At 44.7% G+C, this 72089-nt stretch overlaps 1 long non-coding RNA gene across 1 annotated transcript; it reads left to right on the top strand.

Moving 5' to 3' along the window:
- The first annotated feature begins 28362 nt into the window (after positions 1 to 28362).
- On the top strand, positions 28363 to 51387 carry LOC121000981. The gene is made up of 3 exons (XR_005778948.1): positions 28363 to 28476; positions 44796 to 44801; positions 51377 to 51387. It is a non-coding gene; the product is annotated as an uncharacterized LOC121000981 (long non-coding RNA).
- The last annotated feature ends 20702 nt before the right edge of the window (positions 51388 to 72089 follow it).

Below are 72089 nucleotides of genomic sequence, written 5' to 3'. Positions count from 1 at the left end.
ATCATCAGGATAGGTCATCAATATTAAAAGCCTGGAAAACCCCTTTAAAATGTGTTTTATTTATAATAGCATGTGTCACATAATGGCGTCTCTTAAACAACCTAAAATGTATTTACACTGGAAGAACAATAGACAATAAAGTTGTCCAACAACTAAAATAGTTGCATCATTCATGAGAGGCACCAGGACCCCAGGGGAGAGCGACTTGCAGGTGTCTTGCCCTGGAGTCCTAGGTTCAAATCCATATAGAGACAACATCTGCATGGAGTTTGTATATTCTCCCAGTGTTTGAAAGGATTTCTGAGTACTCCGGTTTCCTCCCACACACCAAAAATATAAAAATAAGCAATTTGGCTTTTTACGAAATTTCACCCAAAAGAGGGGGGGAAATGACAGTGCGTCTTATAAAACGATGGTTGACTTTTTTTTACAGGGCTGACACTGATATATCGCCGGCCGCTATGCTGCACAGCGTGGCCGGCGATATATCAGTTACAGTGCGGGGAGGGAGGAGGGGCTGGAGGCAACTCACAGCGGGGCCCGGTGCAGTCACTGTATTACACCGGGCCCCGCGCACAGAAGTCTCTTTGCATGTAAAATATTTCATTATTCCTGAATCCATCGCTCTCCTATTGATAAACTAGCCTAATCGCCTGCATCAGTACTCACTATGAATGTAGCGTGCGGTCCCTCCGGCGCATGACTTCATCCTGCTCCTCAATCTGCTGAAGAGCTATCATCGATATGTCACAGAAATTGTAAGCTGTTCAATTAAGATTAAAATTTAACTTTTAATAGGTAATGTTAATAGAGGTATAATTTTCCAAATTTCTGATATAATTTCACTTGATATTATCAATCTGATATATTTTTTGATATTATCAATTGCCAGATTAAAGGTAGAAACAAAACCCACCGTGGACTTCAATGCAGTATCATCAGCCACTGCCAGCATATAGCCACCATCCTTCGGCTACGTGATTTTTACCATCATGGTCCCCTGAGGAACCAAGGACTGACTTGGGGAAACGCGTCGGGACAACTTAAAACTTCCATCATTTAGGACTGATACCTTTGTCCTATCCAACAGAGGAGAACATTTGAACCCACCGTGAGTTAACATTTAGGGTCACGTGAGGGTAAGTAAAGGGTTTAGCCACCGAGAGGTGGGGTCGCCCCTTTCGGGGCGGGTGCTCTGCCTGTAGGCAGGGGTAGACACCTTAGGGTATCAATAGGGATACTTTTTCCTCCTGACCTCACGGATCTCACTTAGAAAACATCTAACTGTAAGTGCTACACCTCTTACCTTCCTTATCATATGACCTTCTGCATTGAAGTCCACGGTGGGTTTTGTTTCTAGCTTTAATCTGGCAATTGATAATATCAAAAAATATATCAGATTGATAATATCAAGTGAAATTATATCAGAAATTTTGAAAATTATACCTCTATTAACATTACCTATTAAAAGTTAAATTTTAATCTTAATTGAACAGCTTTCATCCTGCTCCTGCTTCATATAATGAAGTGGGAGGAGCGTGACTGACTGAGTGACGTCAGTCACACGCCGGAGGGACCGCACGCTACATTCATAGTGATTACTGATGCAGGTGATTAGGCTAGTTTATCAATAGGAGAGCGATGGATTCAGGAATAATGAAAGATTTTACATACAAAGAGACTTCTGTGCGTGGGGCCCGATGTAATACAGTGACTGCACCGGGCCCCGCTGTGAGTTGCCTCCAGCCCCTCCTCCCTCCCCGCACTGTAACTGATATATCGCCGGCCACGCTGTGCAGCATAGCGGCCGGCGATATATATCAGTGTCAGCTAGTTTATCAAAAGGAGAGCGATTGATTCAGGATTAAAGAAATATTTTACATACAAAGAATAAAGTACTGTAATGCTGTGTAACATAGGGCCATGAGGGGGACCAGCATAAGATGCTATATGTGTGTCATCCACACATATAGCATCTTATCCTGGCCCCCCTCATGGCCCTATGTGTCACAGCACACATCCCCATAACAGTGCATCATCCATAGATCCCCCCCATAACAGTGCATCATCCACAGATTTCCCCCCGCATAACAGTTTCATCCACAGATCCCCCATAACAGTGCGTCATCTATAGATCCCCCCATAACAGTGTGTCATCCACAGATCCCCCCCATAACAGTGTGTCATCCACAGATCCCCCATAACAGTGCGTCATCCACAGAGCCCCATAACAGAGTCATCCCCAGACCATTAGTTCAAAATCCACCAAAAGCACACCTTTTGGTTCAAAATATATTTTTTCTTATTTTCCTCCTCAAAAACCTAGGTGCGTATTATAATCAGGTGCGTCTTATAAAGCGAAAAATACGGTAACCCTAGTGTACGTTGTGTGGGGGGGCGGGTTGAGGACATATATGGCAGCCACTGACTTCCCTGGCAGACGCCCCGGTCACACAACTATCCCAGTGAAAAAGCGCATTACAAATATTTGTCATTGTCACTGAACAACAGCAAAGATGATCAGATTATAGTAAGGTCACCACTAAAATGCAAACTTTATTGGTTCTAATTAAAATATAAAAATCTCAATCCCTCATAACATAAGTGATAACCAGGTAGTTGGGCAGGTATAACTGATCTAAGGGAAGAAAACTCTCTCTAATGTCTGTCCCTATTATGTTGACCCACCTACTAAACGGATTGTAACACTGATAAGAGTGATCCAGTGTCAGGAACCTGCTGGTGCAGTGTCCCACTCACGTGACCGTGGGCACCGCAAACTCATTTTAATTATGTATTAATGTCATGTGATATGCCCGTATTTTGTATTTTATCCCCTGTTATGTTCTCCATCTCACAATGTGATTTTACATGCAAATATCCTTTACACAGGCCTAGTCAGGGTGCACTACAATTGTTTCTCCACAAGATGGAGCAGTGTCAGTGTATATATAGCTTAGCTCAGACCTAAGTTAGGCAGTTCAATCCAGTTAAGTTGTTGGCTGGTTGAGGTCAATCCAAACCAGTGCAGATGAGCTCAGGTCAATCCAAGTGAGAGTTCAGTTGACTGCAGTTCTCTCATGAGCCTTCAAGAAAGCAACAGCCAGGTAGCTGACTATCTGGAGGGAGGCATATTCCTGGCCTCTCTACTCTGTCCCTGTCGGCTCCATAGCCCAGGGTTAAGTCCTGCAAGTATTCTTCCTAGAGGTGAGCAATCCTCTCCTATAGATCGCTCTTCCAGGGTGACCAATGTCTGAACTGCATGCAGCCGAGTATATAAGGAATTATCACATTTATGCAAGACAAAGGATTAGCAAGATAGTCATTACCTGAGGACTTATTAGGCACCTTTGTAGTAGGTGTAGGAGATAGCTTGAAGCATCTACATCTCCAGTTTAAATCCTGAGGACAGTCAGGTCAACTGTCAGAACAACATTGGAATAGAAGTTTCAGGATTCAGAAAAGCACCTTTTTATTCAAGGATTAGGATCAGGCCGGAGTTGTTACCAGTGTAAGACTTTCATTATTACCAGCCTAGTCTGAGCAGTAGTTTCTTATGTATTACAAGAGCCTGTACTTCATTGAGAATTTGAATTTCCCTTTCCCCATATGTATGGGAGATTGTGCTTAATGCCGGATTGTATCAAGAGACTGTTTAATGCCTATGGATGTATTGTTAATAGAAGTCATCTTCAGTAAAGTTCCACCTTAAATTTCATCCTGCTCGCCTCAGACTCAAGTTCCTCTATTAACACTACAGTAAATGGTTGTACCTCCATACAAAAGGTACTGGCGTCACGACTTCAAGGGACCTTGCCACTGACACATTAATACAGACCACCAAGGTCACCTCAAACCACCATCTGGCCAGTGTCCCTTACACCAGAGTGTGCCCCAGAGAATCCTTGTGCCGTTCTCCTCTTCACTTATGCGAGCCTGCCCAGGGACGACCTAACCGTGAGTAACCAGAACTGTATTTACCTCGGCCCACCTATTGCTCACCCCGTGACCTCACACATAATTCCCCTGCAAGGTCTGGCATACCGCACTGGTATACCCTAGGAATGCCCTGACATAAGAATACAAGTCATCGCCAAATCCCAAACAGGTGTCAGTACTCGTGGATCCGTGTCACAACACATCAGTTTTTTTATGACAAAGCTCAAAGTAACTGATGTCAATAGTCAGAAATATAGACTTAAACAGATTATGTCTCAGTATATGGTTGTGTAAATGCAGATCTAAACTTCATATAGTCCCAACATGTTTCCCTGTGGTATTCAATCACAGTTCATCAGGGGACAACAACAAAATAATACATGTGACTAGACACACAACTCAGATGTCCATTCTAAATATATATAAGAACTAATAACAAAACTCTGAATATGATGATCATATCTCTGGGGGCCTCCCACTCCTTGTGATCATTTTTGAGATGTTTCTACTCCTTGATTGGAGTCCACCTGTGATAAATTAAGTTGATTGGACATTATTTCAAAATGCACAACCCTGTCTATGTAAGGTTTCACAACTGACAACGCATATTAGAGCAAAAACAAAGCCACGAGGAGGAAAGTGGGTACAAAAAATGTCCACTGCACTGAAAGTTCCCAAGAGCACAGTGGCCTCCATAATTCTTAAAGGGGTTGCCTCACTTCAGCAAAATCAGCAAATACCATTTACTATGTAGAGGAAGTTAATACAAGGCACTTACTAATGTATTGCGATTGTCCATATTGCTTCATTGTGTCCTGGGCACAGGGAGATGAGCACTTCCATTGTGGAAGCGCTCATCTCCATAGTCATCTATATCGCCGTCCTCAGGACAGCGATACAGATGGCTGTGCTGCGGTGGGGCAGGGGAGGGAGAGGCGTGTCCCTACCCTTCCTCTGATAAGGTGCAGGCACTATGCCGGCAGCCTATCAGAGGCCGGCGCGGGCGGCGCGATCACACCATCGCGCCACCTGAGCCGTACAGCGCGGGACACAGGCCGGAAGAGGCCTGCATCGCTGACATGGAGGTAAGTATAAGTGTTTTATTTTATTTTATATGTACAATACTTTTACTGGCACATTGGGGGGGGCTCTTGTTACTGGCACATGATGGGGGGGCTCTTATTACTGGCACATGATGGGGGGGTGCTTTTATTACTGGCATATGATTGGGGGGGCTCTTGTTACTGGCACATGATGGGGGGGCTCCTGTTACTGGCACATGATAGGGGGGCTCTTATTACTGTCATATGATGGGGGTGCTCTTATTACTGGCACATGATGGGGGGGCTCCTGTTACTGGCACATGATGGGGTGACTCTTATTACTGTCATATGATGGGGGTGCTCTTATTACTGGCACATGATGGGGGGGTGCTTTTATTACTGGCACATGATGGGGGGATTCTTTTATTACTGGCACATGATTGGGGGGGCTCTTGTTACTGGCACATGATGGGGGGGCTCTTATTACTGGCACATGATGGGGGGCTCTTATTACTGGTACATGATGGGGGCTTGCTTTTATTACTGGCACATGATTGGGGGGCTTTTGTTGCTGGCATATGATGGACGGCTCTTGTTACTGGCACATGATGGGGGGCTCTTATTACTGGCACAAGATTGGGGGCTCTTATTACTGGCACATGATGGGGGGTGCTTTTATTACTAGCACATGATTGGGGGGGCTATTGTTACTGGCACATGATGGGGGGGGCTCTTATTACCGGCACATGATAGGGGGCTCTTGTTACTGGCACATGATTGGAGGGCATCTATGGTGGCACATTTTACTGGCACATTATTGGGGGCACTTTTTACTGGCACATTATTGGGGGCACTTATTACTGGCACATTATTGGGGACACACTACTGAGGCCACAAAGAAGGGGTATTTTATATGGGGGGCTCTGTACAGTAGCATTTTATACTGGGACACATTATGGTGGGTACTATGGGGAAGGGGGAGAGAAGTACTATGGGGTCATCTACGGGGGGCACTAAGAAGGGGTATTTTATACTTGCAAATTATGGGGGACACTGAGGGCATCTACTGGGGCACTATATATGGGGCATTTTATACTGGTACATTTTGGGGGGCACTAGGAGGAAGGGGGGAGAGGAGGACTATGGGGGCATTTACTGGCTGCACTATATAGGGGTATTTTATACTGGCACATTATGGGGGCATTATGGGAACATTAGCTCAACTCGGGGCATTACAAGGGGGTATTGTTTGCACTGTCACATTATAAGGAGAATTATTTCTACTGGGGGGGCATTATGGTGGGCTTTATTACTCCCCCATGGTATGACCCCCTAGTAGCAGCACGAGCCTCTCCCTGCTCTGCTATCCCTCTGCTCCAAATCCTTATTATGAAATATTTCTCATCAGGATAAAACACAACATCAGCTCCGCCGAGCCCCCGGCCAAAGTGTTGAAGTGGTGTCTGAGATCCCCAAGGGCCAAGCCAAGTAATTGTAAGTTTTCATGTGTAATATGTTTGTTATACACATATAGCCTACACTGTGCCACACAATATACAGTATACCTCTACACTGTGTAGTCTTGTGGCTCTGGATCCGCCACTGGATGAAACCAAGATTGAAGTTTTTGGCCTCAATTCTAATTGTCATGTCTGGAGGAGATTGGGCACTGCTCATCACCTGCCCAATAACATCCCTACAGTGAAGCATGGTGGTGGCAGCATCATGATGTGGGGTGTTTTTCAGTGACTAGGACAGGATGATTGGTCACAGTTAAGGGAAAGCTGAATGGAACAAACTACAGACATATTCTTAATGAAAGCCTAACTTTAGTGCTCTGTACACAGGGCCGTTTCTAGAGCCGGGTGAGGGGTGCCACCGCACGGGGCGCATCACATCAACAAGCAAAAGGGGGCGCTGGTCACTGGTGTTTACAGCTGATCAGCAGCAGGGCCAGGAAGCGCTCATTAGTAAAGGAGGCTGAAGGAACAGTGAGTACAGCGCTCCCAGCACTAGCTTTACTCACCACTGGCCCTCTTCTCTATGGCTGCAGTATTTTTGGGGATAGAGCAGCCTGTGCAGTGTGTGTGAGGGAGGAGGAAGGGCCTGTGGGAGCGTGTCAGGCAAGGAGGCGGGGCCAGTGTGAGAAGAGGACAAGGCACTGAGGGCTGTGTGGAGCTGCATGAGGGAGGAGGAGGAGCTTATCTGGGGAGGAGTCATAGCTCTGACCTGTGAGGAACTTTCTTTACAGTGAGTACAAACTATAATGTAAATGTGCTGGAGCCTGTGCATGAGGGATGTTCAGTGTATAAGACGGGGGGGGGGGGGGGGGGGGCTCAGTACATGAGGGGAGATGCTGGGGGGGGTGCTCAGTACATGAGAGGAGATGCAAGGGGGGGTGCTCAGTACATGAGGGGAGATGCTGGGTGCTCAGTACATGAGAGGATATGCAGGGGGGGTGCTCAGTACATGAGGGGAGATGCTGGGTGCTCAGTACATGAGGGGAGATGCTGAGGGGGTGCTCAGTACATGAGGGGAGATGCTGATGTGGTGCTCATTACATGAGAGGAGATGCTGGTGTGGTGCTCAGTACATAAGGGGAGATGCTGCCAGGACTTACCACTTGGTCCTACCCTGGGTACCGGGGATATATGAATCCAGGTGTAGGCCATTAGTATTAAGCGTCCGCATGAAGGCAGTCCGTATAAAGAGAGGAGAGAACATGAGAACATGAGCTGTAAAATAAGGCATACTGAGTAAGTTGCTACATTTTTGGTTAAGTGCAATTGTCACAAATAGTGCAGGAAGGTCACATTGCGGCACCTGGAAAAGAATACACACAATGGGCATGTTATACTTGAACGTTACATAACTTGGAAACTGGTAATTAGTGCAAAAGTATCACATTGAAATCACAAAGAGCTCAGGTATACGTTTGAGTGCAAGCTTTTAACGTTGCAGTAAACATTTTTAGAAAAATAGTGCAATTTTATTAATGCAAGGGTAGGCTCAAAAATAACTTGAGTCCTTTGACTTGAAGTGCTTGACGTTGAATCCTCTGGAAACAGGTAAAAGGTCAATTGTAATCCACAGGGATAAAAGTTAATTGTAATCCAAGGAGGTATATAATGTTATATAAAAGCACATATTTAAGAACCATAGTTCCACAAGGTTATCATGCAACCTGAGAAAGGGGGTAAAACAATGAACTTGGACATGAGGGGTTAAAAGCTGATGGGGGGAGTCCTTACTGTCCATGACCATCAGGGTGAGGACTAAATAGGGCAACCTGAAAATAAAAACTTTAAAACAATGTCAACGGTTCCTCGCCCGTCAGGAATAGTCCGACTCCCAAATAGTTCCTTATTTTAGTGGAGGATGCATTTAGAGAAGGACATCCATGTCCTCCTCGCTGCTGGAGCTACTGAAGTGCATCAGGGGGCGCTCTTGCCTCTGGTAGCTCATGGTTGCAGCAGTAGTAGTACGGCACTGCCCTCTAGTGGTGGCTTTTGGAGTTGGCTGTGCAGACAGCCTGGAGAATGCAGCTGTGACATGATGCAAGCCGGGATCCCTAGCCGGTGTAGAGGCGGTTAATACCTCCGACTGAAGGGGTTCTGGAAGGCAACTTGCAGGTGCCTGGGGCAGCTTTCAAGGAAGAACATATGGCTGCACTCTGGGATTAAAGGTGAGAACAGAGTTATTGATTTGGCCCACACGTAGTGTTGGTGGTGTGGCCAGGTCAGGGATTAGAGGTTCAGGTTCTGGCTGGGGCTGTTCTCTGAACCTCAACCTGCCGTCTGGGGTTTCTTGTAAAGATCTTACTTTCCCTGCAGAGCCTGAGTCCTCCTGCCAGGTCTCTGGGGTGACTGCAGGGGTTAACGGTTTGGCCAGCAGGGTCACACCGGCAGCAAAGGGGCCTTGGACGGAGCGCATAGGGGTGCACTCCACTTGATCCCCTGCGTACAGGTTGTGATGGGCCTGTGGTAGGTAATGGCGCTTGACAGAGCGGCGGCCCACAAATATTTCTGACCCAGAGTGGCTATCTTGTAGGAACCCTACTCCTCTCTCCACTGAGAACCAGAGCACAGTCCCAGTGCGCCTGGTCAATTTGGGGTCTCCTGACTGGGGGTTGTCTACTACCTGCTTCACCCACTCTTCTACGGCGGATTTGTACTCCCAGGCCGTCTGGGCATAGGCGGTAATTTCGCAAGGGACTTCGGGGTTAAGACATGCCGGTTTGGTAGTAGTGGCACTGGGCGGCGGAGTGGAAGCTCCGGCCGCCTCCGCCGCACCAGTAAGTGTCCTTGGCGGAGCAGGCCTAGGCCTGTTAGTAGTTTCGGGACCCTCAGGGAGCAGTGCAGGGGCAGGTACGGACCGGGCCTGGGCCTCAGGGAGCGCGTCTGCTCCTACCTGATGTCGTGGCCGGGCGGCCGGTTCCGGTGCCTCCTGGTGGTCATCTGGAGCTTCAGGTTCTGTCCGCGGTGCAGGCTGGTCCAAAGCCTGGGCGGCTGTGTCAGCGGCGTCCTCCACGGGAGCAGGCTCAGCGTCGGCGGCCATCTTGGGGGATGTCTCATCTTCAAGGCTGACAGCAGTAGTGGTGGAGGGATCCACTGCCTCCGAGGTCTGGACTGGTATCGCGTCTTCTTCCGCAGGAGTGGTAACAGCGGCCTTCTCAGCTGGGCTAGCGGCGGCTGTCTCTTTCTTGATTGCGGCAGGCGCTGGGTCTGAGGACACTCCAAACGTGCAGGGGCCCACTCTCTTGATAAGCTGCGAGACCCGGATCTCAGGTACGGTGGTCTCATATACAAGCTCTCCCTGGATCGCCATCTGATCCCATTTTGGAGGAGGGAGCGCCATCTTCCTTGGCTCCACTGTCGGGGTGCTTTCAGGAAGTGAGGGTGGAGCCCAGAGGGAGGAGACTTCGCTCCCTTGGCTCACAATGCAAAGTTCTTGGTAGGCAGGCTCTAGATTTCCCGCTTCTAGGGGGGCGTATTCGGCATCTTCACGCTCTTGAGAGGGCGTTCCTGAGTTTTCCCGCTTCTGGGCATGAAAAAGCAGCGCCATTTTGCGAATATGGCGAATTAACCCTTTGAGTGCTGGTGCGCACGTTTAGCGCTTTCTGGCACAGCAACAAGGCAATAAAGTCAATTTTCAGGATTTTTGCACAATCCTCAGATCTTGCAGTACTGTAAAACATGCAATTTGATCCAGTTAAGCACACAATTAGATCCGGTTCTGTTGGCACACAATTCAGTTCGTATCCTGTTGGCACACAGCTCGATCCTGTTGGCACACAGCTCGATCCTGTTCGTGACGCCAAAAATGCAATAGAGCCGGGGAATGGTACAGTTACGCAGACGCCAAATTATGCAGTGGGTCCGGATATGGGTATAGCAGTCTATAGTTTTTGTTCGTGACGCCAATTGCAGCGTGCGCAGGGTACAGTCTCAGGGCCCTTTAAGGTGTTGCAACTCACGTACCAGGTTAGGAATGCCAGAGTGGTGTAATGTCTCTGTGTAATAATGGAAATGATGTCAACGGTGTCTCCTACCTTGGTACAGCTGGACTCCTGGATCCTGGCTCACTTGCAATAAAATGAGTGTGTTGCTAGTAGGAGTAATTGAGGGTTTTGGTAACAATAATTGAGATCCAGACGGAATATAATTCAAACTGGTCTTTACTTGATGCAGCTTTCATCCATATGAGATACAGCAATAGTCTTTGGTCCCAGCAGGTATTGGCAATGTATGGCAGGAATCTGTCTTCTGCTTCTATCATGTGCCTGGAGCTCTCTGCAGGATAAGTCGTCTGCTTGTGGCTCTGTAATATGTGGCAGGAATTACTATCTTCTGCTCTGTCTATCTTCTGCTGTGTATGGGACTGACTAGCTGAGGAGGAATTTGGCTTCTCCTGGTCTCTGGACGTTACTCACAGTTGTGCTCACAGGGTATGGTTCTTCCTGGAGTTCTGGAGGTGGCTGCTTGCTTTCTACCAGCTGAGGCTGAAAGGCTCAGACTGGGAATGGTGATCTTTTGTCTCAGCCGAGACAAGATGCTGGCTTGGATCCCTATATCTGGGAGCTCCTACTTGCACAGCCTTCCCCTAGCCGGGGTGGCTGGCTGTCACGGCCATGGCTATGACCGTGACTCCTGAACCGCATGCGGTTGTCAGCGGTTTTCTTTGGTGTTCAATCACAGGTGAGGGCTGTGGTATTTGCCTCACCTGTGGTTGCCGCTGGCAACAGTGTGTATGTGGCAGCGTAGCAGGCTGAGCTGTGCCATTGCAGCTCGCTACGTTGTGCATGCGGTTTTGAGTTATGTGTGTATGTGTGCACTTCCTTTTTATGTTATTGTGTGCACGTCTTCTTTAAGTGGTGTTTTCCCTTCCCTGGTGTTGGAAGGGTTAATCTCCTTCCTAGTGTGTGTGTGTGCACTGGGTGTGTCCGACTGTGGGGTGTGGCTTCTTGGCCTATAAAGCCTCACTGCTTTTGCTGGCCTGCAGGTTGCTTCAGCCATGCTTAGCTGAGAGCAGCCTCATGTCTTTATTACCTGCCAGTAAGAGCCACCCCTGTGGTCATAACCATAATGTCCCATTAAGTTATTTCTAGTTATGTGTGATGTCCGTGTGATGTTTTATATGTGATTTTGTGCAGCTATGGATCTGGGTCCCTGTGTGGGGATGCGTTTGTGATCTGCACCCTGCTAACACAGGGATCCAGTCAGCAAGGCTGTGGCAGGTAGGTGGAACTCTTTGTTCACCTGCCATATCCATAGAGCTGTTTATTTCTCCCCTTTTCCTGCAGCTTGGCCGTTGAGACTCCTGCTCCTCCGTGTCTAGGAGGAGTGGGCTTGTCTTACTCAGCTCCTAGGTGAGGGTCATCTTGAGGGCTAGCAGGGACTTTTAGGTTCCGGAGCATGGGCCCTCCTACCATCAAGGTTGGCTCATGTAGCTAGGAGCCAGGGTCAGGTTAGGGATGCATTTAGGAGGTGACCTGCTCCCTAATCCTGTCTTCATGGCCAAGCAGCCGTAACATCACCGGGCTCCACACGGCTGAGGATTTCCCCCATCCTCAGCCGTGACAGTATGACCACAGTCGCTTCTTACGTGGCGCTCCCTCGAAAGAGGGTAAAGCATGCACCGCTTTCTACGGATGGGGTGCATGCGCGTTCTCCGGAGGGAGAGCGTTATGGGGCTCACCATTTACGGCGCGGTGAGTGGCATTCCCCGCCATTCCCAGCTCACCGTTGTCCGTGTTGGTGTCCCCTTTTTGTTTGTCTTTCCCCTCCCCCCCTCCCATTGTTTCTTATGCCTCACCAACTTTCCTTTGTTGGGAGGGGCTTTGAGGGGTGGGAGTATGCATCCCTCGAAAGAGGGTGAAGCATGTACCGCCCTCTGCGGAAGGGTTACATGCGCGCTCTTCGGAGGGAGAGCGTTCTGGGGGTTTCGCCTCTGACGGCGCGGTGAGTGGCGTTCTCCGGAGGGAGAGCGTTCCTGGGGGTTCTCCGTTAACGGCACGGTTGGTGGCTTATTCCCCACCACCTTACCTTCCGTGTCCGTGTTGGGGATCCCTCGTCCCTCTCCATGTTCCCATCTCTGGTCGTCTGCTGGCAGCACTCCGTAAGTGGTCCGGCTGCGTGCTGGTTAGGAGTGTCTGCTGGCAGCGACTGGAGTGGGGACGTGAGTGGAGAGTCCCCTCGTCCACTCTCAGTGGTTCCATTTCCGTGTCGCTGGTGCGGGCTGCAGGCCTCGTCGGACTGGCTGTGTTGTGTGCTGGGAGAGGATGCAGCTGACAGCGACTTTCTGGGAACCATGTCCTGAGAGTGGACGTCCCCTTCTCTCATCCCCTTGTGTGAGTCCCTCACGTGTCTTTTTTTTGGTGGGGGGGCTTTGAGGGGTGGGAGTGTCACGGCCATGGCTATGACCGTGACTCCTGAACCGCATGCGGTTGTCAGCGTTTCTTGGGTGTTCAATCACAGGTGAGGGCTGTGGGTATTTGCCTCACCTGTGGTTGCCGCTGGCAACAGTGTGTATGTGGCAGCGTAGGCAGGCTGAGCTGTGCCATTGCAGCTCGATACGTTGTGCATGCGGTTTTGAGTTAATGTGTGTATGTGTGCACTTCCTTTTTATGTTATTGTGTGCACGTCTTCTTTAAGTGGTGTTTTCCCTTCCTGGTGTTGGAAGGGTTAATCTCCTTCCTAGTGTGGTGTGTGCACTGGGTGTGTCCGACTGTGGGGTGTGGCTTCTTGGCCTATAAAGCCTCACTGCTTTTTGGCGGCCTGCAGGTTGCTTCAGCCATGCTTAGCTGTGAGCAGCCTCATGTCTTTATTACCTGCCAGTAAGAGCCACCCCTGTGGTCATAACCATAATGTCCCATTAAGTTATTCTCTAGTTATGTGTGATGTCCGTGTGATGTTTTATATGTGATTTTGTGCAGCTATGGATCTGGGTCCCTGTGTGGGGATGCGTTTGTGATCTGCACCCTGCTAACACAGGGATCCAGTCAGCAAGGCTGTGGCAGGTAGGTGGAACTCTTTGTTCACCTGCCATATTCCATAGAGCTGTTTATTTCTCCCCTTTTCCTGCAGCTTGGCCGTTGAGACTCCTGCTCCTCCGTGTCTAGGAGGAGTGGGCTTGTCTTACTCAGCTCCTAGGTGAGGGTCATCTTGAGGGCTAGCAGGACTTTTAGGTTCCGGAGCAATGGGCCCTCCTACCATCAAGGTTGGCTCATGTAGCTAGGAGCCAGGGTCAGGTTAGGGATGCATTTAGGAGGTGACCTGCTCCCTAATCCTGTCTTCATGGCCAAGCAGCCGTAACATCACCGGGCTCCACACGGCTGAGGATTTCCCCCATCCTCAGCCGTGACCACTGGCACATTAACTCTAACTTCCTTCCCCACCCTTGAGGGCAGGATGTGGGCGAGCCCACTCTGTCTCAAAGAGGGGGAGCTAAACTGGAATGTACTATACTATAATATACTATAACTGGCTCTAAGTCCCTGGTAAACACATTTCTGCCACCTGCTGGTGTTACATGGAAATTACAGCAAAATATTTGTTACAAGGATTTCAATGCCACATTAGTGAGGATAATATGTAAAATCACATTAGATGACCGTGCAATACACTTAACAGGTTGTAGCGGGGTAAAAGAGTTTAGTAACATAACTCTGGGATGTTACACTCAGCGCATAAGGGGAGATGCTGGTGTGGTGCTCCAGTACATGAGGAGTAGATGCGGAGGGGTGCTCAGTACATGAGGGGAGATGGCTGGGGGTGCTCAGTACATAGGGGAGATGCTGGTGTGGTGCTCCGTACATGAGGGGAGATGCGGGGGGGTGCTCAGTATATGAGGGGAGATGCGGGGGTGCTCAGTACATGAGACATGAGGGTGAAGGGGCTGCGGGGGGGGGTTGCTCAGTACATGGTGGGAGATGCAGGGGGGTGCTTATTACATGAGAGGAGATGCTGGGGGGTTGCTCAGTACATGAGGGGAGATGCGGGGGGTGCTCAGTGCATAAGGGGAGATGGCTGTGGGAGGATGGGGGTGTTTCAGTGTATGAGGGGAGATGCTGTGGAGGATGGGGGTGTTCAGTGTATGAGGGGAGATGCTTTGGAGGATGGGGGTGCTCAGTGTATGAGAGGAGATGCTGTGGAAGGAGGGGGTGCTCAGTGTATGTATAGAGGGGAGATGCTGTGGATGATGGGGGTGCTCAGTGTATGAGGGGAGATGCTGTGGAGGATGGGGGTGCTCAGTGTATGTATGAGGGGAGATACTGTGGATGATGGGGGTGCTCCGTGTATGAGGGGAGATGCTGTGGAGGATGGGGGTGCTCAGTGTATGAGGGGAGATGCTGTGGAAGATGTGGGTGTTCAGTGTATGAGGGGAGATGCTGTGGAGGATGGGGCTGCTCAGTGTTTGAGAGGAGAAGCTGTGGATGATGGGGTGCTCAGTGTATTGAGGGGAGATACTTATGGCGGCCCTAGTGCAGCACTATGTCTTGGCAGAGCACAGCTCCAGGACGTATTGGCACATAGGTGCACACTATGACCTGGCACTGTGTGATGTCAGGACATAAAGCAGCACTGTGCCAGGACACAGCGCTAAACCAAGAGCGATGGTGTCTGGAGGAGAAGCAGAGAGGGGAGTATAACACCATATATATATATATATATTTATATATATATATATATATATACAGTCAGGTCCAAAAATATTAGGACATCAACACAATTCAAAAATTTTTGGCTCTATACACCACAATGGATTTGAAATGAAACGAACAAGATGTGCTTTAACTGCAGACTGTCAGCTTTAATTTGAGGGTATTTACATCCAAATCAGGTGAACGGTGTAGGAATTATAACAGTTTGCATATGTGCCTCCCACTTGTTAAGTGACCAAAAGTAATGGGACAATTGGCTTCTCAGGCGTTCCATGGCTAGGTGTGTGTTATTCCCTCATTATCCCAATTACAATGAGCAGATAAAAAGCCCAGAGTTCATTTCAAGTGTGATATTTGCATTTGGGATCTGTCGCTGTCAACTCTCAAGATGAGATCCAAAGAGCTGTCACTATCAGTGAAGCAAGCCATCATTAGGCTGAAAAAACAAAACAGACCCATCAGAGAGATAGCAAAAACATTAGGTGTGGCCAAAACAACTGTTTGGAACATTCTTAAAAAGAAGGAACGCATTGGCGAACTCAGCAACACCAAAAGACCCAGAAGACCACGGAAAACAACTGTGGTGGATGACCGAAAGAATTATTTTCCTGGTGAAGAAAACACCCTTCACAACAGTTGGCCAGATCAAGAAAACTCTCCAGGAGGTAGGTGTATGTGTGTCAAAGTCAACAATCAAGAGAAGACTTCACCAGAGTGAATACAAAAGGGTTCACTACAAGATGTAAACCATTGGTGAGCCTCAAAAACAGGAAGGGCCAGATTAGAGTTTGTCAAACGACATCTAAAAAAGTCTTCACAGTTCTGTAACAACATCCTTTGGACAGATGAGACCAAGATCAACTTGTACCAGAGTGATGGGAAGAGAAGAGTATGGAGAAGGAAAGGAACTGCTCATGATCCTAAGCATACCACCTCATCAGTGAAGCATGGTGGTGGTAGTGTCATGGCGTGGGCATGTATGGCTGCCAATGGAACTGGTTCTCTTGTATTTATTGATGATGTGACTGCTGACAAAAGCAGCAGGATGAATTCTGAAGTGTATATTCAGCCAAATGCTTCAGAACTCATTGGACGGCGCTTCACAGTGCAGATGGACAATGACCCAAAGCATACTGCAAAAGCAACCGAAGAGTTTTTTAAGAGAAAGAAGTGGAATGGTATGAAATGGCCAAGTCAATCACCTGACCTGAATCCGATTGAGCATGCATTTCACTTACTGAAGACAAAACTGAAGGGAAAATGCCCTAAGAACAGGCAGGAACTGAAGACAGTTGCAGTAGAGGCCTGGCAGAGCATCACCAGGGATGAAACCCAGCGTCTGGTTATGTCTATGCGTTCCAGACTTCAGACTGTAATTGACTGCAAAGGATTTGCAACCAAGTATTAAAAAGTCAAAGTTTGATTTAAGATTATTATTAGTATGTCCCATTACTTTTGGTCCCTTAAAAAGTGGGAGGCACATATACAAACTGTTGTAATTCCTACACCGTTCATCTGATTTGGATGTAAATACCCTAAAATTAAAGCTGACAGTCTGCAGTTAAAGCACATCTTGCTCATTTTATTTCAAATCCATTATGGTGGTGTATAGAGCCAAAAATGTTAGAATTGTGTTGATGTCCCAATATTTATGGACCTGGCTGTATATATATATATATATATATATATATATTTTCTAGTCTGATGTACTAAGGAGGTTATAGGGGGAGACAGGGGTCTGAATAAATTTTAGGCCTGTATAAATTTGTGGGCTGATCTGTATGAATTTGGGGGTTGTTCTGGGGTCTGAATGGATTTGGGGCTGACTTGGGGTCTAATCTGGGGTCTGTATGAATTTGGGGGCTGATCTGGAATCTGGATACATTTTGAGATCTGGTCTGGAGGTCTACATCATTAATTTTGGGATCTCATGTGGGCTCTGTGTTAAGAAGGGTTTATCCAGCCATGTAAAATTCATTTTCTAAAACGGATTTGAATGTGATAATAAAAGTAGTGATACATCTCTGATCCCTGCCGCACTCCTTCCACTACTTCCCGTGTCTTCGCTGGTCTATGCACTTCTATGTCCCCCTCCACTGAGACATGAGACCACTGCAGCCAGTGATTGAGAAGTGAGCAGTGGGATCAAAAAAGTTTCACTACTTTTATTATTTTATCATGTTCTCAGCTATTTTAATGTAAACTAATGTAGGCACATGGGGGGCAGCACTGGGCTATAGTATTGGTGGACACTACAGGGTGGCAGTGTTAAAAGGGGCAACTATATCAGGAGGTTATTTGCTATAGAGGGTCGGAGTGGACTGCAGAAACAACAAACCAAAGTCAAAAGGTATAAGCTGAATTTCCTGGTCCCTAATGCAAAATCGGTAACAGACCTCCTCTACCCTGTGCCATTTATTAATTCTGATGTCTTTTTATGTGGCAGAGAGGGCTGCACGCCTCTGGCGAAGATGTGTGCGCATGAGCTTCTGGAAACAAACTGAGATATGTGGAGACTTAAACGCACTTTTGTATTGTTCGCCCTGTTGGCAAAATTCGCTAGAAACGCCTGTCTGTACCTCAGTAGTTGGGCTGGAAGGTTCACCTTCGCAACAGGACAGTTTCCTCGGGTCTAAAGCAGAAAGCCAATACATTGCACAGGAGTAGCTTAGGGACATATGTATGATGTCCACGACTGGGCGGCAGCCAGAGCCCTGACCCGAATCCATTCGAACATGCTCTGGAGAGACCTGAAAATGGCTGTCCACCGGACAGTCCGGCAGCTATCCAACCTGGATCATATATTGAAAGGATCTACAGAGATAATGGGAGAAAATCACCAAATCCAGGTGTTCAAGACGTGTAGGATGCATACCCAAGAAGATTTTGAGGCTGCCTGTAATATCTGCCAAAGGTGCCTCAACCAAGTCTCTGAGTAAAGGGTCTGAATTAGCTTACATCAGTGCCAAGTTTTTTTCTACTTTTCAATAAATTACCATAGATTTCAAACGTTCTGTTTTCACTTTGTCGTTATGCATTATGTTTTATTTATTTTAGTACAAGGCTGCAAGAGAACAAAATGTGAGAGGGCTTAAGACTTTCCAAATGCATTCTACATGAAACTAAAGTTGGACGAAATGGTCAGTTTGGCATATAATAGGTCAAAAATGAGTGCAAACCAATAGTTCACAATGGCCAATGGTAGACTTTTGTCTGCTGAAAATGTGATCAGTCACACTGGAAATTTTAAACCATTGTCGGCTATAACGGCACGTCTTTTGCATGACTGGTCAATTTCAGGTAATTATTTGTCATTGTGTATAAGGACCAGAGAGTCCTTTTTCTTTAACAAAAAAACATACATATTTTTCGCCCCATAAGACGCATTCCCCACCCCCCAAAAAAATGGGGGGAAAATGCCCCTGCGTCTTATGGGGCGAATGCTGACATTTTTACATCGCTGGCTGCAACTGTATGCGAGAGCGGGGAGGGACTGGGAGGAGGAGCTGGGGGCCGGCAATTGCGGCGGGGCAAAGCAGTCACTGTAGTCGGCCCCGCCGCTGCAGTGCTGCACTATACAAATATAAAATGTCTCATTCAATTAAAAGTGATTATACATGCCCCCCCACTCCTAATATTACCATACATCCTAACAGCTTCTGTAAAAATGCAGGCAGGCCGGGCGGGCGGGCAGCGTAACTCCCTGATGTCGCGTGCCTGCGCCGCCTACTTATGAATGAAGAGGCGGCGCAGGCAAGTGACGTCAGTGAGTGACGCGCGGGCCACCCGGCCTGCCTGCCTGGGTTGTACAGCAAGCTGTTAGGATGTACAGTAATATATAGGAGTGAGGGGGCATGTTTAATCACTTTTAATTGAATGAGATATTTTATATTTGTATACTGCAGCACTGGAGCGGCGGGGGGGATCTGTGGATGACAGGTTTATGGGGAACATCTGTGGATGGCACTGTTAAGAGGTGGGGGGTCTGTGGATGGCACTGTTATGGGCTGGGGGGTCTGTGGATGGCACTGTTATTAGGTGGGGGGGTCTGTGGATGGCACATATATAACAGTGCCACCCACAGATCCCCCATAACAGTGCCACCCACAGATCCCCCCTGTAACAGTGCCACCCACAGATCCCCCCTGTAACAGTGCCATCCACAGATCCCCCCTGTAACAGTTCCATCCACAGATCCCCCCTGTAACAGTGTCAGTCACAGATCCCCCCTGTAACAGTGCCAGCCATAGATCCCCCCTGTAACAGTGCCAGCCACAGATACCCCTGTAAACAGTGTCAGCCACAGATCCCCCCATAACAGTGCGTCATCCACAGATCCCCCCATAACAGTGCGTCATCCACAGATCCCCCATAACAGGCGTCATCCACAGATCCCCCATAACAGTGCGTCATCCACAGATCCCCCATAACAGTGCGTCATCCCCAGATCCCCCCATAACAGTGTCCTTCACAGATCCCCCCATAACAGTGCCATCCACAGATCCCCAGTAATGTGCTATCCACAGACCACCATTAGTTCCAAACCCACCAAAAGCACACTTTTGGTTAAAAAAAATTTTTTTTCTTATTTTCCTCCCAAAAACCTAGGTGCGTCTTATGGGCCGGTGCGTCTTATAGGGCGAAAAATACTCTCTCATCAGCCAATTTAGTCTGACATCTTGATGGTGGGATAACTAGAAATGGCCTTGCGGTTCGCCCGGTGGTCATTTCGCGGCGAACTTTGCGCGTTCGCTATTCGCCGAACATGCGAACAATTGGCCATGTTTTGCCAGTGTAGGGTGAGGGCTGCAATATACCTGCGGCTGATTGAGGGCTGCAATATACCTGCGTCCACAAAATACTGATTAAGGGTTTGATATACCTGCTTCCACGAACTACTGATTGAGGGCTGCGATATATAACTGCTCCACAAAATAATGATTAAATGGTTTGATATACCTGTTTCCACCAAATATTGATTGAGGCCTGCGATATACCTGCTTCCACAAAATACTGATTAAGGGGTTTGATATACCAGCTTCCACAAAATACTGATGAGGGCTGCGATATACCTGCTTCCACAAAATACTGATTAAGGGGTTCGATATACCTGATTCCACAAAATATTGATTAAAGCCTGCGAAATACCTGCTTCCACAAAATAATGATAAAGGGGTTCGATATACCTGTTTTCACCAAATATTGATTGAGGCCTGCGATATACCTGCTTCCACAAAATACTGATTAAGGGGTTCGATATACCTGTTTCCACCAAATATTGATTGAGGAGTGCGATATACCTGCTTCCACAAAATACTGATTAAGGGGTTCGATATACCTGCATCCACCAAATATTGATTGAGGCCTGCAATATACCTGCTTCCACAAATACTGCTCTTCTCTACGGACTTAAGCACTGGGTCAATTTGAAAATGACAGGCAAAGGAAGAGGCAGGCCGTTCCGCAGGGGTGGTAGGGATCGAGCAGGTTCACCAGGCCGGAGCCTAAGTGGGAACTTGGAGAAAGCGCGTGCGATTACTTCAAAGGGCGCACCAGAGTTGGTTGAGTGGCTCACTCAGCCTTCCGCTTCTGCACCTTCCTCATCCTCTGTATCTGCACCCTCCTCACTCTCTGCTGTGTGCACCCCCAAATACACCACCATAGCCCCTCCACTCAAGTCAGAGGAATTATTTTCCCATCCATTCCCAGACATTACCGATGCGTAGCCATTCTTGACATCGAATGAGGAAGAGGATGTAGACGCTGCCGCCACCCAGCGGTCTGACAACAGTACTCAGATCAGCCCAACGAGGGAGGTCCCCGCTGTTGCTGCCTACTCCGAGATCTCAAATGTCAGTGGTGGTGAAGGTGAAAATTATGACGTGTTGATGGACGTCACATGGGTGCCCACAAGAGAGGAAGAGGAGGGGAGTTCAGAGGAGAGACGGAGCAGCGAGAGGAGAAGGAGGATAAGAAGGCAGAGCTCGCAGGGCACAGTAGGCAAAAAGCAGACTGCAAATGTATCTGGAGCGAGCAATCCACCATGCACGGTCACTTCTGGCGCTCCCAGGACGCCAGCACATGGCTCCGCAGTGTAGGCTTTTTTTTAACGTGTCAGCTGCTGACAATAGTCTTGCCATCTGCAGCCTGTGCTGTCAACGCATAAGTCGCAGTAAGCCCAACACTCACCAAGGGACAATAGCCTTAAAGGGAACCTGTCATGTGGATATTTGATTATAATCTAACTAATTATATACAATCATTAACTACTAAAAAGTACCTTAGATGTATTCACTTACTGGTGTGACAGATGGTTACCTCATAATATACACACAAAGATGCCGCATGCTGCATGCTAATGAGCTGATTGGAGTCCGGCGTGATGTCATTGAGTCCAGCGTATATTTAATTCAGAGCTATAGCCCTGCCCACCTGCTGCTGATTCCTATGGAAACAAACTGTCACTCAGCAGCAGGTGGGCGGGGAGAGTCAGGAGCTCATGAATATTCATGACTCATCATTATCAGCTGGAGCTTTTCAATACAAGATGTTGGCAGATTGACTGGGTCAATTAAAGAAAGTGACCCAGCATTGTGCTAAGAGAATCAATGACTTATTTATGTTGCCCTTAGTTAGGACACCATAAAACTGGTGACAGGTTCCCTTTAAGAAGGCACCTGGCCTCCCATTACCGAGCCCAGTGGAAGCAACGCTCCACCTTCCACCATGCAGTCATTACGTTCATGTGGCAGACGGCAGGCTTCCGTGACATAAATGTTCGAGCGTAAAAAGTTGATGACGCCGGATAACCCTCTTGCCCAACGGCTGACCGCTGGCTTGTCGGAACTGCTAGCCCGCCAACTACTGTCATATAAACTGGTGGACTCGGAGGCCTTTAGAAAATTTGTCGCCATTGGCACACCACAATGGAAGGTCCCCGGAAGGAAATATTTCTCCCAGAAGGGCATCCCAGAGCTATATGGCCACGTTCAGCGGCAAGTGAATATATCTCTGGCACACAGTGTCAGTGCCAAGATACACCTGACCACAGGTACGTGGTCTAGCAAACACGGGCAGGGAAGGTAGATAACTTTAACTGCCCACTGGGTGAACCTTCTGACGGCCGTCAAGCATGTAACCCGTGGCTCCCGTGTGGATTTGGTGTTACCGCTAAGGATTGCATGCAGTGTCACAGACTTTGTGGTGTGTGCCGTGACATGGTTGCCTTGCATGTTGTTGCCTGCGGCAACGTGTAGCTTTTTGTGCGGGTGTGTGCCCTTCCCATTTAAGTTGTTTTCTCCTCTGTCCGGTGCTGGAGGGGTTAACCACCTTGTTGGGTGTGGTCACTAGGTGCTTCAACTTACCTGTGGCTAGATGCCAGGAGTCAGTGGTACTCTAGCCATGGTGTGTGCTGAAGTTATGCTCCTAGTCTTCATGTTTCATCTCCCAGAGTGAGGGCCTGCTAGTGGGACATCGAGGTCTCCAGCGATGTCTTCCCTTCATTACATGTGTTGTATGTTTGGTGTGGGGTTATGATTTGGTGTGTTGTAATGTCTAGCTTGGTGTTCCATGTCTGGTATGTTTGGTGATATCTTCCAGCATGGTTGCTTGACATTTCCCCTGTTTGTTGTGTCCTCTGGAAGGGGGTTGGTTTCCCGGAGGGGTGAACCACTAGCCTGTATGCAGCGCTGCCTGGGGCTGCCATGAACCTTGCGGCATGAGGGTCGTGGCGGAGTCTGGTGTGCTGGATACCTGTGTGAGTTACGGCGTCCTGTTTGGTGTTAGGGCTCCAGTACGTATCCACGGGTTCCAGTCATGGTGGCAGCGTCAGGTAAGTGTGTTTTTCAGTGTTCTTACCTGCCGATCCAGTTGCTGCATATGGTCTTTTCCTTTCCCTGCTTCCAGGCCTTTTGAGACTCTTGTTCTTCGGTGTTCTGGAAGAACAGGGCGCCTCTCCTTAGCTCCTATGTGAGGGATTCTCAGGGCGACTCAGGGCTTCAGGTATCCAGGGTATGAACCGTCCTACTATCCAGGTCCGCTCATACTGTGAGGAGTTAGGGCAAGGCATAGGGATGCAATATGAGGTGACCTGCTCCCTTATCCTTGTGTTCAGGCCTAGTTGCTTTCCTTATCCCCCATTCATCATACGGTGGGGAGTTTTCCCCACTCCCCACCGTGACACCTACTCCATCCTCCATCTCCTCCTAGGCTGACTCCTCCTTTTCCACTGCTACCGCCTCTTCCGCTGCGCCCCCCAAGCTCCCCAGAACCTATTCGACATCCCAGGTGAGACATTGCCATGCTGTGCTGCGGCTGTTGTGCCTGGAAGCCAAGAGCCACACCGGTCCTGCACTGCTTTCAGCTTTGCGGTCACAGGCCGATCAGTGGCTAATCCAGCTCAATTTGACAGTTGGTAAAGTGGTGTGCAACAACGATGCCAATCTGCTGAGCGCGCTGAAGCTGGGCAAAATGACACACGTGCCATGCATGGCACACGTCCTGAACTTTGTCGTGCAGTGATTCGTTTCCAAATACGCCGGGGTCCAGGACGTCTTACACGGCTATTGATCACCTTGCTGACGTTCAGCGGCGACACCACTTGCCCGTCAGATGTCTGATTTGTGACAGCCCGACGCGCTGGAACTCCACCTTGTATATGCTTGATAGGCTGCTCCAGCTACCTGTACGAACTCTGCAGCAGGACAGCTTCTGGGGAGCTTGGTTTCTTTTCACCGTGCTAGTGGCTGCTCATGCACGACGCATGCAGACTTCTGCAGCCATTTGATGAGATCACCAAACTGGTCAGTCGCAGCCAGGGTGCCATCAGTGACATCGTACCTTACGCCTTCTTTCTGGAGCGTGCATTGCGTCGTGTCATTGATCAAGCTGTCGAGGAGCAGGAATTGGAAGATGAGGAAGTTCCAATGCTGAATGAATTCCCAGGGGGGGCTACTCCATCTGAGACAAGTCAGCAGGAGTCTGAAGAGGAGTTAGAGGAGGATGGTGGCGGGGGGAGGAGGAGGAGCAAGAAGAGCAGGCTTTGAGGGGGACTTTAAACTTTTCGGGGATGTCCGTGCCTGGGGGGAGGAGACCGAGGACAACATTCTCCTGGGTGATGAGCAGGAGCCAAGGTGCTCCACCGCTTCCAATTTAGTGCAAATGGGGGCCTTCATGCTCCAGTGTTTGAAGAGGGACCCCTGTATAATAAGCATAAAGGGCAAGGACCAATACTGGGTGGCAACGTACTTAGACCCCCGGTACAAAGAGAAAATGGCGGACATGTTACCAGCATCACAGAGGGCTGTCAGAATGCAGCATTTCCAGGCCTTGCTGCGAGAGATGCTGCATTCTCGTGTTGCGAGTGCTGGCAGAGGAATTTCCACCCACAGCGAAACAGGTGCGGGTACCAATCAAGAAAAGGGCGGTTTGAAGATGTGTTGGTCACTTCGGATAAGAGATCACTCTTGCAGCCAACCCATCGACAGCCGCCCTCCAGATCCAGCCTCAGGGAACGCTTAGACCGACAGGTGTCCAAATACATCGGGCTAACGGCCGATGTGGACGCTCTGAGAAGCGAGGAACCCCTGGACTACTGGGTGAGCAGGCTTGACCTGTGGCCAGAGCTGGCACAATTTGCCATTTAACTCTTGGCTTGCCCCTCGTCAAGTGTCCTGTCCGAAAGGATGTTCAGCACAGCAGGGGGGATCGTGACCGGCAAGCATACTCGCCTAGCTCACGACAGTGTGGACTACCTCACATTTCTAAAAATAAATGATGCATGGATCTCGGAGGAATTTAACACCTGTGACGACCACGTGTAAATTTACTCATGTCAGCCAACACATATCCGCCACCACCCAGAACAAAGAATTGTCCTTGTCTTATGTATATACAGCGGCATAAAAAGCCTTTTTATGTCATGTGAATGCCAAATTTTTGGGGCCTGTACTCCAGTGGCCTACAGTAAAAATTTTATCCAGTGACCGCCTAATGTACCTCCAGCCACATAATCACAAGTTCTTTTCTGTCAGTTTAATGCCTAATTTTTGGAGCCTGTACAGGCCTACAGTAAAATTTTTAGCCAGTGACCACCTAATGTACCTTCAGCCACATAATCACAAGTTCTTTTCTGTCAGGTGATGTCACGACAGAGTGTAGGGATAAGTGCAGCCGTAAACTCCACCACACCTCTGTCCCTGCCTACTTGCACGGCCTGTCCTAACCGACTGCGTGCAACTTGGCGGCAGTCCCTCGCTTAGATATGAGCAGGGACCTAAGAAGATAACAGAAGTACCGTAACAGAGTCAGACAAGCCAAAGTCAAAGCCAGGAGATCACGCAGGTACAAAGGGAGCAATCCGATAACTAAGTCAAAACACAATCCGGAGTCTGAAACCAAGAGGTCACGTCAATTCCAGGGAGGTCACAAGGTCGAGGTTAAAAACAGAACAGAGGTCCAAAACACACAGAAGGCACAATACGAAAATACTGGTGAGGGTAGCAAGACCATTCACAGGCAACCTGTGGCCAGCAGGCTGCCTGTTTAAATAGCAGAACAAGTGGGTCACATGACGTGGCAAGTTTCACATGACCCAAGTCCAGCCCAAACCATCTGAGCGCCGATAAATTGCAATCAGCGCTCAGTACCTCTTTCAGCTAGGAGAATGCCGGCTGCGCTGAGGAGGCGTGCACAGCCGGGTCCTCCCCGCCTTCTGGTTCCCATAGAGGCGGCACCGCAAGGAGGAAGCACGTCGCCAGCTCCCTGTTACAGGTGAATGCCTAATTATTGGGGCCTGTACTGTCCTACAGTAAAATTTTTATCCAGTAACCACCTACTGTACCCGCAGCCACATAATCACAAGTTATTTTCTGTTGGGTGAATGCCTAATTTTTGGGAACTGTACTCCCATGGCCTAAAATAAAAATTTTCTAGGCTCCAGCAGGGCACAATTTTTTGAATTTACCTTTAAGACGCATAAAAATGGCCCCTGATTAAAATACAAATTTTTTGTGGTAATTTTTGCCATTGATCCCCCTCTGGTATGTCACTGTCCATGTTGTGGGACTATTTGTGCACTTCTAGTAAGTATTTGGTGGCTGCAAATATGACCTGAAGGTGTTTCAGGTTCGCCTGCCATCAAAGTAAATGGGACCCGCCGCAAACGCGCGTTCGCAAACCATCCTGGCCGATGTCCGTCCATCACTAGGGATAACTCAAATAAATGATCCCACAAGTGACTGATCGGCCCCAATTTGCCCAATCATTGTCTCATGTGCATGTGTAACTTAAAGGGGTTGTCTCATCTGATCGTTATTAAGGCAAGATGAGACTAAGTCTTGACCACTACATGGCCGTGAAACAGAGCAGGGGGCCGTTGTTCGCTATTTCAGTAGCTCCCATTGCAATGCAATTTCGAGTTGGGAATCAACATATCTTGCTGTGCTCCATAGCTACTGTATGGAGATCTGTTGTGTACTATGTCTAAGGATAACACATCCATTGTATTACAGTACAGTTCCATGGAGACCTATTGTCTTCTATTGAGGCCTGTTTCTCCCAGCACTAAAACATAACACCTGAATACCATTCTGTATATAGATGCTCCTCAATTCTGTAGATATTTCCTTTAATTTGTCACATACACGTATATTAAGTTGTTATTAATGCTGTAAATAAAATGGTGTAATAACATAGTTGCCAACAGAGGAGTGACTGGAGGGGTGACAGCAAAGTGAGTAGATTTGACCCAAAGTGTGGGTGCGGACCCAGGGGCAGTGCTTAAGGGCTCCTTCACACAAGCGTATCCCTTGCGGGAATCACGTTCCGTGTGAGAGAGGGATGGTGCGTGCTGGGCTTAGGAAGAAATGGATGCAAATGAGCTCTTAACAAGCTCTGCTTCTAATGCCACCAGATGTAAGGTGGCATTAGAGGCAGAGCTTGTTAGGAGCTCATTTGCATCCCTTTCTTCCCAGAATTCAAGAGGAGCATGAATGGTCTATAAGTCTCCTCACGCAGATTAAAGAGCACTCTTCTCAAGGAGAGATAGCAACCCCCAAATCCTGACTCAGGCCTCTCACCAAGCTAAGCCAGTACTCTCTGTTCTGCACCGATGAGGGGCAATCACCCCGAAACAGCTGTCTGTAGATGAGGTGCTGGCTTAGTTATTATCCAAGTCATGTCTGAAGACTTATTTAAAGGGTCAAACATTGACTTATAGGATACTTACCTTACGTCTGGTGGCATTAGAATAAGAGCTTGTTAAGAGCTCATTTGCATCCCAGAATTCCAGAGGAGCATGTATGACCTATAAGGCCTCTATAATAAAACTAAACAACACCGATCCCAAACCCGAACTGGGTACCAAACATGCAGATTTTTCTCACGCGCGTGCAAAACGCATTAAAACGCTTTGCACTCATGCAGAAAAATCTCGCATTTTCCCGCAACGCACCCACATCTTTTACCGCAACGCCCGTGTGAACTCAGCCTAAGGGTCCATTCACACGTCCGTGGTGTGTTGCGGACCCGCAAATTGTGGATCCGCAACACACCCGGCCGGCACCCCCTATAGAAATGCCTATTCTTGTCCGCAGCTGTGGACAAGAATAGGATATGTTCTATCTTTTGCGGAGCTGCGGACCGGAAGTTCGGGGCCGAAACCCCCTGCTCTCCGCTTCACGTCCGGGCCCATAGAGAATGAAATTGCGGAACGGGTGCGGACCCTTTTGCGGACATGTGAATGGACCCTTAGTTTCCTCAAGCAGAAAAATGCACCCTCTCACCAAGGAGAGATAGTACCTCCCAAATCCTGACTTAGGAAGCACACGGCTTTATCATGATTGATAATGCTATGTGCCTCTGCTTGACCTTACGGATACCGAATCATAATGACAGCTTTATGTCACTATGATTCTGTAGCAGTAAGGTCAAGCAGAGGCACATAGCATTATCAATCATGATAATGTGTGCTCTACTGCAAGTCCAGAATGGAGGATCACGCTCACACATGGAGCATAATTCCTGCAATGGACTTGGTCGTGTGAAACAGACCGAAATGTTCCACATTATGTTGGCAAGTATGTAACGGATACATGTTTCATAATAACTTATTCTTTAAAGGGGTTGTCTCACTTTAGCAAATGGCATTTATCGTGTAGAGAAAGTTAATACAAGGCACTAATTAATGTATTGTGATTGTCCATATTGCCTCCTTTGCTGGCTGGATTCATTTTTCCATCACATTATACACTGTGCGTTTCCAAGGTTACAACCACCCTGCAGTCCAGCAGCGGAGGCCGTGCTTGCACAATACAGGAAAAAGCATCATCCTATGTGCGCTACCACGGTCTCGGCCACCAGAAAGGCCGTCACTTTGCTGTTCTCTCATTTGCATGCATACCTGTTTGCCATTTGGATGTTATGGCTGGAAGACCAACAGATGTGACAGTGCTGATAGACCTTACCAGGGTCACTGTGGTGCAACCTGAATTGGCAGGACCACAGACATACAGTGCGGCTCCAAGGCCTTCAAAAGAGTCATGCCACTGGTAAAAATAAGGAATTTCATTTAATTGCATCATCTGTATCATACGGGAGCTTACCCACTGATCGCATATTGGCAATATATGTAATCGATATGCTCATGGTTTAAAAAACCTTTTAGACTGGAACTGGGCAACACAGGGGGAGATTTATCAAACTGGTGTAAAGTGGAACTGACTTAGTTGCCCATAGCAACCAATCAGCTTCCATCTTTCATTTTTCACAGCTCCTATGGAAAATGAAAGATGGAATATGATTGGTTGCTGTGGGCAATTAAGTCAGTTCTACTTTACGCCTCCCCCTTATTTTCCGATCGTGCGGGGTTGTCGCTGCGTAGCCATGCAGGGATGAATTCAGTCAGCTCCACAAGAGGAAGGTTGTCAAAAATGGACAACGCCTTAAATAGAGCGTATGCTCGTGTATGTGTAGTTGTGTATATGTCTATGCATATGGGTATCCTGTTGTGCAATACGTGTTTCTGTATATGTTTATTTATGCGTGTGTTTGTATCTGTGGTATTATTTTATGTGTGCCTCTAAGCTAATGTATGTGTGTGCATGTATACATACTGTACATTTTTGCATATATATGTACATACGGGTGTGTATGTGGTTCGTGTGTACTTTTAAATATGTATGAATGATAATTTATATCAGGCATCCTCAAACTGCGGCCCTCCAGCTGTTGTAAAACTACAACTCCCACAATGCCCTGCTGTAGGCTGATACCTGTAGGCTGTTCGGGCATGCTGGGAGTTGTAGTTTTGCAACAGCTGGAGGGCCACAGTTTGAGGATGCCTGATATATATATTACATACAGCATGTTTTATGTATTTATGTATGTGCATGTGTGTATATTAAATATATGCTCCTGAACTCCTAACTTTGCTATAGAACCACATGCTCAATAGTTTTTATAATTATTATTCTTTATATGAAAGATATTTGAATATTTTATGAATGTCGACAATATCTACACAGTGAACTAGTCCATGTAACGCTCTTGACACTATGACTACATGTAAAGGCTTTTTTTAATGTATTTATTTTGCTACATTTGGGTTGGGGAGTTGTGGGAGGTTGTAGCGTGGTTCTCATCTACAGTACACCATCTACATGCTACTATCGCTCTTATTTGTTTAAAAACCCAGTAGGTGGCGCTGTTGCACTAAACAGGTTTCCATCTTCAGCCTGCAGTGTTTGTGTGAGACGCTAAATAACTGTTTTATTTTACTAGAAAACAATAAAGTACAATGTAAAGACAACTAATATGGTATTACTGATCATATATATTTAGAATGAAGATAAAACCATGTATTTTGACTATATAAATATATATATATCTATATATATACATACACTGCTCAAAAACACAAAGGGAACACAAAAATAACACATCCTAGATCTGAATTGATTAAATATTCTTCTGAAATACTTTGTTCTTTACATAGTTGAATGTGCTGACAACAAAATCACACAAAAATAAAAAAAAATGGAAATAAAAAATTTTAACCCATGGAGGTCTGGATTTGGAGTCACACTCAAAATTAAAGTGGAAAAACACACTACAGGCTGATCCAACTTTGACGTAATGTCCTTAAAACAAGTCAAAATGAGGCTCAGTAGTGTCTGTGGCCTCCACGTGCCTGTATGACCTCCCTACAACGCCTGTGCATGCTCCTGATGAGGTGGCGGACGGTCTCCTGAGGGATCTCCTCCCAGACCTGGACTAAAGCATCTGCCAACTCCTGGACAGTCTGTGGTGCAACGTGAAGTTGGTGGATAGAGCGAGACATGATGTCCCAGATGTGCTCAATTGGATTCAGGTCTGGGGAACGGGCGGGCCAGTCCATAGCATCAATGCCTTCGTCTTGCAGGAACTGCTGACACACTCCAGCCACATGAGGTCTAGCATTGTCTTGCATTAGGAGGAACCCAGGGCCAACCGCACCAGCATATGGTCTCACAAGGGGTCTGAGGATCTCATCTCGGTACCTAATGGCAGTCAGGCTACCTCTGGCGAGCACATGGAGGGCTGTGCGGCCCTCCAAAGAAATGCCACCCCACACCATTACTGACCCAATGCCAAACCGGTCATGCTGGAGGATGTTGCAGGCAGCAGAACGTTCTCCACGGCGTCTCCAGACTCTGTCACGTCTGTCACATGTGCTCAGTGTGAACCTGCTTTCATCTGTGAAGAGCACAGGGCGCCAGTGGCGAATTTGCCAATCTTGGTGTTCTCTGGCAAATGCCAAACGTCCTGCACGGTGTTGGGCTGTAAGCACAACCCCCACCTGTGGATGTCGGGCCCTCATATCACCCTCATGGAGTCTGTTTCTGACCGTTTGAGCAGACACATGCACATTTGTGGCCTGCTGGAGGTCATTTTGCAGGGCTCTGGCAGTGCTCCTCCTGTTCCTCCTTGCACAAAGGCGGAGGTAGCGGTCCTGCTGCTGGGTTGTTGCCCTTCTACGGCCTCCTCCACATCTCCTGATGTACTGGCCTGTCTCCTGGTAGCGCCTCCATGCTCTGGACACTACGCTGACAGACACAGCAAACCTTCTTGCCACAGCTCGCATTGATGTGCCATCCTGGATAAGCTGCACTACCTGAGCCGATTGTGTCGGTTGTAGACTCCGTCTCATGCTACCACTAGAGTGAAAGCACCGCCAGCATTAAAAAGTGACCAAAACATCAGCCAGGAAGCATAGGAACTGAGAAGTGGTCTGTGGTCACCACCTGCAGAACCACTCCTTTATTGGGGGTGTCTTGCTAATTGCCTATAATTTCCACCTGTTGTCTATCCCATTTGCTCAACAGCATGTGAAATTGATTGTCACTCGGTGTTGCTTCCTAAGTGGACAGTTTGATTTCACAGAAGTGTGATTGACTTGGAGTTACATTGTGTTGTTTAAGTGTTCCCTTTATTTTTTTGAGCAGTGTATATATATATATATATATATATATATATATATATATATATATATATAGCACAATGTGCTCTTTTTAACTTCAGGGGCCCTGTTCCAGAGATGCAAAATACAGTTTTTATGCTTTATCTACTTTACAGGACATGTAGACATATTGATTGTCACTAGGGATGAGTGAATCGACTTTGGCTGATTTGCATAAAACTTTGTTGTAATACTGTACAGAGCTCCCACTTAGTATTAGAATGTATTGGCTCCGGTGACCCGAAGTTAGACTTCGTGTAACAACTTCATGAATTAATTATTACTGTAAAAAAAAAACTTGATACAGAACTTGGGTTTGGTTCCAAGTAGTACCTTGGAACCAAACCCAAGTTCGGTATCGAGGTTTTTTACAGCGACCCATGAGGAGCCGGAGCAGAGGATGAGAGTGGTAGTGGCTCTGGTTATCACAGTCAATCATGGCGGCTGTCCTCACACTGTTGCTCCCTATGGCCGTGCAGTGAGGAGGGCACACCCTTTCTTCCCTCAGAGCACAACCTTATTCTGGGGCTCCTGCCTGATGGTAGATGGGGTGCCCTTGATGTTAGGTGTTTGGATGGGTGCAAGGCAGGTTATGTGGAATGCAATGGCCAGTGTATGGTGTAGGAGTCAGAAAACCACATCAGAGGTAGAAGAATAGACATCTGTCTTTACTGTAGTGCAAAATAGGAGTAGTAGTACATCCAACTATAGCAAAACACCATTCCAACTGTACACAGTGCAATTCGCTGACTCCTATGCTTGGCCATGCAGATTCCATGTTCTCCAGTTCTCTCTTTCGTTCTGTAGTTCTTGCAGTAATCCACACAGATAACTGTTAGTCTCTGAAGCTGTTTTGGGCCTGAGAAGAGGGAACACATAGACTTTGCTTCCTTCCTCTCCCTACTCCCTCCTCAGACTCTACTAGAACACTCTAAAGCCAAGGGTGGAGCCAGCCACCACCTAGGAACCTCATGCAAAGGCTGAACCAGAGTTATTTAACTCCATCACAACCATACAGAGCTTTGCTGGGAGCATACTAGACATTACAATGGATAACATAAAAATATATTAACATAACATTTAATTGACAAATCATTTGCAGATAGCCCCTGCTCCGGGGAACTGCACCTGTTCCCCACCATTCCGGTCCTGTGCACTGGCTCCCATTGCTCCATCTTTCAGTCCACAGCTTGTTTTCCTTTTGGCTGTGGTATGGACATGGTCACTTTCACCACTGCAGCCAGTGACTGGCTTCAGCAGTTATTAGAGATGAGAAAATGGAAGCTGACGAAGTGGAATTAGATCCGAATTTCATGAAAAATTAAATTCGCTCCAAATTTCCTCACTCTTGGTGGTAAGGAATAAAAAAATTTCCTAAAATGGCAGCTGCACGTGTGAGGACATGGAGCAAGGAACTCTGGGAAGGCGGGATTACCCATAATGCCATGCATGCAGCCAATCAGCAGCCAGCCAGTCCTGTGATGTCACAGCCCTATAAATAGCCTCAGCCATCTTGGATTCTGCCATTTTCCAGTGTACTTACTGCAGGGAGAGACGTCAGGCTGGAGAAATATATTCGTCGTTCAGCAATGCAGTTATATATTCTAAAGCCTTTTGTGGCGTGTATAAGTGGCAAAAGTAAAATATATTTGCCGTCCAGCGGTGCAGTTATATGTTCTAAAGACTGTTGTGGCGTGTATAAGTGGCAAAAGAAAAATATATCTGCCGTTCAGAGGTGCTGAATGGCATATATTCTAAAATCGGATGCTCAACGGACAGGATCTGTTTTTTGGGGGTTATTGTTCTGACGGATCAGAGAAAGGGCAAAATAATCAGTGACGTCAACACAAACTTACTACTGACACCCTCTCCACTCTGCCGTGGGGCTCTACTTGTATAAGCGTTTAATAGAACAGGTTCTGTAGACATCTATGTGGAATCAGCTTATGACGGTGTAAAAGGAGTGCACTTCTTCCTGGTGCCAACATCAACCTGTAAGACTGAGTTGATACTTGAGTTATTTGGTCAGTTTTGGCCCAGTGACCGCCCAAATAAGTGAAGTGATCAGTGATTCTAATAGAGACACCTGTCATCTGCTTGTCATATGGACTCACAGTATTATTTCACTACCACAGCAGACTCCCTATGTGTGTTACTGCAAGACACAGTGTTCTACGCCACTATAAAGGCTCTCTGCAGCCCAGAAAAAGCAGTTTTTTAACGCAATTCGCCGCAAATAAATTCGGATCAAACCCAATTTTTTCAGAAAATTCGGCTAACCGGCCGAATCAAATTTTTTAAAAATTTGCTCATTACTAGCAGTTATGTGCCACTTGGGGACAAGTCACAATTGAATCCAGGCATTGGCTGCAGTAGCACAGGTGACTGTGTCCATGCCCCAACCAGAATGAAAAAAAACGGGATCGGAGGATGGAGGAATGGGAGCCGGTGCGCAGAACCAGAGCATTGGGGAGCAGGTAAATATGAATGTTTTGGAAGGTGATGCAGGCTGGGGGGGGGGCGATAGGAAATTGTTAATTATTCCAATTACCTAAGCACACTGGTTAGGGGAAGACATAAATATGGAGTGCGGGGAGTGTTATCTAAGTACACAAGATGGTGGAGCATGGTAATACGTATTTGGATGAACTATTGGGTCAAAAGCAGCTTGCTGGCAGGTCATGATAAGGTTTTTTTTACAGAAGGGATAGAATATGGAAATAAACACAGTTGTCTTAACAAAACACCAACCTACAATAGGGTTTGTATCCCAAGTACGTTCAAATAAACTTCTAGGAGTGGTTGTCTAATCTGTTATATAATAAAGTCCTGTCAACAAATAGGACTATCACTGCATGTGGACAGGTCACCAGGGGGAATTATTTTATTTGTCTCAGATTGAAGTCATGGAATTGTGGTGAGCAGACCCAACATAACTAATAGGAGATACATAATCTTGGAGGTAAATGGATGATAAAATATATAAAGGAAAAGGTACCACATGAACTCCCAAGCAGCAAAATGAAGGCTAACCCAATGCAGTGCATCAAATGCCTGTGACAGATGCCCCATTCTCACCATAGCTCCCCCTACCCTACGTCACAGATGCCCTAGTGCACCGACCACAGATGTTCTCTATAATGCCAGCTACAAATGCCCTTATATACTGCCAACCTCCCAAGAGTGCATGTCACAGTTGCCCTCATTCCACAGATACCTCCCTTATTGCCTTCCTAAATAAACAAAAGTTTAGGAGTAGTGGCCATCTAAATCTCATTCTAGTACTGGAGTGAAAGTGCTCATGGCCTTTTCTGTAAATATGGTTACACCAGTATATCTCTCCTAAAGCATGGAGATCTGCATGTGACGTCCATAGGCCACAGCTTCTGTTTCTATGCCAAGTCCCAAAGATGTTGGAGTCAATGCCAACAGAAAGAGCAAGAATGTATTTATTAGTGATAATCAAGAGCTCCCTAATGATTGAATGGGTTGTCCCATTAAAAAGCCTTATCCTCTAGCCACATAGTAGGGATAGGTATCTGTGTGTTGATTTGAAAACTGGGGACCCCATGGATCACAAGAATGGGGACCCGGTGTTCTCACATTTGAATGGTGTTGTGGTCTACCCAAAGCACTTCATCTCTATGTAACTCTATGGGACTGCTGAAGACAGCCAAGTACAAATGCTCCTGAATGGACTGGCAGCACACATGTGATTGCCACTCCATTCAAACAGGGGAACAAAAGGACCTCCGTTCTCACAATCAGTAGGAACCCCACAATCGGACACCCACTAATATGACACTGTGTATAAGGGATACGTTTTTACAATAATACAAGCTCTTTAAGGGCAATACGGGCTCTTCGGATCTAGTTTAGGTAATAATGCTAAAGCAACAGAAGTTGCAATTCGAAAAGATAACTCCACCTAAAACGTAAAATTCTTCTAGAACTTTATGAGTTTAGTCTTGCTTTACCTGTACCTTGTGTGACATAATAAGTCCTTCCTGCCATCCTTATGTATATTCCATGTTAAAGCTGCAGAAAGTACATGCCTCTTAGACGTGTAAGCACATTGTAATGGCAAATAGTTTCATACAGCATGCTGCCACCACACAAATTGGGCTCTCACTGTGACAATGAAGTCTTTTAAAATGACAGGGAACATAAATAATCAGTTCCCTGCCAGCAAAACTACTAAACACAGCACTTAGTTAGTAAGCAGAGGGTGAAGACACTCCTCTACATATTAAAGGGAATGTGCCAACAGAAAATGATCTATTGTTTAAATTAAGTTTTTAAGTTAAACTTTCTTTAATTAATTTTTGCTGATGTTAGTTTTAATTTTTATGTCGCTATCTATATCTAAAAAATCCTAAAGTCCTGCAGTTTTTACACTGGCCAATAAGCCTAATTGGAGCCACTTCTTAGTTTGTACAGATCACTTTTCAGCAGTCATCTCATTATCATCATAGGTAGGATTAGAATGATAGATAAAAAGATGATAGATAGATAGATAGATAGATAGATAGATAGATAGATAGATAGATAATACACCATTCACAATAGGTGATTGTCAAAATTATCTCTGCACAGGTCACAGAGCATGCCTAGAAAAATCTCCCATAGAAGTCAATGAGGTCTGCTCATATCCATTGTGTCTGTGGCTCATGGTGGCTGCTGTGAGCATATCTCTAAATGAAATCAACAGATCAGGCTATATGGCCGTCCCCACAATCGGGAAACAGGAAATAGTCATGTTCAAAAAATGATAATGTGTCACTATATAGTTTTAACTGGCGGAAAAAAAATTATAGGTGATCAGTATGATTATTATTGATGTCTCAAACTTTTATACTAAGTACTATGAAAACCATTTTTCGATTGGTTTTATTAAAAGGATTCAACAGTTTTTGTCCTACAGGGTTAAGTTTCAGTCTATCTGCAGACACTTTCACTTTGTCACTTTGTTTTACACGTCATGTTACTGTTTTCACAACTGGAAGTATAGCCCTTATTTCTGAATTCCTAACAGCTCATAAACACTCACTATCGCCAAATTCTTATCAAACTGATACGAATATGACTTAAGTGACTGTTTATGTCAGAATTTAGAGGAAAGGACTACACATTAGCTATGAGAACTGCAACATGATGGGATTCAGTGTAAAACAGAAAGTGACAGTCTGCAGATAGACTAAAACTTAAAGGGTTTGTTCAGGTTCAGAGCTGAACCAAGACATACCTCCATTTTCACCCAGGCAGCCCCCCTGACTTGAGCATCAGAGCAGATCATGCCCCGATACTCTCCTTTGCCCTGCGCTAAATTGCGCAGGGCAAAGGCATTTTCAGGAGTTCCGGTGACGAACCGGGCTCTCCATGGGGCTGCCAGGAAGCCCGGTGACGTCACCGGCACTGATGGGTGGGCTTTAGCGCTGCCCTGGCCATAAAACATGCCAATCAGAGATGGGGACGTCACCGAACACACTGCAGGGCGCAAGCAAAAGAGCACTTGCCCTGCGCGATCCAGAGCAGGACAAGGGAGCGCATCGGAGCATGAGATGCTCCGATGGTAACATCAGGGGGCTGCCTGGGTGAAAACATGGGTATTTAACCCTGCAGGGCAAAAACTGCTGAAAGTTTTTTTATAAAGTCCAACTGGAAAAAAATATTTTTAGCCCAAAATTAGTAACCTATCATAAACAATTGCCCCTGAAGGTGCTCCTAGCCTTTAGATATTTGGTATAGAAGTCTGCTTTTCCTTCCATAGTCATCACTTTCATTTTATGTTTTTTTTGGACTGGGAGATGAGTTGGAGTAAAACAAACAATTCACATATATATATTTTTTACTTTATGTACATGTACTTTACCAGATTCCTAAAACACTTACATTCTGCCTTCATTACTGATGTGAAAAATAGACAACTTTCCAACATGGGAGATGTCATGCCCTTGATTCTTGAAGACAGAATCAATTAGAAAAGCACAATGTTAGAGACACCCCTGTCATAAAAAGAGCTCTGTAATTATTTTAATTTTTATGAAAGTGACAGATGTGTTTTACAGGGCAAAAAGAAAACCGGAGGACATCATCTGTTGTCACTTTTTGTACCTGTACCAGATCTGACATAATGCGATCTGACTTATTGTAATGCCTATTGTAGACACTGACAATTTCATTTAGTTGCACATAATTCATGTGAATTTAGAAGGCTTTACAGGATCTAGTAAAGTGAATCCAAGAGTATTAATGGTTTTAACATGCACTCCTCAACACCAAGAAGAAAATATCATGGAATTATGGAAATCACAGGATTGATAAACATGTTGATAATTAGTAAATTATAAAACATGAAAACAAAATATTCAAAGCATCTTGCTTTATTCACTATCGAGTATGAGCGCCACATGCAGAAATACAAGCACTTACACGCCTTGGCATGCTATCAGTGAGGTTATTAATGGTTGTTTGAGGAATGTTCTGCCATGCTGAATACACTTGGGCATACAAATCATCAAGATCCGCTGCTTACAGCTCCATTTGCAATTGCCGACCAATGATATCCCAGATGTGCTCGATGGGAGACAAGTCTGGAGGCGCTGCGGGCCATGGTAGCGCATTTATGCCACGCAGGCTGATTGCAGTAAAAGCAACATACGACCTGTCTCCTTGGACAGTTTGCAGAAATGGCCGTACCACTGGTTCCACTACCAAATCAATGTAATGCTGAGCTATTAGTGTACCTGAAAGGAAGACTAAAGGGGTCCAGCTACCTTATACTATGCCACCCCATACAACAATCCAGGAAGTAGGAAATTCCCTTGTGAAGGCCTCTTCATGGTGTTGCCCATGTGGTCTCCACACCAATCTCCAGGTATCAATCCAAGACAAAAGCAGGCTTTATCACTGAAGAGGACAAACCTCCATTCCAGCCTCCATTGCCGTTTTGCTGTGCACCATGATAGCCTTTAAGAGCAGTGGCATGAGATCTATGGAACACCTGTGGCTAGACATCTAGCTCATAGGTCAATGTCATGCAAATGCCTTCTGATGGTTTGTGTAGACCCTAGGCTTGGGATGGAACATCCTATTTCACTTGCTGTACAGAATGAATCACTAAGTGCCATTCTTCTACTCAGATGATCCGTCCATGCAGAGGTTTTGCTCACCTCTAGCTTAGGGTTGAGCGAACCCGAACTGTAAAGTTCGGATTCGTACCGAACTTTACGATTTTTTACCCCGAACATTTCAGTAAAAGTTTGGGTTCGAGTTCGGTGTTCGGCGATTTAATGGCGCTTTTTGAAAGGCTGCAGGGCAGCCAATCAACAAGCTTTTAACTCGTGTGCCCTTATAAGCCATCACAGCCATGCCTACTAATGGCATGGCTGTGATTGGCCAGTGCAGCATGTGACCTCTATAGCCTCTATATAAGCTGGAGTCACTCAGCTCTTACTAGTGTAGGGATAGGATGCTGCTGCTGTGAGGGAGAGAATAGGATAGAATCTGATATCAGAACTTGTTGTTAACTCTGCGATCTACAGCGATTTTTTTTTGTGGGTGCAGTGCTACATTTTTGTACCCTGCCCTGAGCCCAGTGACACAGAAAAAAAAGTTTTATCCGTCTGTTAGTAAGGTGGGCGTCGGCGGCCATTTTGTGCAAGTTCAGTGCACCAGCACAGCATATGTGCCAGAGACAATAATTTAATGCTGTTCTTTTAGTTCAGTGGGCAACATATACCCATTTTTTAAGTGCGCCTACACTGCATATGTGCCAGGGGAAGGGAAAATAATATAGGTAATCCATCTGTGAGTTCAGGGACCCAGGGGCCATATTCACATTTTTTTCTGTAAAGTACCCCTGTGCTGCATATGTGAATGTAATCAATTCAGTAAATCCATCTGTTAGATTCTGGGAGGACAAATAAAAAAAAAAAATTGCCAAAAAGTACATTTGCAGTGTAGGCGCAGTGTAGCACTGCATTTGTGATAGTGAAAGAAAATCTGTTAAATCCATCTCTTTCAATTGTGGGTGAAAAAAATCATATCTTTTTTTCCATAAAGTACCTTTGCGGCCTGCGCTGCATTTCTGACAGTCCAATAAAACCAGTCAATACTGCTATTACATTGTTGGTTGACAAATTTTATTTTTATGGGACCGTGAAGTAATTGTATTAAATTCGCCTGTCACACTGTTGTGTGACCTCAAGAAATTTTTCTCTTTATGACACCGGCACAGCCTTACTGTCAGTGAATTTAATTGTTGACTATTGGCGGTTACATTGTCGCCTGATATAAACCATCTGTTAGTTTGGTGGGTGAACGCAAAGAATGAGGAGAGCGTCAAATAAAGGACGTGGCCCTGGTCGTGGTGCTGCTGATGTTGGTGGAGCTCCTGTTGCAGGGAGAGGACGTGGTCGATCTGTGCCAGCTACTCGCACAAGTGAAACACCTTCCTCAGGTGCGAGTAGGCGACAGAACCTTCAGCGTTATTTGGTAGGCCCGAATGCCGCTCTACGAATGGTGAGGCCAGAACAAGAACAGGCGATAGTAGATTGGGTGGCTTACAGTGCCTCCAGTTCCTTCACATTGTCTCCTACCCAGTCCCCTGCTGAAAGATCAGAGTTGGCACCTACAGCCCATGGCCATCTGTCTTTCAACTCACCCCCTTGCAAATCAGGCAAGCAGTCTGAGCCCCAAGTCATGCAGCAGTCTCTTCTGCTTTTTGATGACTCTGTTAGCAGGGTTTCCGTGGGCCATCCACATAGCCCTGCCCCAGAAGTGGAAGAGATTTAGTGCACTGATGCCCAGCCACTTATGTTTCAGGATGAGGACATGGGAAGACCACCGCAGCACGTCTCTGATGATGACGAAACACAGGTGCCAACTGCTGCAGCTTTCTGCAGTCTGCAGACCGATAAGGAGGGCAGGGGTGAAGAGTGGGTGGAAGATGATGTGGAGGATGATGAGATACTAGACCCCACATAGAATCAAGGTCATGCGAGGGACGTGTGCAGTTTGGGGGAAGAGGCTGTGGTCGCACAGAGGCACCAGCACAGCAAAAGAGGGAGTAGGGTGCAAAAGCATCTGTTACATTCTCAGGTGACATTTTAACATTTTTGCCATATACAAACCCCTGTTCTACATAGGTGACAGGGACCTAATTTTTGTAAAATCGTCTGTTCCATTGGTGAGTGACATGAACCCAGTTTTGCCGTGAATAAACCCCTGCTATGCATAGGTGACAGGGACCTAAATTTCAAAAAATTGTCTGTTACATTTTTGGGTGACATTTTACCATTTTTGCCGTATACAAACCCCTGCTCTGCATAGGTAACAGGGACCTAAATTAAAAAAAATTGTCTGTTACATTGATGGTTGACATTAACCCATTTTTGTTGGTGAAAAACCCCTGCTCTGCATTGCTGACAGGGAACTAAATTTAGTAAAAACGTCTCTGTTACTGATCGGAAGATGCGCGACTACTAGCGCACGCTTGTAGACGCGCTGCTGATGGCATTCCCACCTGACAGCGGGGGCTCAGTGGAGGCACAAGGCGAAGGCTGAGGAGGAGGTCACCAACGCAGCTGGGGCCCCGCCAGCACCTCAGAAGGCAGGGTTAGCATGGCCGAAATGTGGAAAAGTTTTGTCAGCACATCACAACAACCAGCACCACCAGCTTATATGGAACGTCTTAGCAGGAGGCAGCATTTCCGCAACATGGTGGAGCAGTATGTGTGCCCACGCCTACACATACTGACTGATGGGTCTGCCCCCCACATCCACCGCCTCCTCAACCTCCTACTCCATATGGACCCCCTCCTAGATCAAGATTTTTATTTTTACGTATTTTATGCTATTTTAAGTCATTTCCCTATCCACATTTGTTTGCAGAGCACTTGTCATGCTCTTAACCACATTTTGCTGCCCTTTGCAGCCCTCTAGCCCTTTCCATGACTTTTTAGTGCTCCAAAGTTCGGGTCCCCATTGACTTCAATGGGGTTCGGGTCCCGAACTCAAACTTTTTTGCGAAGTTCGGCCGAACCCGAACATTCAGGTGTTCGCTCAACTCTACTCCTGCTGTCATTCCAGTTTGCCATTGTCCAGCCAACCACTGGGTCCCACAACATTGAACAGTGCTGACATCTCGGCCAAGGCATGCAGCGATCTGCCGGAGTGATAAACCAAGGTCTCTCAGTTCAAGGATTTTGTACCTCTCAGTTTGTGAATAGTGGCACATCGACAAACAGGAGGCATCACAGAATCATCCAACAGAACTTGATTACATTTTTGAGGTTTCATGTGGCTAAAAGACATTGCTTTCAATCTGGCTTTTATGCCCCTCTCACATGACACTGAGAGGGGCATAGGTGCTTGAAAATGTTATCTGCAAATCTTGGCGACACCTTTCTTAGATTGGAAACCAATCTAAGAAAAGGAATGAGATGTGTGCTACTTAGTGCATCATTAAAATTTGAATCAAAGAGGTTGACACAGGACTTTTATGGATTGCTTATAATACTGTAAATGACCTTTTTGACCTCATGTATAGGTTTTTCTGTCACTTAGGAGGTGTATCCTACCTGAGCACCAAGCTTAGGAGCGTCATACTCTCCACAGACATTTATGACACACTGCCACCAATACTCTATATGCAAGCGACTGCAGTGACCACCAGCAATGATTTGAACAAAATGGCATTAACATTAGAAAAGTGGTTCATCATTTAGGTCTCTGTTCAGCTCCACATGGTCCCCACTGAAAAAAACAGGTTAGTGGCAAATAAAAAAAAAATTATGCAGAACAAACAGTTGACAAAGTGGGAGGGAAGTTGCTAATACTACTGCCAGTACTAGTGATATCCTAGTGATTTGCCATCAAGTCTTTTCTTTTATGACCGCCTCGGGAGGTCACAGGTCTCGCGGGATCACGCGCCGCAGAATGGGATTGTGTACCAAAGTGACTGAACTCATACGGAACAAGTACAAGGTGGGTGGGGGGATGATCTGTTGAGTTGCCCAGGGTCCACTCCCATCAATATTAAAGAGTCCAAGGAAATTTTTCTGCACTGGTGAGGAAATGAAACATAACAGATATTGGAAAGTTACCGAATGTTGTATTTAGTGTGGATCCCGAATATTCGAATTGCGAATTTTTATTGCGAATAGAGGCACTTCGAGAATTTGCGAATATTTAGAATATGGTGATATATAGTCGTAATTTCGAATATTCGAGATTTTTTTTAATCAGTACACATGATCCCTCCCTGCTTCTAGCTTGTGGGCCAATGAGAAGGCTGCAATATCTTTGACTTTAGTAGTAATGTTGATTGCGAATTTTCGTAATGCAAATTTTTGTAAAGAGAATTTTCGTAATGCGAATTTTTGTAATGAGAATCAAAGAGATCGTGAAAACTCAGATCCGATGGTATATTCTAACCCCCAGGCGTTCCCATGGTGACGGGGACCCTTTACAGGGAGGAGTATGCCAAAGTGGAACAACTGTACAGATAAAAAAAAAAAAGACAAATATTCTAAAAAACGAATATATTCGTTTTTTAGAATATTCGTAATATTCTAAAACAAGAATATATAGCAATATAGCGAATCTTAGAAAAAAAACTAATGTAGAACAATTTAGCTAATATAGTGCTATAATCTTTTTTTTTTGAATAGTTGTAATTTTTTTCCAATCTGAATTTCAGATGAGAAAAAAATTACAACTATTAGACAAAGAAGATTATAGCACTATATTAGCTAAATTGCTCTACATTCGTGTTTTTTTTTTTTCGAATATTCGCTATATTGCTATATATTTGCTTTTTAGAATATTCGTAATATTCTAAAACAAGAATATATAGCAATAAAGCGAATTATAATATTACGAAAATTCGCAATCAACACTACTCCTAAAGTCAAAGATATTGCAGCCTTCTCATTGGCCCACAAGCTAGAAGCAGGGAGGGATCATGTGTACTGATTAAAAAATTATCTTGAATATTCGCTATATTGCTATATATTCTTGTTTTACGAATATTCTAAAAAAGTAATATATATCACTATATCGAATATATTAGTTTTTTTTTTTAATATTTGTCTTTTTTTCCAACTGAAGTCATGATTCCTCCCTGCTTAAGTTAAGCAGGGAGGAATCATGACTTTAGATGGAAAAAAAAATCCAAAACCCACTTTTTAAGAACCAGTTCAGGTCTGAAGTCACTTTGTGAGGCTTACATAATAGAAACCACCCAAAAATGACCCCATTTTAGAAACTACGCCCCTCAAGGTATACAAAACTGATTTTACAAACTTTAATAACCCTTTTGGTGTTCCACAAGAATTAATGAAAAATGGAGATGAAATTTCTGAATTTCCAATTTTAATCAATTTTTTCCAGTAGCAAAGCAAGGGTTGACAGCCAAATAAAACTCAATATTTAATAACCTGATTCTGCGGTTTACAGAAATACTCCACATGTGATCGTAGACTGCTGTACGGGCAAACGGCAGGGCGCAGTAGGAAAGGAACGCCATATGGTTTTTGGAAGGCAAATTTAGCTGAACTGGTTTTTAGATGCCATGTCCCATTGAAGCCTCCCTGATGCACCCCTACAGTAGAAACTCAAAAAAGTGACCACATTTTGGAAACTACGGGATAAGGTGTCAGTTTTATTGGTACTATTTTGGGGTACATATGATTTTTAATTGCTCTATATTACGTTTTTTGTGAGGCAAGGTAACCAAAAAATGGATGTATTGGCACCGTTTTTATTTTTACTGCGTTTTAGCTGAGGGATTAGGTCATGTGACTTTTTTATAGAGCAGATCGTTACGCACGTGGCAATACCTAATATGTCTACTTTTTCTTATTTATTTAAGTTTTACACAATAATAGCATTTTTGAAACTGAAATAATTATATTTTAGTGTCTCCATAGTCTGAGAGCCATACCTTTTTTATTTTTTGACCGATTCTCTTAGGTAGGGTCTCATTTTTTGAGGGATGAGGTGACGGTCTGATTGGTACTATTTTGGCGGGCATACACCTTATTGATCAGATTTTGTGATGTAATGTGACAAAAATTTCATTTTTTTTACATATTTTTTTTTTTTAACGGTGTTCACCTGAGGGGTTAGGTCATGTTATATTTTTATAGAGCTGGTTGTTACGGATGTGGCGATACCTAATATGTATGTTTTTTTTATGTATTTCACTTTAGCACAATAATAGCAGTTTTGAAACAAAAAAAATGATGTTTTAGTGTCTCCATGTTCTGAGAACTATAGTTTTGTTTTTTTCGGGCGATTGTTTTATTGATACCATTTTGTGGGACATACGCCTTTTTGATCGCTTGGTGTTGCACTTTTTGTGATGTAAGGTGACAAAAATAGCTTTTTTTACACCATTTAAATTTTTTTATGGTGTTTATCGGACAGGGTGGATCATGTAATATATTTCTAGAGCCGGTAATTACGGACTCGGCGATATCCAATATGTGTGGGTTTTGTTTTTTTTTCTGTTTTTTATTATAAAATAAGGGGAAAGGGGCGTTTTTTTCTTTTTTACTTTAATAATTTTATTACTTTATTAATTTTATTAAAAACACTTTTTTTTTCTTTACTTTATTTATGATGTTCACTTTTGGGGGTCTGATCATCTCTGCAATGCATTACAATACAGATGTATTGTAATGCATTGCCTGTTAGTGTATTACACTGAGTCATACACAAACAGGTTGCCTAGGAGACCCAGCCTGATGCTGGATCTCCGCAGCACCCGTAGAAGGCAGTTCCCAATACCATGCAAGGCATTGGGCAGCCTCTGCACGGCATCGGGGTGCCTTGTGATGTATCGGGTCTCCGCCACAGCAGCGCGGGGACTCGATGCGATCACTCACCCTACGCAAACCCGTCCTCAGGACAGCGATACAGATGGCTGTGCAGAGGCAGGGGAGGGAGAGGAGTGTCCCTTTCCCTTCCTCTGATAGGCTGCAGGCACGAGGCCCGCAGCCTATCAGAGGCCGGTGCAGGTGGCGCGATGACGTCATCGCGCCGCCGCCTGAGCCGTACAGAGCGGGACACAGGCCGGAAGAGGCCTGCATCGCATCGCTGACATGGAGGTAAGTATGTGTTTTTTTTTTTATATATACAATACTTTTACTGGCACAGGGGGGGCTGTCATTACTGGCACGGGGGGGCTGTCATTACTGGCACAGGGGGGCTGTCATTACTGGCACAGGGGGGCTGTCATTACTGGAACAGGGGGGGCTGTCATTACTGGCACAGGGGGGGCTGTCATTACTGGCACAGGGGGGGGGCTGTCATTACTGGCACAGGGGGGCTGTCATTACTGGCACAGGGGGGGGGGCTGTTATTACTGGCACGGGGGGGCTGTTATTACTGGCACAGGGGGGGCTGTTATTACTGGCACAGGGGGGGGCTGTTATTACTGGCACGGGGGGGGCTGTTATTACTGGCACAGGGGGGGGCTGTTATTACTGGCACAGGGGGGGCCTGTTATTACTGGCACAGGGGGAGGGCTGTTATTACTGGCACAGGGGGGAGGGCTGTTATTACTGGCACGGGGGGGCTGTTATTACTGGCACAGGGGGGCTGTTATTACTGGCATGGGGGGCTGTTATTACTGGCACAGGGGGTGTTGTTATCACTGGCACAGGGAGAGGGCTGTTATTACTGGCACGGGGGGGCTATAACTAGCACAGGGGGGCTGTTATTACTGGCACATGTTTGGGGGCACTATAGGGGCATCTACTGAGGCCACAAAGAAGGGGTGTTTTATATGGGGGCTCTGTACAGTACAATGTTATACTGGGACACATTATGGTGGGTACTATGGGGAAGGGGGGAGAGGAGTACTATGGGGTCATCTACGGGGGGCACTAAGAAGGGGTATTTTATACTTGTAAATTATGGGGGACACTGAGGGCATCTACGGGAGCATTTTATACTGGTACATTATGGGGGGCACTAGGAAAAGGAGGGTGTGGAGCACTATGGGGGCATTTACTGGGGGCACTATATAGGGGTATTTTATACTGGCACATTATGGGGACATTAGCTCACCTGGGGGCATTACAAGGGGGTATTTTTTGCACTGTCACATTATAAGGAGAATTATTTATACTGGGGGGGGCATTATGATGGGCTTTATTACTCCCCCATGGTATGACCCCCTAGTAGCAGCACCAGCCTCTCCCTGCTCTGCTATTCCTCTGCCCCTTCTCCAAATCCTTATTATGAAATCTTTTTCATTAGGATAAAACACAACATCAGCTCCGCCGAGCCCCCGGCCAAAGTGTGGAAGTGGCGTCCGAGATCCCCAAGGGCCAAGTCAAGTAATTGTAAGTTTTCATGTAAAATATGTTTGTTATACACACACAGCCTACACTGTGCCACACAATATACAGTATACCGCTACACTGTGGAGTCTGTTTTATAAGCACCATTGTTTTGTGGCGGCGGACAGAAAATAATCTGAAAGTGCCCCTCCCGAGACCAGGCTCTGGATCCGCCACTGTTGCCCAATGGTATCAGACTGTGTAAATAGGATCTTAGGCTGTCACTCTTGCCTATGGAAACTGTGAATTTGAAGAGTGTCCTGAATATAGGAGTAGTAATTACAAAATTAGAACAGTCGATTTTGATTTTGTAACGACTACTCATTTTTACAACAAAATAAATACCATTTAAGATATTCAGATGTTAAAGGGGTTTTCCCATAAAAAATATTCAATAGTTTTCAAACCAGTACCTTGATCAGAATACTTTTGTAATTGAATGTAATTAAAGATATTGTAGAGCAATGAAGTTATTCAATAAAATCTATATGTATAGTACCACCTAGTATTTGCTCTGTTTCTAATTTCTCTCTCCTGCTCACTGAGGTGGACATACATGCCCAGTTCCATTCTTCAACTGCCACTAGCTGCAGAAAACGTCCCCTGAGCTGCCAGCTTGAAATAAATCTAGTAGAGCAATGAATGGGGAGATCTCTGGATCCATATGAGGTACAGGGCTGGTTCTAGCTTTGTTAGATAGAGGTTGTCATTTACTATATGATGTATGATTTACATTTCTTACATTAATGGAATAACCCACATTTGCATGGGTTTTGCTGTAGATAATGTTCTGTTAACAACTCATGCTAAAGTCAATAACTTGTAGGAAAATAAGTAAGCAGGCACACTCTAATTTGGGTCAATTTATTAATTTATTTATATATATATGGTCGATGTAGGGTATTTTAAAATGGTAAAGATGGGGTAAAAGAATTTCCTTTTAGATAGGTAAAGAAAAAATGAATGTCATTCAATGGTAACCAGCTGGTATTAGAAGTATTGATGTAACAGCATATAAGAGTGGTAAAAAATGATAAAAAAGATGAAAAAAAGATGAAAAAATTGTAAAAATAGTATAAAAGTGCGCTGGTAATGCGCTGAAAAAGTTGTCCTTTTATAAAAGAGTGTCTTTTCATAAAATAGTCTCAAGAATCATGCGTTTATATTCCTATATATAGGATAATCATAAACTTTTGTGTTGATGTCCTCTGGGTGAGAGATAGATACGTAGATACTGCGCCTTATGACTCCTTATATGGTTCCCGCTGTAAATGGAGAGAACGTGATGTGCCTTTTTTGGTATATGTAAGTAGGTAATTTATCAAAGAACCGCAGGCATATACATTATTCAAGTGCAGTAGTGAGTAAACCGCAAGCTTGTACTTTGCAGTAGTTAGTAAATGTAACGCTTGTATGCGGATGCTGTAGGAGGAAGGGGCGCTCTGTGCCTGAGTTCAGCGTCCCGCACTGTCTCTGGCGACAGAGATCACTTACCCTTCACCCGGCGCTGCTGTCTTCGGTCCTCCGGCCTTGCTCAGTTCTCCCTGGGCGGCTGTCTTGAATCCAGGAGTCGGCGGTGTATCTCGTTGCCAAGGACGCCGGGAGGCGTGGTTCGCGCGTCTGTGAGGTGACGTGTGTAGTCACGTGATCGCGGTCTTTCCCGGCTTGTGCTAAATGGTCCCGGCCTCTTCTTCTAGCTCCGTTCCAAGTGATGGGTATTCAGACAATCCTCTGCTCCTTAAACGCGTTTCGGGAGTCTCTCCCTTCATCAGTAAGTGAAGGATTGGAGTGAATACTGGAGTATTTATAGGGCAAAGGCAATTAGCTCAATTATGAGTCGATTTAACTTTTTCATTGTATGTATTTTGTACTGGTTATCCTATTGGGGTCTAGCATGGCACATTTAGTTTATTACGCAAATAAAAGTGTGGAAAAGGCAGATGGATGAATACAATGATTTGGAGAATGTATATATGAAAAATATTTATGAAGAAATAGATTGTTTTGTTTTGACCTATTGTGCTGGGTATTAGGAATCTCTTCTTTGGTGCATGGGATAATGGTAATAATTGTAGGTTCATTACTTAGTGGTTTGCATATAGGTTGTGATATGCGTTCATTGCTTTAAGGCCTACATACAGGCAGTGAGTCAGCCTGTGTGGCATAATATAAGATCATTGATCCATATTTGGTGGATGGGGATTTGTGTGTATATCTTGTGTTTCTCATCCTTGTACACTTAAGTGAGGGGGTAGTGATACATATAGTGTGGTGCAGGGAGGTGCTTATGGGGGTGGGTGTTGTGTATAGGTATATTCGTGCGTACATGTGTATACACACGTACACATACACACCAAATATTTTCTTGTGGTAGGTATTCCCCAGATGTTCCCTGGTTTTAAGTGCACAGACGGATGCATCCAATATGTCGCTGGTCCGTAGTGTAAAGACCCAGCGACTGCTTGGGTCCATCCTCCCCGTGCAAAACCCAAGGAGGATGAGTCCTATATGCCATAGCAACAGCAGGGATAGGTGTTATTCTATCATTAATAATATTATATAGGTTAGGGACCAAGATTTTTTTTCTTTTTTCTTTTGTCAATACTGGTAATTAATCTTGTAGTAAGGTTTTGTCCTTTCTGTCACTGGTCCGTCATCTCTGTATGTTTTAAATGAAGTAGGAATATGTACAATTCACTAGGAGGGTAGGTATGGTATGACAAAAAAAAGGGGGTGCTACTTGTGTAAAATCCAGTATGTAGTATATTGGAGTCCTGGTTTTATAGGTGTAGATATTGTAGTGGTTTATCTGTGTATATCATGTTTTTGTGGGTATTTGATATATTTTCCTATGATGTTACTGATGGATCCTAGTTGCAAGTGCACAGATGGGTGTACCCAATATGTCGCTGGTCCGTAGTATAAAGACCCAGCGATTATTCTGGATTTATCATCCCTGTGCATCTACAGGAGGGTGAACATCAATCATGTAGTAACACCTCACTACTTATCACCTCACTACTACCTCACTACTCATTCTTGATGTTACTACATGATTGATGTTCACCCTCCTGTAGATGCACAGGGATGATAAATCCAGAATAATCGCTGGGTCTTTATACTACGGACCAGCGACATATTGGGTACACCCATCTGTGCACTTGCAACTAGGATCCATCAGTAACATCATAGGAAAATATATCAAATACCCACAAAAACATGATATACACAGATAAACCACTACAATATCTACACCTATAAAACCAGGACTCCAATATACTACATACTGGATTTTACACAAGTAGCACCCCCTTTTTTTTGTCATACCATACCTACCCTCCTAGTGAATTGTACATATTCCTACTTCATTTAAAACATACAGAGATGACGGACCAGTGACAGAAAGGACAAAACCTTACTACAAGATTAATTACCAGTATTGACAAAAGAAAAAAGAAAAAAAATCTTGGTCCCTAACCTATATAATATTATTAATGATAGAATAACACCTATCCCTGCTGTTGCTATGGCATATAGGACTCATCCTCCTTGGGTTTTGCACGGGGAGGATGGACCCAAGCAGTCGCTGGGTCTTTACACTACGGACCAGCGACATATTGGATGCATCCGTCTGTGCACTTAAAACCAGGGAACATCTGGGGAATACCTACCACAAGAAAATATTTGGTGTGTATGTGTACGTGTGTATACACATGTACGCACGAATATACCTATACACAACACCCACCCCCATAAGCACCTCCCTCCACCACACTATATGTATCACTACCCCCTCACTTAAGTGTACAAGGATGAGAAACACAAGATATACACACAAATCCCCATCAACCAAATATGGATCAATGATCTGATATTATGCCACACAGGTTGATCTTATATTATGCCACACAGGCTGACTCACTGCCTGTATGTAGGCCTTAAAGCAATGAACGCATATCACAACCTATATGTAAACCACTAAGTAATGAACCTACAATTATTACCATTATCCCATGCACCAAAGAAGAGATTCCTAATACCCAGCACAATAGGTCAAAACAAAACAATCTATTTCTTCATAAATATTTTTCATATATACATTCTCCAAATCATTGTATTCATCCATCTGCCTTTTCCACACTTTTATTTGCGTAATAAACTAAATGTGCCATGCTAGACCCCAATAGGATAACCAGTACAAAATACATACAATGAAAAAGTTAAATCGACTCATAATTGAGCTAATTGCCTTTGCCCTATAAATACTCCAGTATTCACTCCAATCCTCCACTTACTGATGAAGGGAGAGACTCCCGAAACGCGTTTAAGGAGCAGAGGATTGTCTGAATACCCATCACTTGGAACGGAGCTAGAAGAAGAGGCCGGGACCATTTAGCACAAGCCGGGAAAGACCGCGATCACGTGACTACACACGTCACCTCACAGACACGCGAACCACGCCTCCCGTCCTTGGCAACGAGATACACCGCCGACTCCTGGATTCAAGAAAGCCGCCCAGGGAGAACTGAGCAAGGCCGGAGGACCGAAGACAGCAGCGCCGGGTGAAGGGTAAGTGATCTCTGTCGCCAGAGACAGTGCGGGACGCCGCACTCAGGCACAGAGCGCCCCTTCCTCCTACAGCATCCGCATACAAGCGTTACATTTACTAACTACTGCAAAGTACAAGCTTGCGGTTTACTCACTACTGCACTTGAATAATGTATATGCCTGCGGTTCTTTGATAAATTACCTACTTACATATACCAAAAAAGGCACATCACGTTCTCTCCATTTACAGCGGAAACCATGTAAGGAGTCATAAGGCGCAGTATCTACGTATCTATCTCTCACCCAGAGGACATCAACACAAAAGTTTATGATTATCCTATATATAGGAATATAAACGCATGATTCTTGAGACTATTTTATGAAAAGACACTCTTTTATAAAAGGACAACTTTTTCAGCGCATTACCAGCGCACTTTTATACTATTTTTACAATTTTTTCATCTTTTTTTCATCTTTTTTATCATTTTTTACCACTCTTATATGCTGTTACATCAATACTTCTAATACCAGCTGGTTACCATTGAATGACATTCATTTTTTCTTTACCTATCTAAAAGGAAATTCTTTTACCCCATCTTTACCATTTTAAAATACCCTACATCGACCATATATATATAAATAAATTAATATATTGACCCAAATTAGAGTGTGCCTGCTTACATATTTTCCTACTATTTATCCATTCCTGACTGGGTGAGTCAGTTTTAGCAGCCTCGCACCTCGACCATTTGCCTGAGCAGTAGAGCCGTCTATTACCCCTCTTTCTCTTTAGTTACTTATCACCCACTAGACGCTAGCTCACCACTCAAGTAAAATGAACATTTGGGATCATGCAGAAAACAAACGCATAAAAGCTGAGACATACACATTTGAAACAACAAATATAGAAGACCAGGAACCAGACATGATGGACACCTTTAGAAAAACGGAATACCTATTAATCAAGCAACTCAAACAAAGATGGGAGATCAAATCCCTAAAACAATATATTGATCACAATAAAGTACCAAAGGGATTACAACTGATTAAGACACCTGCCCAGGACTTGTGGGAAAGGGAATTTAATGATGAATGGGATACACTACTACACGAACACTCCCTGTCACTTATGCACTTAATCATAAAGAGGAGATCCACTATATTAAAAGAAACCACAGCACAATTAGAAGAAATTAAGATCAAAATGGAGAAATTCACAAAAAATGACGACTACAACACTTGGCAACAAAAACTCTGCAACAATTTAGATAGAGCAGAACAGGAAATTATGAATAAAAAAATTAGAAAATTAAGAAATAATATTCAACAAAGAAAGGAACATAGAGAAATTCAGACTAACAACCCCACAAATAAAGAGATAATTAATCACAAAGAGAGAAATGAGAACACCAAACCAGGTACGACAGAAAGACCAAACAAATACCCAATATCCACAAGTAACAGATTTGAAATACTGGAAGAATCAAACCATTTTTTAGATCGCACTCCCCCACACCACAGACCCCACACCCGACAGAGACCACCACGTTCCCCAACACCGACTCCTCAAAATCACAGATACAATCTACGATACAGACAACCATCACCAGAACAAGAATACAGACCACATCACCAACACAATCCACAATACCCAAAAAGAGCAAAACAACAATCAGGAGAGAATCACCAAGTACCACAGAGGAGAGACAATCACCAAACATATCAAACAAAACAACACGACTCAAGAGAAAGAAAAAGATACGCAGAGGAAGGGGACATAAGACCAAAATACAACAGATAGACCACCATGAAGATACAATCATAAACCTAAGTAGTGTTACTTTAAATAAGGCCCAAACCAGCCTATTGAATAAAGGTCTCAAATTCGCACCCACCAATACACTCAATAAATTTGATACCTTTATAGGTATAGAAAAATTCATCCGAAAATTATGTCTAAAGAAATATTACATAAAAAATCCCATCATAAAAGATACCATAATCAATAGAACATATAAACACACCTCACTAAAAAGCAAATCTAAAAAATATCCATGACAAGAAATAGGACAAGAATTGGCAGCATTCAAACAATGTGTAGAAAGAGACATACGTAACATGAAGGAACACCCCAAAAAATGGAATAATTTATCTAGAAAAGAAATAGAGGCCATAAAACAATTACAAAAAGAAAAAGATATAGTAATACACCCAGCTGACAAGGGAGGAGCAATTGTAATCCAAAATATCTCCGACTATAACAATGAATGTATGAGACAGTTAGCAGATATAAACACATACAAAAAATTACAAAATAACCCAACTGAAAAATTCCACCATGAACTAGTACAATACTGTGAAAGAGGAAAAGAAAGTGGCATTCTATCAGAAACAGAATACACCTTCATAATCAATACATCTCAAAGACTACCAGCACTATATTGTCTCCCAAAAATTCACAAAAACAGAGATAACCCACCCGGCCGCCCTATCATTTCAGGCATAGAATCAATCACTAGTAACCTATCACAATATATAGACACACTTCTACAGCCAAGAGTCAAAAATATTAAATCATACATCAAAGACACCACACAAATCATTAAAATAGTTGAAAATCTAAAATTTGAATCACACTGGCACATAGGAACGCTAGACGTCCAATCACTTTATACCAGCATCAACCACCAACAAGGAACAGAAGCAGTCAAAAAAACAACTGATTAAAGAAGCTAAACTACCACCGGAACAAATCGACCATATAATAGAAGGCATAGAATTCATACTTAACCATAATTATTTTTACTGGAATTCTAACTTTTATCTACAGACACAAGGAACGGCCATGGGCACCAGTTTCGCCCCCAGTTACGCAAATCTATTTATGGCGCAGTGGGAGGATGACATCATAACACCCAGACTGGGGTGGGATCTGGTGCTCTGGCTACGTTATATTGACGATATCATTTTCATATGGCGAGACAGTAAAGATAACCTGGATACCTTCCTCACAACAATCAACACAAATCCATATGGCCTAAAATTTACTTCTTCCATCAGCACATCAAAAATAGAATTTTTAGATCTACAGATAACAATTGAAGAAAATAAACTTATATGCACCACTTACCACAAACCAGCATCAAAAAACAGTTTTATCCGATATGACAGTTGCCACCTACCGACGTGGCTTATAAACATTCCACAAGGACAGTTCCGTAGGGTCAAAAGAAATTGCACAATAGAATCTCATTTCAAGGAGGAATCCGAAAAAATGAAAACCCAGTTTATTGATAAAAAATACCCCATTGAATTGCTAGAAAAATCATTGAATAAAGTCAAAAAAATGGAAAGGGAATCATTTTTTAACAAAACAACTAAGTCAGAAGAAGTACAGGAAACATCATCCAGGATCATATTACCTTACAATCCACAATACAAAAAAATCAAAAAAATCATCAACAATCATTGGTATCATATAAAACAGGATAAAATAATAGGGTCCATCATTACAGACATTCCACTAATCACATTCACCAAAGCCCCAAATTTAGGCCTAAAAATTGCCCCCACCATCAAACAAACCACAAGACAGTCCACAACAATTCAAGAATGGGCAGACATTACAGGCTTCTTTAGATGTGGAAAATGTAAGAACTGTCGGACCACATCCTTTCCGAAAAAAACAACATGCGCCATATCCAAAACAAACTCCCACAAACAAGAAATTAAAGAATTTTTAACATGCAGCTCGACAGAAGTCATATACGCCCTAGAATGCCCATGTCAAAAACTATATATTGGCCGTACAAAAAGAACACTCCAAAAACGAGTATCCGAACATATTGCAAACATAAGAAAAGGATACGACAAACACACAGTATCAAACCATTTCAGCATAACCCATAACAAAGATCCAAGTGGACTCAAATATATGGCACTTGAAAAAGTAAAAAAAGATTGGAGGGGGGGAAATTTCATACACAAAATGTCAAGAATAGAATCCAGGAGGATCTTCGAATTCAACTCTGTATTGCCAAATGGATTGAACGCAGAGATGGAAATTTTCGGTTTCCTCTAATGGGGGGTTGCCGCCCACCGACGGGCAACCGGAGAGGCTTCTATTACTTCCTCCGGTTGCTCCTTGGCGGACGGCCGCCCCTTATCACCTCACTACTACCTCACTACTCATTCTTGATGTTACTACATGATTGATGTTCACCCTCCTGTAGATGCACAGGGATGATAAATCCAGAATAATCGCTGGGTCTTTATACTACGGACCAGCGACATATTGGGTACACCCATCTGTGCACTTGCAACTAGGATCCATCAGTAACATCATAGGAAAATATATCAAATACCCACAAAAACATGATATACACAGATAAACCACTACAATATCTACACCTATAAAACCAGGACTCCAATATACTACATACTGGATTTTACACAAGTAGCACCCCCTTTTTTTTGTCATACCATACCTACCCTCCTAGTGAATTGTACATATTCCTACTTCATTTAAAACATACAGAGATGACGGACCAGTGACAGAAAGGACAAAACCTTACTACAAGATTAATTACCAGTATTGACAAAAGAAAAAAGAAAAAAAATCTTGGTCCCTAACCTATATAATATTATTAATGATAGAATAACACCTATCCCTGCTGTTGCTATGGCATATAGGACTCATCCTCCTTGGGTTTTGCACGGGGAGGATGGACCCAAGCAGTCGCTGGGTCTTTACACTACGGACCAGCGACATATTGGATGCATCCGTCTGTGCACTTAAAACCAGGGAACATCTGGGGAATACCTACCACAAGAAAATATTTGGTGTGTATGTGTACGTGTGTATACACATGTACGCACGAATATACCTATACACAACACCCACCCCCATAAGCACCTCCCTCCACCACACTATATGTATCACTACCCCCTCACTTAAGTGTACAAGGATGAGAAACACAAGATATACACACAAATCCCCATCCACCAAATATGGATCAATGATCTTATATTATGCCACACAGGTTGATCTTATATTATGCCACACAGGCTGACTCACTGCCTGTATGTAGGCCTTAAAGCAATGAACGCATATCACAACCTATATGTAAACCACTAAGTAATGAACCTACAATTATTACCATTATCCCATGCACCAAAGAAGAGATTCCTAATACCCAGCACAATAGGTCAAAACAAAACAATCTATTTCTTCATAAATATTTTTCATATATACATTCTCCAAATCATTGTATCCATCCATCTGCCTTTTCCACACTTTTATTTGCGTAATAAACTAAATGTGCCATGCTAGACCCCAATAGGATAACCAGTACAAAATACATACAATGAAAAAGTTAAATCGACTCATAATTGAGCTAATTGCCTTTGCCCTATAAATACTCCAGTATTCACTCCAATCCTTCACTTACTGATGAAGGGAGAGACTCCCGAAACGCGTTTAAGGAGCAGAGGATTGTCTGAATACCCATCACTTGGAACGGAGCTAGAAGAAGAGGCCGGGACCATTTAGCACAAGCCGGGAAAGACCGCGATCACGTGACTACACACGTCACCTCACAGACGCGCGAACCACGCCTCCCGGCGTCCTTGGCAACGAGATACACCGCCGACTCCTGGATTCAAGACAGCCGCCCAGGGAGAACTGAGCAAGGCCGGAGGACCGAAGACAGCAGCGCCGGGTGAAGGGTAAGTGATCTCTGTCGCCAGAGACAGTGCGGGACGCTGAACTCAGGCACAGAGCGCCCCTTCCTCCTACAGCATCCGCATACAAGCGTTACATTTACTAACTACTGCAAAGTACAAGCTTGCGGTTTACTCACTACTGCACTTGAATAATGTATATGCCTGCGGCTCTTTGATAAATTACCTACTTACATATACCAAAAAAGGCACATCACGTTCACTCCATTTACAGCGGGAACCATATAAGGAGTCATAAGGCGCAGTATCTACGTATCTATCTCTCACCCAGAGGACATCAACACAAAAGTTTATGATTATCCTATATATAGGAATATAAACGCATGATTCTTGAGACTATTTTATGAAAAGACACTCTTTTATAAAAGGACAACTTTTTCAGCGCATTACCAGCGCACTTTTATACTATTTTTACAATTTTTTCATCTTTTTTTCATCTTTTTTATCATTTTTTACCACTCTTATATGCTGTTACATCAATACTTCTAATACCAGCTGGTTACCATTGAATGACATTCATTTTTTCTTTACCTATCTAAAAGGAAATTCTTTTACCCCATCTTTACCATTTTAAAATACCCTACATCGACCATATATATATAAATAAATTAATATATTGACCCAAATTAGAGTGTGCCTGCTTACTTATTTTCCTACTATTTATCCATTCCTGACTGGGTGAGTCAGTTTTAGCAGCCTCGCACCTCGACCATTTGCCTGAGCAGTAGAGCCGTCTATTACCCCTCTTTCTCTAAAGTCAATAACTTCATTTCATATGGTCAGCTACAGTTCGGCCTCTAAAATGTATCCATGCTTTATAATGTAATTGAGGTCACGTGTTGTCATATAAACTTGATGAACAAATGATGTAGCCATAGACCCACAGAAGAAGCAGTCTTTTTCCTGATGTCTCACATTGCCAGTAGAAATCTCAATGACGTATAGGTGGAGGTCCCACTGCTACCAAGAGAAGGTGGGGCCTATATTCCTATATTGGGTCTTTGGAATTGCCAAAACCCAACTAAAATAAAGAGGAAATTACAGAAACAGAAGTCATTAATGAGGTCCTAATAGAGGGACCCCACCTATCCTGACAACATCCCATCAATGTCTGTCTTCTGGAAATTCCTTTTAAGCTCAAGATCAGCTGTTAAAGGTGTTCTTAATGGGGCTGATGACAGGAATTAGGGAAAATGTCTGTCCCCATGATCACACTTGATCTGTACTATCTCTACAATGAGTCACATGTTTTATTTTTATAAGCTTTCTACAGTAGTAATAACACATCTCTAGATGCAAATTTCCAATGAGCATAACCAAATTTCACTATTCCATATAAAATTTGGGGAAAAGAAGAAAAATATTTCCTGCCCTTGAAATGTCATTTCAGATATTTGTCATCAAACAGATCAATTTCTATTGGAGAGCACTATGGAAACTGTTATTGCATGTCCCACGTGTGCACTGGAGCCAAGACCCTAGCAGAACTTGGCAGAGATGTGGTAGTCGAGGAATAAGGCTAAGCCAGAAATACACACTCCAGATGGGAAATGGTTTTCACATTTTAGTTTCTCACCACATATTCCGTGTGTAGAATGAGAGCTCCATACTGCAAATGGTTTTGGATCAATTTTGCTTGAAATCATTTGTGATATTCTTGAAAATCTACGACAGACTGATGGCGTTCTCATGCTTCCTGCAAATTGTATCAGAATTAATCTGCACGCTGGCGCCTTAACGGTAGAACACATGGCTGAATGTTATCCTGCAGAGAGACATAGACATTTCTGTATGTAGTATATATTATTGCTTTTTCCCTGGCATATTTAGGGTACTGACACAAATGGTGTGAACTCTGTGAATTCCGGGCAGCAAAAATAAGTGCGGAAAATGTACAGCGCTTTATACAAAGGTAATGAGACTTACAATCTCATCCACACACTGTATAAAAAATAGGCAGCGAAATTCAACCTGCGGTGTGGATTTAAATCCACAGCAGGTCATGTGGATTTCCACAGTGGATTTCACCCTTTGCTGTGGAAATTCCGCCCCCATGTGGCCGTATCCATAGATAAATTTCAATGCTGAATACACTACAGTAAAACTAGAAACTAAGGATATAGAATGAATTGCATGTAAATGGAATTAGAAATGTCACTGGACTGGAGTAGGGCAGGTGCTACATAAGACTGAGAAAATGTCCAACTAAAGAGGCATGTTACCAAGCATTCTCACCAACTGAGATCAACAAGTAAATAAAGGGACATGTACAGTAGAGGCCTGCATTTTGGATTTTCCCATGTGCAGTGGGCTGCCCCCTCAGAGGAGTAGTATTCCGGGAGTATAGGATGCCAAGTGGTATACTGTGGCCCAATGTTTGTATCACAGTGCTCCTACCTTCAAGCTGTCGCTTTCTGGGGGTCATTCTCCATTGCAGAGATTGAGTTGAGAATAAACTGAAGTTCAGACTTGGGAACGTTTCAATCGTGTTTACTTGAATAACCTGTACTTGACAATACAATCGGTTTCAAAAAGTTTTGTGCAATTCTCCTTTACTTGGTTCCAGCAGGATGCAATATGATGGCAGGCTTTCTAAATGCTAATCTTATTACTAACTGGCTTTGCCTTAAATTTAGTTTGCTGAGGATGGGGTCTTTTCCATGTTTTCGATCTACTCATTAATGAAGTCTCTTAGTACAGGATCATGCAAGAAGCAGGTGCTCTGCAATCCGCTCCCAGAGGCTCCTGCAGCAGGAGGGGGAACTGCTCCCCTCACTGCACCATGTCTTGTCCCTTTGGACTCTAATCTTCAACTAAATCCTTCCCCAGCAACCCCTCCCTTGGTGGGAAGCAAGACTATCCCACTTCTGCCTCAAGGGTGGGGGGGGGGGGATAAGACTGGAATAGTTACTTCTATCCTATCTAAAGGAACCTGCCAGATCATATGCCACCTGCTGGAAAACCGGGCACATTACATGTCACATAACGTTACATAACTACATTATTAAGGCACAGTAGGAGAGGACCTGGAAAAGAATACAAATATGGCATGCACTGTTAACCAGTAGAGACAGTAGCTGGGTATAAAGATGGTAGTGCCCACTCTGGGATACTATAGTTGTCATTTCCGGACATACTGTAAAGAAAAGATACAGGAAGTACTCCATGTGGCAGTATTATCAGGGCTGGCTTTACACAAAGTGTGGCCCATGGCAAAATCAAAACTAGGACCCCAAATATGGAAATATTGTACCAACAACCCAGTCACATTCAGTCCCACTTCAGCGGAGATCCAATTGCGATACTGCCACGAAATTTGAAGTCTTTTGTGCCAGTGCAACTTTCTTAGCAGAGGTGCAGTGACCATCTGTCACGCTTGTGTGGGAGGAAAACACCACACCGAGCATAGGAGGGAAAGGGACACCGGAATAAGGCCTGGAAACTAGATGAATGGTGCTGAAGTGACACTATGGACTTGCAGCTGGGCCTTAAACACACAAACACGTGTGTAACTGACTGCTATTTATTCACAGTCAAAATTGTTGTTTTTCTTTAAATGGAATCGAATGTGACACCAGATATGAGTTGCGCTGGTGACACTGTGCACTTGCAGGGCATGAAACACACATGCGTACCGGCAACTGACTGCTATTATATTACAGTCAAAAAAGTTTTTTTTCTTTTTAAATGCAAGCTACTGTGACACCAGTTATGAGTGGTGGCACTGGGCAAGTGGGCACAGTATACGCTGTGAGCCTGACACACACGCTGGCAGGCAACTGCAATTAGATTACACAGGAAAAAAAAAGCAGACCTAAAAAGGGCTTTTTGGGGTGCTGTCCTTACAGCAGATCAGATGAGTCTTTCAGGACTGGAGTGGACACTGAATACACTTGCCTAGCTATCGATTTCCCTATTAAATCAGCAGCAGCTGCACTGTCCCTCCTCTCACTAAGAATGCAGATTCCAAATGAATCTAAAATGGATGCTGTCCAGGAGGTGGGAGGGTCTGGGAGGGAGGGTCTGCTGCTGATTGGCTGGAATGTGTCTGCTGACTGTGAGGTACAGGGTCATTAGGAACCCAGCTCTAAGTTGAAATCGCAATGCGATTAAATTAACCTGTATTAATCGCATTGCGATTACAACTTAGATCTGAGTTCCTAATGGTTGTATTGCTAGAATTGACGAATATAACGAATATAGCACTATATTCTCAATCTTCGTTATATTCTAGCAATACAACATTAGGAATCCAGTTCTAAGTTGAATTCGCAATGCGATTAATATAACCTGTATTAATCGCATTGTGATTACAACTTAGTCAAATTTGTGACACTGCAGCTTCCGAATGAATCTAAAATGGATGCTGTCCAGGAGGTGGGAGGGTCTGGGAGGGAGGGTATGATGCTGATTGGCTGGAATGTGTCTGCTGACTGTGAGGTACAGGGTCAAAGTTTGCACAATGATGACGAATAGGGGGCGGACCGAACATCGCATATGTTCGCCCGCCGCGGCGAACGCGAACAAGCGATGTTCGCCGGGAACTATTCGCCAGCAAATAGTTCGGGACATCTCTAGATATAAGGGCCTAGGTATCCAGCATATGAATATTCCTAAATTCAAGGTCTATTCATATTGATAGGTAGTTAGGGCCCGGATTAGGGTTGTTTAGGAGGTGACCTGTTCCTTCCCTAGTTTCCAGGCCCAGTTACTGTTCCCCTTCCCTCCCGTGTTTAGTGTGGAGTTTTTCCCCCACACTGATCATGACCGCAGGCTGTAGTGGACTCCCTTCGGAAAGCTGGCCTAACCACTAACCCGAAAAAGTGCGATAGGGTTAGAAGAGACTAAGTACCTGGGGTATGTCATTGGGCGCTGAGTCATCAAACCCCAAGTGAACAAAATAGAGGCGATACGGAATTGACCCCGACCTGTCACCACTAGGCAAATAAAGTCATTCCTGGGAATGGTGGGCTATTACATGAGGTCTGTTCCCCACTTTGCTACTCTAGCCGCGCCCTTGACAGGGCTCTTGAAGGGACGAAAATCTGTGATGGTTCACTGGGATGATCGGGCGGAAGAGGCTTTTGCCGCTTTGAAGTCAGCCCTGTGACGGTCACCGGTTTTGGTGACGCCCGACTTCAAGAGGGAGCTCGTGGTACAAACGGATGCTTCTTAAGCAGGCCTAGGTGCTGTACTGTCTCAGGAAGTCAATGGGGAGGAGTATCCCATTGTCTTCCTAAGCCGCAAGCTCACCCCAGCCGAAACCAGGTACAGTATAGTGGAGATAGAGTGCCTGGCTATCAAGTGGGCACTCGAGTCTCTCCACTACTATTTGTTGGGGAGAAAGTTCCGCCTGGTGACAACCACTCCCCTCTCAAGTGGATGAGCCAGGCCAAAGACAGGAATGTTTTGTGCAATTGCCTTAAGTTTGAATAAACACTGACGTTTTGAGTAAAGAATTGGTATTTTGCCTCTGTACTGCGCCCGCTTAGCCTATCTACCAGAGCGAAACCCCACAAGAGGCTGTAAATATTTCAGCAGGGTTCTGGGACGTAACTTCTGGCAGCTCAGCTGTAAAAAAAAAAAGCTTAATACTAAATACGCTGGTTCATCTGTGCAGCCCTTTGTCAGCTGTTTATTTTTAGAAATGCGATAAATTATACAGCATCTAGTTCAGGGAGATTCGTAAAGTTCTGGAAAGTGTCTTTTTTTTGCAGAATTTTGTAAAAGTGTCTGTAACTTATTGAACAGGCAAGTGTAAATGGATAATGAACAAAAATGAGGGAAGCACCACTTTGCAAGGTCCGAACTTGATAGACTTGTGATGATGCATGAAGAAGCCGCTCTGAAAACGGTCTGGAAATGCATAGAAATCTTTACTGGTCACGTCTTAATAAGGTCCATAAAGTGTGAATTCACATGCTACACATTTTAGACGAATAAATGCGGTCCAAAGCATTTTTTTGGTGCAAATTAAAGGAGTATTTCAGGTGTGCCGATCAGCTGTTTGAGAAGATACCAGCGCTTGGTATCACACTCAGCCCCCCTAACTTCTATGCGGCTGAGCTGCATCTAGGCCAGGTGACCCATAAAGGACGTTACATGGCCTCGGGTAAGCTGAGAGAAGGCTGCATTGCTACTAGGAGTGACAGTACCTTCTCAAATAGCTGATCGGCGGGAGTCCTGGGTGTCGGACCTCCACCGATCAGATAATGATGACCTGTCCAGAGGATAGGTCATCAGTATTAAAGTCTCGAAACACCTTTAACACCTAGGATCCTTATTCCTTGTGCCATACACTGGTAATACACTGACAATGCATTACAATACACATGCATTATAAAAAAAAATTTACTTTTTAGTTTTGTCCCACTGTGGAACTTCAATGTCCCACAGTGGGACAAAAATAAAAAGTAAAAAAAAAGAAAGTTGAAAAAAAGTGTTTTTCATAATAAAAAAAACGCTCCTTTTCCATAATAAAGACATATAAAAGTGTAAAAAAAAAAAAGAATAACAGACGTTTTAGGTATCGCCACATCTGTAACAACTGTATATAACATAATTTATCCATCAGGTGAATGCCGTAAAAAAAAAAAAAATTAAGAAAGAAAGAAACTGTGCCAAAACAGCCACCTTGCCTAATGGTACTTTTACACTAGCATTTTTGCTGGATCCAGCAGGGTTCAGCAAAAATGCTTCCGTTACTGATAATACAACCCTCTGCATCCGTTATGAACAGATCTGGTTATTTTATCTTTAACATTGTCAAGATGGATCCGTTTTCTATTGTAGCAGATTGTGGCAGAGAAAACGGATCTGTCCCCATTGACTTGCATTGTGTGTCAGAACGGATCAGTTTGGCTCAGTTTCCCAGGACGGAAAGCAAAATACATGTTGCGGTTTGCTCTCCGGTATGGGAACGCAACTAAACGGAATGGAATGCATTTTAGAGCATTTTTTATTGTGTAAAACTGAAACAAATGTAAAAAAGTAAACATATTAGTTATTGCTGCATCTATTTAAAATCTGTAACTTGCGTGTGTCTGAAGAATTTATACATTGAATCAATGAAGAAGGCCATGTATGGTTGAAACGCGTTGATTTACATGCAGTAAGATTATTTGTTTATACATTTTAACTCAAGAAATAATGAAACTGTGATTTTATTTGCTGGATCCATTTGGACTTTTTGCTGCGTCAATAATGAACCTGCTCAATAAAAATATCACATGATCTACCCCCTAACGTGAATACCATAAAAAAAAATCAAAAATAGCAAATTTTTGGTCATCTTGGCCAAAAAAGTGTAATATTGAATGATCAAATAATTATATGTACCCAAAAATGTTACCACTTCCGGGTCCGCAATTCCGTTGCCCAAAAAAATAGAACATGTAATATTCTTGTCCGCAATTGCGGACAAGAACAGGCATATTCTATTAGTGCCAGTAATGTGTGGTCGCACATTGCTGCTGTCCGTGTTTTGCAGATCCGTGGATCCTCTAAACACGTTGCAGACGTGTGAATGGACCCTTACTTCTCTAACCCACTCCAGCTTCCTATCACATTTCTGACTGCTGGATGCTTAGGATGTTCCTCCATCAAGTAGTTAAATATCTACTTTCTAAGTGCTTCCTAATAACTTTCTGATAACTTGCATTTTACAAATTTTTTTCTTTTTGTAATAGTCAACCCATTATGTACAGAATAACTTTATAATATCAAAATGACTCTTAGAAAAAGTATGATTTCTAAAAGCTGATAATTTGAGACTCATTTCTACAATTATTGTAATGTAACAAAAATCTTATTTCTGAGTGTTATTTGCCTCATCAAAAAATGTCATTTATAAAACTTTCTATTAACTTTTACAATTCTTTATCAGAGACTGTTCCAAAACGTGGACTAGATATCTAGAAATGACAGAACATTTTATAATCCTTTTTCAAAGTTTTCCAGCCTGATATTAAAATGAGCTTTCTATGAGTCCAACTAGAGCAGTGATGGCTAACCTCCGGCACTCCAGCTGTGGTGAAACTACAACTCCCAGCATGCTCCATTCATTTCTATGGAGTTCTGAGAACAGCCAAGCAAGTGTGCATCTGGGGAGTTGTAGTTTTACCACAGCTGGAGTGCCGGAGGTTAGCCATCACAGAACTAGAGAGTCCAATGTTTCATGTGCTAAACTCTGCCCACTGAGCCTTAGGCCTCATGCACAAGACCGTATTTTTTTGCGGTCCGCAAAAACGGGTTCCGTTTTTTCCGTGATCCGTGACCGTTTTTTCGTCCGTGGGTCTTCCTTGATTTTTGGAGGATCCACGGACATGAAAAAAAAGTCATTTTGGTGTCCGCCTGGCCGTGCAGAGCCAAACGGATCCGTCCTGAATTACAATGCAAGTCAATGGGGACGGATCCGTTTGACGTTGACACAATATGGTGCAATTTCCCCCCATTGACTTTCAATGTAAAGTCAGGAGTTAATATACCATAGGATCGGAGTTTTCTCCAATCCGATGGTATATTTTAACTTGAAGCGTCCCCATCACCATGGGAACGCCTCTATGTTAGAATATACCGTCGGATTTGAGTTACATCGTGAAACTCAAATCCGACAGTATATTCTAACACAGAGGCGTTCCCATGGTGATGGGGACGCTTCAGGTTAGAATATACTAAAAGAACTGTGTACATGACTGCCCCCTGCTGCCTGGCAGGTGCTGCCAGGCAGCAGGGGGCAGCCCCCCCCCCTGTAGTTAACACATTGGTGGCCAGTGCGGCCGGCCCCCCCCTCCCCTGTAGTTAACTCATTGGTGGCCAGTGGGCCCCCCTCCCTCCCCTGTAGTTAACTCGTTGGTGGCCAGTGGGCCCCCCCTCCCTCCCCTGTAGTTAACTCGTTGATGGCCAGTGGGCCCCCCTCCCCTGTAGTTAACTCGTTGGTGGCCAGTGGGCCCTCTCCCCTCCCTCCCCCTCCTAATTAAAATCTCCCCCCCTATCATTGGTGGCAGCGGAGAGTACCGATCGGAGTCCCAGTTTAATCGCTGGGGCTCCGATCGGTAACCATGGCAACCAGGACGCTACTGCAGTCACGGTTGCCATGGTTACTTAGCAATTTGTAGAAGCATTATACTTACCTGCGAGTTGCGATGTCTGCGTCTGGCCGGGAGCTCCTCCTACTGGTAAGTGACAGGTCTGTGCGGCGCATTGCTTAATGACCTGTCACTTACCAGTAGGAGGAGCTCCCGGCCGGACGCAGACATCGCAGCTCGCAGGTAAGTATAATGCTTCTACAAATTGCTAAGTAACCATGGCAACTGGGACAGCAGTAGCGTCCTGGTTGCCATGGTTACCGATCGGAGCCCCAGCTATTAAACTGGGACTCCGATCGGTACTCTCCGCTGCCACCAATGATAGGAGGGGAGATTTTAATTAGGAGGGGGAGGGAGGGGAGAGGGCCCACTGGCCACCAACGAGTTAACTACAGGGGAGGGAGGGGGGCCCACTGTCCACCAACGAGTTAACTACAGGGGAGGGAGGGGGGCCCACTGGCCACCAACTAGTTAACTACAGGGGAGGGAGGGGGGCCCACTGGCCACCAACGAGTTAACTACAGGGGAGGGAGGGGGGGCCCACTGGCCACCAACGAGTTACCTACAGGGGAGGGAGGGGGGCCCACTGGCCACCAATGAGCTCTGAAAAAGCTTTTATGCAGATGGCTCTTCGGATCCGTCTGCATTAAAGTAACCTACGGCCACGGATCACGGACACGGATGCCAATCTTGTGTGCATCCGTGTTCTTTCACGGACCCATTGACTTGAATGGGTCCGTGAACCGTTGTCCGTCAAAAAAATAGGACAGGTCATATTTTTTTGACGGACAGGATACACGGATCACGGTCTCGGCTGCAAAACGGTGCATTTTCCGATTTTTCCACGGACCCATTGAAAGTCAATGGGTCTGCGAAAAAAAACGGAAAACGGCACAACGGCCACGGATGCACACAACGGTCGTGTGCATGAGGCCTTACTGACAAGCTGCAGCAGGGGAGGAGGTGCGCTGAAAGGAGTTTGTTAGACAAGTAGGGAATGACTTTAGCTCATGAATATATTAGACTCCGCAGCTCTCTCGGCTCATTTAAACCGCTTGCCGCACACGTAGCGCCAATAGGCGTCTGGGCAGCAGCGTTCTCAGGGCTCAGCGACGCCTATTGGTGTCATCTCGTGAGACCCGAGATTTCCTGTGAACGCGCGTTCACAGGATCGCGCAGTTCACAAGTTGATCTACAGCCTGCCAGCGCTGATCATTCGCTCATCCGGCAGGCTGTAGATGTTAAAAAAAATCGCATCAGAAAGGTATATTAGACGCTGTTTTGTTAACATCGTCTGATATACCTGCTACCTGGTCCTCTGGTGGTCCCTTTTGCTTGGATCGACCACCAGAGGACACAGGCAGCTCTGTAAGTAGCACCAAGCACCACACTACACTACAAACACCCCCCTGTCACTTATAACCCCTTATTAACCCCTGATCACCCCATATAGACTCCCTGATCACCCCCCTGTCATTGATCACCCCCCTGTAAGGTTCCATTCAGACGTCCGTATGTGTTTTGCGGATCCACGGATCCGCAAAACACGGACACCGGCAATGTGCTTTCCGCATTTTGCGGATCCACACATTGCCAGAACTATATAGAAAATGCCTTTTCTTGTCCGCAATTGCGGACAAGAATAGGACATATTCTATATTTTTGCGGAACGGAAAAACGCAGTGTTCGCCCGGTCAGGCCTGATCTTGTGCGCACACTTGCGTTCAGTCCGCCCCACCGCAGTGACAGAAATGTTTTTTTTTCTGATCACTGCAAAAACACCGTAAAATCGCTGCGGTGCTATAAAGATCACCTTTGAGCTTTTTGGATCTTTATTAGCGATCGCAGCTTTACTTCGCAAGCACTCCTATGTCCTTCATCGATGCGAATGAAGAAATCTGTGCCGTTCATTTTTTCTTTCAGCCCAGAGGCTGAACGAAAAAAAAAATATCTCATTACCCGCATGCCCAATATAAGGCCTCATGCACACGCCCGTGCTGTTTTTTGCGGTCCGCAAACCGCGGATCCGCAAAAAACGGAATGTGCCCGTGTTGCCTTCCGCAATTTGCGGAACGGAACGGGTGCCGGCAATATAAATGCCTATTCTTGTCCGCAAAGCGCGGACAAGAATAGGACATGTTATATTTTTTTAGCGGGGCCGCGGAACGGAGCCACGAATGCGGACAGCACACGGAGTGCTGTCCGCATCTTTTGCAGCCCCATTGAAATGAATGGGTCCGCATCCGAGCCGCCAAAACGGCAGCTCGGATGCGGACCCAAACAACGGTCGTGTGCATGAGGCCTAAGGAGAATAGAAGAAACTCCTAATGCTGGCCATACATGTAATGATTGCGGAGACCCTCAAATGCCAGGGCAGTACAAACACCCCACAAATGACCCCATTTTGGAAAGAAGACACCCCAAGGTATTCGCTGAGGGGCATATTGAGTCCATGAAAGATTGAACTTTTTGTCACAAGTTAGCGCTAACTTGTGCCAAAAAAAAATCTTCTATGAACTCGCCATGTAAAAATTCTTTTTTTGTCACAAGTTAGTGGAATATGAGACTTTATAAGAAAAAAAATGAAAGAAAAATCTATTTCCGCTAACTTGTGCCAAAAAAAAAAAATCTTCTATGAACTCGCCATGCCCCTCACGGAATAACTTGGGGTGTCTTCTTTCCAAAATGGGGTCACTTGTGGGGTATTTATACTGCCCTGGCATTTAGGGGCCCTAAAGCGTGAGAAGTAGTTTGGAATCCAAATGCGTAAAAATGCCCTGTGAAATCCTAAAGGTACTCATTGGAATTTGGGCCCCTTTGTGCACCTAGGCTGCAAAAAAAGTGTCACACATGTGGTATCGCCATACTCAGAAGTAGGGCAATGTGTTTTGGGGTGTATTTTTACATATACCCATGCTGGGTGAGAGAAATATCTCTGTAAATGACAACTTTTTAGATTTTTTTATACAAAGTTGTCAATTTACAGAGATATTTCTCTCACCCAGCATGGGTATATGTAAAAATACACCCCAAAACACATTACCCTACTTCTTCTGAGTACGGCGATACCACGTGTGACACTTTTTTGCAGCCTAGGTGCGCAAAGAGGCCGAAAGTCCAACGAGTACCTTTAGGCTTTACAGGGTTGCTCACAATTTAGCCCCGCCCAAAATGCCAGAACAGTAAACACACCCCACAAATGACCCCATTTCGGAAAGTAGACACCCCAAGGTATTCACTGAGGGGCATAGTGAGTTCGTGGGAGATTTTATTTTTTTTGCCAGAAGTTAGCAGAAATGGAAACTTTATTTTTATTTTTTTTTCCTCAGAAAGTGTTATTTTCCACTAACTTGTGAAAAAAAAAAAAAAACATACATAAACTCACCATGCCCCTCCGCGAATACTTTGGGGTGTCTTCTTTCTAAAATGGGGTCATTTGGGGGGTAATTATACTATCCTGGCATTCTAGCACCTCAAGAAACATGACAGGTGCTCAGAAAGTCAGAGCTGCTTCAAAATGCGGAAAATCAATTTTTTTTTACCATAGTTTGTAAACGCTATAACGTTTGCGCAAACCAATAAATATACACTTATTGGATTTTTTTTAATTAAAGACATGTAGCACAATAAATTTTGACACAAACTTGTATAGAAATGTAATTATATTTGAACAATTTAACCAGAGAAAGTTAAAAATACACTTTTTTTGAGAAAATTGCGGTCTATTTTGATTAATATCAGAAAAACTAAAAATGTCAGCAGCAATCAAATACCACCAAACGAAAGCTGTATTTGTGAGAAGAAAAGGAGGTAAAATTCATTTGGGTGCCAAGTTGTGAAGAGCCGATTTGTAAAAAAGGGCCTAGTCACTAGAGGGGTATAAACCTGTGTTCCTTAAGTGGTTAATATCAGGTGGAAAAATATGAAAATGAATTATACAACCATCATGACATCATGGATTTAAAAATTTTGTACAGCAGCCTCATTAGGACAACGATTTAACCCTTTCATGACAAGGCCTAACAAAGGACTGAATGTCCAGGCAACTTTTAGTGATTTTGTGCATGTGGTGGTTTAGTGACTCAAACTTTATTTGTTTGACTACCAAAATAATTGTTGCAATGTTTTTTACTCGACACTTAGGACATTTTATTAGCATGGGTTTTTTTTCAAGATTTTTTTTTTCCTTTTTTTAGGTTTAATTTGGGGGAAAACCACAAATTCTTAAATTATAGCTACAGTCAGGTCCATAAATATTGGGACATCTACACAATTCTAACATTTTTGGCTCTATACACCACAATGGATTTGAAATGAAAACGAACAAGATGTGCTTTAACTGTAGACTGTCGGCTTTAACCACCTCCGGACCGCTGTACGCACAGACGCGTCCTGGAGGTGGTTGATTCATTCCTCCTGGACGCGCCGGCGCGTCCTCTCGCGAGACGCGAGATTTCCTGTGAACGCGCGCACACAGGCGCGCGCACTCACAGGAACGGAAGGTAAGAGAGTTGATCTCCAGCCTGCCAGCGGCGATCGTTCGCTGGCAGGCTGGAGATGTGTTTTTTTTAACCCCTAACAGGTATATTAGACGCTGGTTTGATAACAGCGTCTAATATACCTGCTACCTGGTCCTCTGGTGGTCCCCTTTGTTTGGATCGACCACCAGAGGACACAGGTAGCTCAGTAAAGTAGCACCAAGCACCACTACACTACACTACACCCCCCCCCCCCGTCACTTATTAACCCCTTATTAGCCCCTGATCACCCCATATAGACTCCCTGATCACCACCCTGTCATTGATTACCCCCCTGTCATTGATTACCCCCCTGTCATTGATCACCCCCCTGTCATTGATCACCCCCCTGTAAAGCTCCATTCAGACGTCCGCATGATTTTTACGGATCCACTGATAGATGGATCGGATCCGCAAAACGCATCCGGACGTCTGAATGAAGCCTTACAGGGGCGTGATCAATGACTGTGGTGATCACCCCATATAGACTCCCTGATCACCCCCCTGTCATTGATTACACCCCTGTCATTGATCACCCCCCTGTAAAGCTCCATTCAGACGTCCGCATGATTTTTACGGATCCACTGATAGATGGATCGGATCCGCAAAACGCATCCGGACGTCTGAATGAAGCCTTACAGGGGCGTGATCAATGACTGTGGTGATCACCCCATATAGACTCCCTGATCACCCCCCTGTCATTAATTACACCCCTGTCATTGATCACCCCCCTGTAAAGCTCCATTCAGATGTCCGCATGATTTTTACGGATGCACTGATAGATGGATCGGATCCGCAAAACGCATACGGACGTCTGAATGAAGCCTTACAGGGGCATGATCAATGACTGTGGTTATCACCCCATATAGACTCCCTGATCACCCCCCTGTCATTGATTACACCCCTGTCATTGATCAACCCCCTGTAAAGCTCCATTCAGATGTCCGCATGATTTTTACGGATGCACTGATAGATGGATCGGATCCGCAAAACGCATCCGGACGTCTGAATGAAGCCTTACAGGGGCGTGATCAATGACTGTGGTGATCACCCCATATAGACTCCCTGATCACCCCCCTGTCATTGATTACACCCCTGTCATTGATCACCCCCCTGTAAAGCTCCATTCAGATGTCCGCATGATTTTTACGGATGCACTGATAGATGGATCGGATCCGCAAAACGCATACGAACGTCTGAA

This window comes from Bufo bufo, chromosome 5 (genome assembly GCF_905171765.1).
Source record: "Bufo bufo chromosome 5, aBufBuf1.1, whole genome shotgun sequence".
In the NCBI taxonomy this organism is placed as follows: domain Eukaryota; kingdom Metazoa; phylum Chordata; class Amphibia; order Anura; family Bufonidae; genus Bufo; species Bufo bufo.
The sequence above is the reverse complement of the archived record's forward strand: the minus strand, read 5'-3'. Positions and strand labels throughout refer to the sequence as shown.